Below are 72,089 nucleotides of genomic sequence, written 5' to 3'. Positions count from 1 at the left end.
TCTGATGGAGGTCTGTGACAACTTGAAAGAGCTGGGTTTCGCAAGAATGATATTGCCGGACACCGTGCTGGTTTACGAAGAGCAGGTTGTTGACCGACAAATGATCCATGTTATTTGAGAAATTTGCATGCTCCATCAGCCTACTAGGTACACTTGTCAGAGAGATTGGTCTATAATTCAACAACTCATTTCTTTGACCGTTCTTAAAAGTTGGAGTGACTTTTGCTTTTTTCCCATTGACAAACATTTCACCAGTACCTAAGGATTGTGAGAAAAGTAAACAGAAGAATGAAAGCTTCATATTTGCAGAGCTTAAGCAGTTTCGTTAAAATACTATCAGGGCCTGGAGCTGAATTTGTTTAAAGATTTTCTTTTCGTTTCTGAATACCAGTGGCACACATAGTGATCGGAGTCATTTGAGTTAGTATACCATTTTCAGGTAAAAAAAAACAGGCAAGGGAAAGGTCTCATCAGAAAGCATTTCGCTAAAAAAATTGCCAAATCGTTCACACTTGTCAACAGCATCCAGCTCGTCTCCTGAAGAATCAGTAAAGAAAAGGGGATTGGAAGTTTGCTTGGGTTGAACTGCATTCCAAAATTTTTTCGGGTTAGTTTTTATAAGGTCGCGTAGGTCTTCGTTGAAGAACTTATTTTTCTTTTGCTTTCTTTATATTTTTTACATTCATTTGGTGCATTTCGTCTGCTTTGGACATGCAACCAAAAAACGTGATATTTTAGCCTGTCGAAATTGTCTCTACTTTTTATTGAGAAATTTTTAACATGGTAGGAAAACCATAGTTTTTCAGCAGAGGACCGAATATTTACTTTTGGAATGAATTGATTGCATAACCCTTCCATCTTATCTTTAAATAATTTCCAATTTGCTTCCACTGTACTGGAGTCAAAGTCTACCTTGTATGTCCTTGAAAATTCTTCTAGGCTTTGGCACATCTCCTGTGCGTTCGCCCTACAGTGATCGTAGATACATTTAATCAGCGGACTGTGTTTTTCAATTGGAATAGATAATTAAACGTTTATAGATACATGATCACTAAGCAGTACCATAATATTAACTAAAACTATAGAATCATGTTTAGACGTAAATAAAAGATCCAAGTAAGCTGAGTTCCGGGTCGGCTGGTCAACCACTTGGGAAAGGGGGAAATGTGCTTATTACGTCGACTAAGTCGGAAATTTATTCAGAAAAGTATTATACCACGTGTCAAAGGATATAAGATTCGGAAAAACCGGTCATGCTGTCTCAAGATAGTTAAAGTCTCCTGTAATTACATAGGTATCACTGGGATAAGAATAAGCAGGGTTTTCTAAGCACTCATGATGTAAAACCGAAACATTAGACAGGTCAAAGGATTTATAACATGCAATGAGTGCACGAGAGCAGTAGGCATTTTAATCCTGACCCAAACACCTTCAAAACTTGATATTCTATCATGATTCTGAACGCGTCAACAATTTCTCACAGCAATCAACACTCCCCCTCGGCGGTGTTTTATGCTATCATTTCGGGCGATAAAATATGAATTGCTTAAGATCATTTCGGTATCTGGAATTTCTGGGGTTAGCCAGGTTTCGCTGATTACAACAATGTCTGAAGAGCATGAGTGGACAGCAGATAAAAGCTCTTTCTTTTTTGAAAAAATTCTTATTGCGTTTGCAATAAAATAATTTAAGGTAGCCACGGGTGAAGGGTGCTTTTGCGGGGAGGAAGACTTGTTTTGCTTGAGTTACAAAGGAACCTACTTTACACATCCCGCCTTCGAGTCGAAGGGGAAGAAAAAGATTCGCGCCCTGGCTGGACGTGCTCCGCATGGGCTCCGCTTTCACCTGGTTATAGCTTTGTATCATCGCAACCACACCAGTCGAATTGATACCAAAGTGTTCCTAACGTCACCAGGACCACATCGGTGCCAACATCTTCGCCCATCGATACCGGGTACGTGAATCATTACCGAATTATGACCAGCCACGCCGGCACTCCTCGCTAAGCCTAACGTCGCCTTCGCTTGGCGAGGCGGCCGCTGGCTCCACGTCAGCCCTTAGCGACAGAAGCAGCAACCACCTGCGCACGTGCGGTTCGCTCCACCCAACGCACCGACATGAGCGCCTCCCAACCAGCTGCCGACGCGGGAACTTCAAACTCTCCGCCGCCGCCTACCACCAACTCGCCGCCGCAGCAGCTCCCAACTTCTCCGACTAACACCACCATTCTAATCACGCCAAAGCGTGTCGAATACATGGTTGAAGGGACGAAATCGATCCCGACATCCTACGTGAACCTGGATGGAAGACAATTCGCTCCCGCATCGCAGTAACAACCGCTACTTCAGCCACCACCACACCCGCTGCTGAACCCACCAAGCCCCAACAAAAACGCCGACAACATCGCAAGAAACCTACCACCCCGCCAGAAGACCCGCTCCCCCCTGATGACTTCAAGGTTGTCATTCGTCCTCAGGGCGGTCTGGACCTCAGCACAACTAATGCAGCCCAGCTAGCCGACTGCATTTCCACCAAGCCAAGATAACAGACTTTGCTCAAGACCAAGTACGCATAAACACCCGTTCAAACTTCATCGTAGTAAGTACCCCCGATGAACGCAGAGCCCAACAATACATGGACCTCAATGCAATCACTTGGAACGCTACCCACTACCCCGTCCAAAGCCACATACCCGCACCCAGCACCACCACGCGAGGAGCAATATTCCAGATCCCAGCTGAAGACTCCGAACCACTAATCATGGAAAGCCTCACGCGTCATAACCCCACCATAACGGTCCTCGACGCCCGTCGCATCAAAGACACGGGCATCGTGCAAGTACTTTTTTTGGGGTCGTATGTACCCTTCTGGGTGCGGTACCGTGCGGTTATTCTTCGTTGCTACCCATACAAGAGGAAAACCGAAGCATGCATGGCCTGTTGGTCAGCTGGCCACAGGCGAGACGTCTGTCCCAAACCCTCACCGAAACCCCACTGTACAATTTGTGGTACACTGGGCCCCACACCAAATCACCCATGCCAGCCTCGCTGCATCCTCTGTGGACAAGATCACCTGACGGGTGCAGCGGGATGCCCTAAACGCTTCCAGCCTCGCCGCACCCTACCGAAAACCCTACCCAACATACCCCCCTTCACCCCTGAGACCGGACCTGACCGCAACACCACGACCTTCAACACACCCGGACTCACCTACAGCCAAGCCGCTCAGGGCCAGGTGCGCGCAGCTCTGCTCCCAAATCCCCCAATTCACCCACCCCCACCCCCGCCCTCCACATGGCAAAACGAAATGCGCCAAATGCGCCAGGAAATGCAGCAATTGCGTAGCACTATCACCCTCCTTCGCGCAGACAATGAGCGTCTACAAGCGGAAAACCGTCTCCTTAAACAGCAACTCCAAACCCCCCACAACCCTCCAGCCCCGTCACCCGATCAGCTAACCACCTCCCCCCCGAATAAGAAACGGGCACTGCCCCCCAATACTGACCCTCTCCCCACATCGTCAGGCAACGCAGACATAGCCACCCTACGCGCCGAAATAGAAACGGCTTTCGATAACCACCGCCAACACACCTCTGCCCAAATCAATGCAATCCAGGAATCGGTACATTCCCTACATCAAGAAGTCCTACAATGGATACACCTTGCCGCCCCAGCTACCACACCCCTACCTATAACCCACGAAAATGACTCGGACCTCTAACCCACAATACATCAGGCAATGGAACTGCCGCGGTTTTCGAACTAAAAGAGCCAACCTCCAAGCACACATTGCATCCATACCCAACCCCCCTATCCTCATAGCACTACAGGAAACGTACCACTCACCCAAGCTCAAAGACTATGCATCTCACTCCCCATCGGATTTCCCCCATATAGCCACCCTTGTACATCGCAATATTGCCACCCAGCACGTAACTTTCGCCTCACCGATCCCACATATACTCACCACACTCCACCTTCCCAAATCCCCTGTCACACGCCTGCATGTTCTTAATATCTATAGCCCCCCTAAATCCAAACACATATCCTTCAAATACATCTTCCAGCAGGCACTCGCTTTCACTAAACGCGACCCTCTCCTTATTGTAGGTGACTTCAACGCCCCTAACATAGAGTGGGGCTACTCTTATACCACTCGCAAAGGCCGCCTACTCTCTGAACTCACCCATTCCCTGAACCTCGCCCTTCATACCGACCCTTCCTCCCCCACACGCATTGGCAACAGTGCCCAGCGCGATACCACTCCCGACCTCACCTTTAGCACCGGACGACTCACCCTTCACACATCCACAACACCACACACACTTGGCAGCGATCACTACATCATCGGCCCGTGTCTTACCCTCAAAGGCATCTCCACAAGCCCCCCACTTCCACCACCAACACACACAGATTGGGATCTATTCCGTACCGAATGCCCACTCCCACCCACCACCACCTGTGATTCCGACCTAGAACAATGGACGACTCACCTTTTCTCAGCTAAACAGATTGCAACCAAAACTATCGACCCTCCTCCCCCAGCGGAATATGTAGATACCCACCTCCGTAACCTCTGGGAGGCCTACACCAGCCTAGAGCAGCGCTGGCGGAAACATAAACACCGACGCAACCTTCGCCTCAAACTACAAACTCTCCGCACTAAGATCGAGACGCACGCACTCACATTAGCCAGGAACAACTGGAACAATATTTGCGACGAAACGCGAGGCCAGCTCTCTACTAAGAAGGTTTGGCACATCCTCCGTGCCCTACTGGACCCGCGCACTACTAAGACGCAATCTCGCCACCAAACCACACAAATTATAGCGGAAGCTCATCTCTCACCCATCGCCCTATGCGACACCCTCCGCTCCATATACATCCCACCTCCATCATCACACCCTGTTGGTCCTCCACAATACACTGGCAACCCCAACCCAGAGCTCGACGCCCCCATCACCTTTGCAGAACTACAAGCGGCGGTGCAAGCCCTCAAACGCAAAACCACACCAGGACATGACAACATCACGAACACCCTCTTACGTCACCTCAATGAGAAGGTCCTAGAACACCTTGTACAGCTCTTCAACCAACATTGGCTTGACCACACCCTTCCCTCCACCTGAAAACACTCTGACATCACCCTTATCCCCAAACTTAGAAAAACACCCTCCATACACAACCTTCGCCCCATCTCACTCACCTCCTGTCTCGGCAAAATTCTCGAACACGTCCTGCAGAATCGCGTCAATGCGCACCTTGAATACACACAAACCTACCCACCTAATATGATCGGCTTTCGACCCAACTTATCCACGCAAGACGCCCTGATACAGTATCATCATGATTTCCCACAACACCCCCCGCAACGAGATCACACCTCTATACTCTCACTAGACCTCCAAAAAGCCTTTGACAATATCTCACACCATAGCATCCTTCAGGCAATCTCATCCCAAAACCTAGGCCTACACTTCTACCACTATATCTATAACTTTCTCGCAAAACGTACCGCTACCATCCGTTTGGGCCATGTCCAGTCTGATTCTTTCCACATGCCAGACCGCGGAACGCCACAAGGAGCGGTCCTCTCGCCCATGCTCTTTAACCTCACCCTAATCCCACTTGCCCGTACTCTCCTCACTATCCCTACATTACGCAGCACACTGTACGCAGATGACATTGCCCTTTGGGTCCACTCTGGCTCCGACCAACACATTGAAGCAACACTTCAACACGGCCTCAACCAAGTTCTACATCACATCGAACCTTTGGAGCTCCAATGCTCCCCACACAAATCCGCTCTCCTCACCTTTACGCCGCCTCGTCACAAGCCCCTCCAAAAAAAACCCATCCAACTTTTTATACACTCTGACCCAATACCACACACACAACAAGTTCGACTTTTAGGCGTCACCCTCACACACAACAGATCACCCGCACCCACCCTCCAATACGTAAAGAAATATGTTACCCAAACCTCACACCTCATTAGAAGGATCGCCACTAAGCACCACGGCATCAAGGAACAGGACCGCCTCCGACTCATCCACAGTTTTCTGCTCAACCGTATCCTATACCAGCTACCCTACCTTAACCTTACACCCACCCAACTCGACTCCCTTGATGCGCTCCTCAGGAAGACATATAGACATGCTCTCCTACTCCCCCCTCACGCCCCAACGCACCGCCTGCTCGACCTCGGCGTACACAACACAATACGCGAACACCTAGACCCCCACCACATGTCCCAACTCACCCGCCTCGCATCCTCACCCACAGGGCACTACATTCTTAACACTATAAACATACTCCCCCCCACCATCCCAATCCCCCCACTCCCCATTCCACCGCACATACATAACCGCATTCGAGTCCACCCAATCCCTCACCACATGCACCCAACTTTCCATAAAGCCCGGCGACTAGCACGAGCCAACATCCACGCCAAACTATACCCACCATCGCCATGCACACTATACACTGATGCCACACCCTACCCTCACAAACCTGCACACTGTGTAACTGTTCTCGGCCAACATCCACCACCAAACGTCACGGCGGCCACCATCCTCACTACAAACACAACCACGGCGGAGGAAGCGGCCATTGCCCTTGCGCTCGCCCAGAGCCCCACCCCCCAATTCGTCCTATCTGATTCTCAGCAGGCCATTCGCAATTTTATTCGCGGCAATATTTCCCCCATGGCCTTCCAAATTCGCACCAACAACCCTCCATCCGACACCGTGACCCTGCTGTGGACACCAGCCCACACAGGCGTAGGCGCTAATGAGATGGTGCACGATCGTGCTCGTGAACTTATCGACCAAGCCGCCGTTTCAACTGCGCCTACACGCGATGCCCCTGCAGGCAAGCCTACCTCCCTCCTGCAATACAGGGATATTACCCTACACTACCGCCTCCTCCGCCGCCAATACCCACCTCCGCAACCCCACCTCTCCCAAGAGGCAGCACACATGCTGCGCCTCTTACAAACACACACTTTCCCCCACCGAACACAACTAATACACACTCACCCACACCTCTTTACCACCCCCGCCTGTCGTGCCTGCGGGGCATTCGACACTCATTACCATTCCCTTTGCGAATGCCTCGCAGACCCATACCCCCCTCTTCCCTCCCCTCACCTCTGGGAGCAGATGTTGCGCGACCCGGAGGAGTCAGCCCAAGTCCTGACCACCTCCCGGGCCCTGGCGATCGCGGCGGCCCTCTGGGCCTCCGCCACCCCCAATATCTGATCCCGGAAGAATAATAAAGTTTCCTCCTCCTCCTCGAGTCGAAGATATACAGTGAGGTTCCAATATTCAGTTTGTTATGACCAGGGTGTAAGATAGACAGGTAGGGAAACGGCCCGTAGAAACCTACCGCAGCGCCGTGACCGGATTGTGTACTCGTCTGCTTGCGGGTACCCCCGATTTGCGACAGATGGTGCTGCGGCGAGAGGAAAAAAATCGGAATCGGATTTGCATAGAACTCTATGGGAGAGTGCGGAAAATAAAACGAGAACACGACAGTCCTCCATTGAAAATCCACGAGAAACCTTCTCCATCAGTTTAACCGGTCGCCAGCGTTCGCCCACCTGGAGTGAGAGTTTGCGGTGCTCAACATAGATGGCGCCACAGAAAAAGAGAAAACCGAGGGGGACACAATCCGGTCGCTCATTTGGCTCTCGTTTCACCACCTGTCTATCTTCCACCCTGGTCATGACGTAATTTAAACTGGCGACTGTGTTTTCGCAATCATATAGACGATGTAAGTGATGAGGGTTGATATTTATTTTACCATATATTTGACAACTATAAAGTGCTTCAATGATTACAATGAAGTGTTGCGCAGAAGTGTCACGCAAACAAATAAAAATAAACTACACATTTTACAGAAGAAAGCTGTGCGTGCTATTGTCAATGTTTCATACTATGATCATACTGAACACTTGTTCTAAATGTTTAATATAAAACCTATTTCAAATATTTACTGGTCCCCACTTCTTGTGGCGTACAAGAAGTCTACGCAGTTTAAAAATAAAGTTTTTGAGGAATTATGTAACCTAGTCCTTTTCACTTCCTCACATCAACTCCGCCCTAAAGAAAAATTGTTTCATCATCACATACATTATATTATAACCACACGCTAAGTTACCAATTAACTACTGTATTAAATGAATTATTTTAAAAGGTGTTGATATTCATGCAATGACACTGGCAGAGGTACGAGCACTATTTTAGGGTTGTTTTCTTAAGTATGGCTAAGGCATATGGATCACTACCATTCTATACCATAATAAATGTATTAATTATTTTTCTTGTTTTTGTTTGATCTATGGTCTGTACATTTAAAATAGTGCTCTTTCTCTCAATGTAGCTATTTTGTTCGTTTTTTGAAATTGCTTTGGAATCGCCTGCTGTAAAGGGGGCCAGAACCTCCGTCAAGCTGCTGCAGCAGCTTTTTGCCTTGGTCCCCCGTTTCAGTGATGAAACAAAATAAAGATTTATTATTATTATTTATTTGTAGCCTTCTTATATTCAGGGTGTTTCAGACAACGCAGGCCAACTCGCTCCTGCGAAAACTAAGCATCCCACAGAATAAAGATTGACGCCGTGTTGGTGGGTGTCTGCCCAAGAGCCTATTTAGAAGAAATAATACTGTTTGAAAAAAAATTGTTCTTGTTTTGTTTTTTAGAAAGTAACTTTTTGTTTGTTCATTTTAAGGCCTATCTCCCTGCGAGGTGACCGATGAAAAAAACAAAAAACATTCACGGGTATTCGCTGTTTTGAATGTTAAAAAATAGGTGCCACCTCATGAGTCAAGGACATTTTCTTCTCGTGAGAAAGATGTTACTGGTTTCAGGGTGCAATTTTAGGGCTCCCCTGAAGAAAACTCTGTCACAACTTAAGCAAATCAGGCAAAACACGAATGTAACTTCGCCCTGTTTCTTTAAGAAGGGGGATGTACAAAAGGTTTCAGAACATAGCTACGTTTCAACTTCCCTGTTCTTATCGATAAATTCGTTTTGTCGTTGCGATTCCCATTTCTCATAAATGTATAGCTTAAAACCACTTTGCAGAATAGACGAGCTGGCTAATCCCGTTAAAATCGTCTCCGGATGAAGAAGCAAAAAGAAATTTCGAACCACGTACATTGATCCGATGTCAGTATGCTCTGGGCGGAGTCGATTGTGCACATGCAAATTAGACGCTAATACAGAAACTAATAAAAGCGGACTTACAAAAAAAAGCAGACTTTTCGGGCGTGCAAAAGAAAAGGAGGAGAGCGTCGTAGCGCAAATAAAGATGATTTCGATCACGTTATATATGGTGCCGAAATTGCGATTGTCTTCTACGACTTCTACGATAAAGGCCGGCACCCGTTGTACGGTCCTGGAACTCCTTCCATTTTTTCAGTCCACTTTTATGTTTGAGGCGACGCTACACCGCCTCCTCTCTTCGTTCTGCTTTTATGTTGTTGTTTCTTGCTTTTATATATATATATATATATACGTTACGTTCGAAACATCCCGTACTTTGCTTTGACTTTTTTTGGTTTAGTTTTTACTTTCTTTTTCCTCGCTACCCACGCGGGTTCATCTGCTGTCTATGGCCGGACATCTGGAGGGCCGTCTGCAACTTTGCTTGAAAGGTTAAAAAGGCGCGAACATAACAGAACGATAAAAGACACAAGCACGACACAGACAGGCGCCAACTTCCAACTGATCTAATGAAACACGAGTCATCGTCAAACTGTCGATCCCAATCACCTAAACACATGCGATTGATAAACTTTCCTATCGCTCATTACACACAGCCCTCAAGAAACAAAATTTCTTTGTTTAGCAAATAAAGGGATGGCATGCTTACGCATGTGTCAGCCGCTTTGTGTATACAGAAAGCTTCGATTAATTCTCTTTCTATCTTCTCATTCCCTTCCTTAATAAACCTTGTGCGCTCTAACAAGTCTGAGTGCTCCGCAAGATGCCCACCCGAATTATTGCGTACGGCAAGCTTGTGTTCGCGCGCTTTTTTTATTAAAGCGTCGGCTGGTCTGACCGATGGAAACTTGGCCGCAACTAAAGGAAATCTCGTAAACCACCTTAGACACGCATTCGGTCGATCTTGTTTCATGTCTTTTTTTTAGCACGTTACCTTTTAATCGATATTATTCAACTGGCCCCAACCAAAGTTTTATTGCAACTTTGTTATTGTTGTTGTTTTTCCATGGCCTTCCACGATAACCTATTTCCGCCTTCGATTAAGTTTCCAATCCGAAATCTTCATATGTTATTTTTGATATTAATAAGTGTAACCTCGTAATACATTTCTTTTCATATTTGTTTTGAGTACGAGGTCAAGTCTGCTGTGGGTCATCGTTTGTTGATCATACGGCCTCCCTCGGGCATACACCAGCGCGTACTTGGAGATGGCGGGCTATGCCCTGTGCTTCCTACCACTGAAAAAAAACAAGTTTTTGCGATGTGGTAGAAAATCCTTCTTTGGCTTCCCGAAGACCAAACAAACGTGAATAATAAAGTCACTTAAAATTTAACTGGAAGAGTTATCCAAGTATGGCTTCAAAGTCGACACTAACGCCTCAATAGACGATTATGATAACTCCATGGAGATGGCGGATAACTACACGAACGACAGACCAGATGCACAACTGAACACTCAGTCCTATGTAGCCGGGTGGGCAGCTAGTCAAATCTGTCATCATGCTTGATAAGTCCAACTGCAATCAGAATCATGAAACACCTCGAAAAACATTCTGCTGAAAAACAAGAAATACTCGCATGCGAAAATGACACCACCTTACGACTTAGCTCGACACCTAGCCGGTAACGTCAGCCGTGCCTTCGACACACATTTCACTGATATATAGCACCAAACTAGAGTTTAGCTGAAGGTGTACTTGAAGCCGCTGATCGACACTCCAAACAGAGGCACGGTGTTCAAGGACTGCCTGGACACGCACGTCAACGAGTACTTGAATATACTTTTGAACTGCTTCGTCAAGCGAGCAAGCAAACAACCTGCCAGAGTCTCTGGGAATAGAAATGCGAAAGCAAAAAAGGTCACACACTGCTATAGTAGGTTACAGGTCAAGAAGGTAGCGGCAAATGCCCCTCAAAAGGAATCGCATATCCCTCCGCCATCTCCACCTCCAATAGCGTCCCATCGTTTACGTGACGTCGCGGCCAACGCGCGAGGAAGGTCTTGCCTTTCTGTACATATTTGCTTTATCTTTCGATAAAGCAAACCAGACTTAGCAATGTGGAAGCCACCAAGCGGAGATCAGAGTTTTCCCCCTCCGATGGAAACAAATACGACTTTCAGGGATTAGCTTCCCCCTCCGATGGATACAAAGGCTGCTTTCAGGGTTTCGGTTCCCCCTCCGATGAATACAAAGGTCGCTTCTTAAAAAGTGGGGGTCGAAGACAAGTTGGCATCACTCTGTAGCCAATATCCATTAAAGCGGAACAAGGGGCGTTTCCAGTGAACTCTTCTTTCTACTGCGGAGGGATTTGAAACCGGCGCATCACGCTTGTGGGAGGAGCATCTCCTACCATCTTAACTTGTAACCGACGTAGCAGATTGCAGCGTGCGACTTACAGGGCAGTATGAGCTGGACTACGTTATTCCTTTCCTCTGTTTTGATGTTAGTTCCTACCAACGCCGCCAAATCAAATAAACAAACGTGTAACGTGCAACTATAACAAAATAAAAAGTGAAGCTTTTTATAATAGTTTCGTCGTGTACACTTCCGCTTTGTTTGTTGTGGACCCAACACCGACGGCGACCACCACCGGCTCATCTTCAATGCTCCTACCAGCTTTCCGCACGATAGTCGTCGTTAAAGAAGGTCTTTGCTGGGTGATTTGTATCTTGGTGTTGTCTGCTAATTTTGTTTCATTTGCCGTTGTCCACGACTGTTCCCAATTTCTTTTGTTTTAGTGTGAGATGAATACCCCATCTTTTCTGAAAAGTTTGAAAAGTGTTTGCACACTCATTTTTCTCGTTACTTTTTGTTTTAGTTGTGGTGCTGGGGCTAGTGCGCTTGTTCTGCTGATGTTAACATGTTGTTTGCGCACGTTTTAATAATCACATTTCCAGATAAGAAATTGTGACAACTCAGTTTGTAATGGATCAACAGTAACCTCTTACGACGTAGTTCGAGTCGCTAAACGCCTTTTTTTTCCCTTCCCAGACGCGCTTCAAACGCGTGTGATCCCTTGAGGCGTTTCAGACCGCAAAATAAACTGCTCGATCTTTGTTTATGCGCGCGTTGTTATTTGATTGCTGCTGCAGTTGCGATCAGTGGATTCCCGTTTGCAAGCGAACTCACCGCAATAAAATTGTTTCAGCTGTTGGGGTAACGAAGCTGGGCTCGCAAAGCTCGAGGACGTCGCGGAGCTTATACTTTTACATTGCGTCGTCTGCTTCCGTAAGCTTCGAGTCCGCTAGAGGCGCCACTGTCGCGTTCGGCGCCGCTTCTATACACCAACTCAACTATCCTACGTCACGCCGCGGTGGTGGCGCGCCGGACGCACTTCCGGTCTGGGACGGTGGGCAGAAGTCGCCGTGCCAGACATGCATTCCTGTGTTCCTTTGGAAGAAACGAGACAAAAAACCTGCCTTCTCGTCAAAATGCTGCGATGGGGGCTTTACAAAGAGAGTCTGGGAAGGTTTGAAGATCAGTTTTCATGTGTTTTTGCACCCTCCGTTCGTCCGAGAACGTCGATAGCAGCCGTGAAAAGGGCAAACCTGACGCTGTCAAACTACGATTGCGTGTGCGGGCCACAATTTGTAGTCGCCAGATGTATTTTCTTTGTTCCAACATGACCGAGAGAAAACCCCCAAGTTGTCCGGACCACCCACGGATTCAGTGCGTCTTCAAATTCACACGGCCGCCTGATCGTTCGAACTTTCGTCTGCTCTTTTAAAGTTGTCTGTTTTTTGTCGTCTGCTCGTTCAAACAAAAGCGGCCCGTAGACCAAACTTTGACCCGGTGATTGCAATAAGAAGTAATTGCAGGCCTCAAAATACTTAAGTAGGCTCGGTGTAAGCAGTAGATACAAGATGTTGATCATTGGTACCGGTGGCCATCACCTACTTGTTACGCTTTGTCTGTTCCCGCTTCCGATTTTCAGTATCGACGTCGATCATCGCAGCTACCTTCTACACTTTTGCACCACGAGGGTCGTCGCGACCGAAAATAGCTAGAAGAGTCTCATCATGGTTTTGTACGTCCATTCTGCGGCGGTCATGCAAATACATCGCCGCACGTCAAATTATTTATGCAAAGTTTAGCAGCGTAACGAGCCTTGATGATTTCGCTCAGGCGATTAAAGTGGTAAGACATTGCGATGAGGACGTAGAATCGACAACTCCAACGCAAAAAAGAGTATGCAGACTCACACAGACGCCGACAACGTGACATTCGAATGGTTTGTTGACGCGGGACGCGGTGCGTCTTGCCCGTACTCCATTGCGCGTGCGTTCCAACTGTCGTCTGCTCTTTCAAACTTGGCTGCTTTTTGTCGTCAGTTCGTTCAAACGACAGCGGCTCGTAAACCAAACATTGACCCGGTAATTGCAATAAGAACTAAGTGCAGGCCTCAAAACACTTTTGAAGGTTGGTTGGGGTAAGTCGGCTAGGTGTAAACAGATACAAGAAGTTGTTGATCATTGTTACCAGCGGCCATCACCGACTTGTAATGCCCGATTCTACTTGAGGTTTTCAGTATCGATGTCCACCATCTCAGCTACGGTCCACGCTTTTGCAGTCCGAGCGACGTCGCGATTGAAAATAGCGAGCAGAATCTCGACGTCGGAGTCAGGCTTTAGCGCCCATTCTGCGGCGTCCACGTGAAATGAATCGCCGCAAGTCACATTATTCACGCAAAGTTTTGCCTCGATAGTTTTGCTGAAGCCGCTCAAGTAGTCAGACATTGTTAGGAGGACGTAGAATCAGCAATTCCAACGCGAAAAAGAGCACGGGGACTCCCACCGACGCCGACAACAACGCAATTCAATGGTTTGTTTATGGGCGACGGCGGGCTTCTTGCCCACCATCCACGGCGCATGCGCGGCGCCGGTGACGTCCGCTAGGGGCGCTCCGGTTTGTTTGTAAACATGAGTTGGTGTATACACGTTTGCGAGTCCGGCTTCAGGGCGCTGCCATCGAGCGCACCCCACTGAGGAAGATAGCGGCGCCCTGAGGCCGGACTTCCAAACGTGTACAAGTTTTCAGAGGATATCGTATTTGGTAATACCCCCATGATGGGGCAGCAGCGCCGCTTTATACTACTATACTACTCACATCGAAACAAATTTTGTTTTGCACATTGTATATACACCGCACGAATTAGTTCTTACAAGCTTTTGTTGTGGAAGGAAGAGTCGATGCTCTTGGAGTTTTAAACCTGTACGTCTTCGTAAGATAACAGCTCTAAAACACACTTACATGTACCTTAATTATCCACATCAAGGAGCAAGATAGTAATGCTCCGCGGGGAGCCGAATGTTTTTTTAGTGTGGTTCTGGTTCTTGAGGTCAAAACGACTACGAAGAAACAGGTGTTGTAGTGGTCGCAGATGCTCCCTTTGCCGAGCCTTGACACCTTGGTCGATCGCCTGAGCGGGCAAGAGCATGCGGGCGAGCGTAGAAAGGCGAGAATATCTCGCAATCGCCGATGCAGCGCGGAGTGTTGTTGCGACGTTGCTATCACCCTTCAGGTGATACACTGCTGACCATGCCGCTAAGGTAGGAAGTCCGGGAACGCTCTCGAATTCCGAGAGAAGCGAGCGATCGCTACACCTGCTCTAGTCCACCATGACTGAGCGGACAGCAACAGAAGAGATCGTACACACGCGCTCCGTTCAACTAAACACGAAATATATACTTAAATTGAATTAAATGCATTCTTCCAATATTGAACTTACATTACAGTCCACTAATGATATAAGTTGTAACCGGTCCCTGGACCTTTCTCGTGGCAGAACCCTTTCTTTCCAGCTGCGCTACGTTGCAGCTTGAAATCAACAACAGAAAACACAACAGGAGGAACGACTACACAAAGAGCATTGAGGCAGATACGACAACCTAATGACGTCAGTCGTCAATGCCCACATCACGAAAAAGGGACGCAAATTTTAACGTATCGTTTTCACACGCGTTACAACAATATAGCCATTCACTTTCAGCGTATTTCTCAGTTTTAGAAAATCACGGAATTTACGCACTTTCACTGTATTGCTTTTGTTAAAGGTGCGCTGCTCCATGTGCCGTTTCTAGACGTCACATCGCAGAACGCATCCACGCTCTTTTTACTGACGTCATAACCGTTTCGAAAAGATCTAGAGGTGCGTGACGTAAACAGATGTCAGCCACCCTACGTACGCACCTGCTATTCGTTTAAAGATGGCGATGAAATAAACGCGTTTCACGGTCTAGTATGTCTATATATATAACACTTACTGGATTGACGATCTGCATTCAGCAAATACTTTAAGAAGATGTTTGCAATCTTTCAGTGCGCGCTCCTCTCAGGGCTGCTTATACGCGTCACCGACTCTGGTAAGTGCGTGTCCTAGTAGTCACGACAACACCTCACCCCTTGCGTTCACTTACTAATGCAAAACGTAGTTTAACTTCCTCGAACAATTGGTCCGTTGTTGTTTCGATACCCAGCCTAGACTCACACGCCCGCCGATTGTAGGTGCCACAAATACTGAGAACATCAAAACGTATTTAATGTAAGCGCCTTGTTCGAAAACCGGGCACCTTGCCACCATGGAGTCAGTTAGAATTCACCACATTAACAGGTAGCCAAAACTGGCACCTCATGACGAAGCAAATGTCGGCAATTAATATGGCGTCTTCCCATTTTTCCCTTTGTTTCTGATGCTTCGCAACGACATCCAACTAGATTACTGTCACGCTATAGTCACGGTTGGCTTAAGAAACGCAGAGCGTGGCGAATCTGGAGCATCTCGTCATCTCTCCGCAGCCAATCAGATGTCTGCATTAGCCGATAAATACGCAGGAGAACCATTCACGAGGCGAGAAGCGTGGACATAATATGCCAAGCCCTGCGTTTCATAGGCTGTCAGTGACTTCCCATTTAGAAACATTGGGATCCGTGCATGAATAGCCATATCGAAGCGGGCCACACAAGTTTTTCGAAGGAATATTCGAAGTGACAAAAGACAATCGCGAGTTACCACAAAGGCAGAGTCATTAAAACACTCAGTAGGGAAACTCGCCCTTGAAACCGGGGCTGCTCGCGTTACCGAGTCCAAACTAAATACAATTACAGTGGCGTCCTTTAGCGGCGAGTTGCTTTATATAGCTACTGCGAGACGGCTCCACCGGCCCTTGCACGACCAGACCTGAACCGATGCCTACAGCCATGAAGTTCTCGGAGCGGCCGCTGCAGAAGAAATGGCGGTGTTAGGATCGCATTTAGTTCGGTTCTCGATTACGGACTGGAACCGCTTTTTCAGAGCAGGATTCTATGGCAGTTTCCCAACTGAGTTCTAGTACGTCGCCCAGAGGGCTCTCACCAAGAATATTCCTGTAGCATTCGAGTTGCTATTATCTTGTTTTCATGACAACCCGTCCATTTGTTTAAGTGAAATGCATGTTTCAGAAAAGAAAGAACGTACAGTTTCCTGAGCGGAGTTTTGCGATGCACTATCTTAAATACCACACATATCTGGGATCCAGCTCCGTGTAATTTTAGGAGCAAACTTTAAAAGGTTGTGCCTTGTCATTCGTAGACGAATAATAGCTCGAAACGAAGACCTGTCCATCAAGGGCTTTGCGGTGCGGCGGTCATTCTTATCTCAGTACTAAAAGTACTGGAACAAATCATACCGGATGTATTCTTAGGTGTTGCCTATTTTATGATTTGCATCACCCTTGAAAAATGTGCAAACACCTGTAGACTTATGTTTGTTGTCTCATGTAGGGACTATTTTGACTTTCGATGCATGAGAGATACAAATAGTATTAAACAGTTATTCAGCTACAAAAATCAGTAACAGATTTATAAAAAAAGAAACGGTACTTTTGAGCACTTTGTGAAAATTACACTAATTTTGATTTTAACACTTCCGAAATTAGAATGCAACGAAGATATATACTGGCAGAGCACTTAATACTAATGAAATACGCTTTTATGCCAAACACAGCTCCTTCGCCTGGCATAGTCGTCTATCCAAGGCTTCTTGAGGCAAGAGGACTCGATGCTGAAAAGATGCTGTACATTCAAGACGATATTGTTCTAAGGCTACAAAAGACTTCAATACTCTCGGAAAATATTGTGTTTAGGGAAAACGTTGACGGAACAAGAGTCGACCAAATTGTAAGTTTCCAATGCAGAGATAGAACCCCAAAAATACCAACTTTTTTTTTTTTTTTTTTTTTCCAGGGCGAATTTTGGTTTTTGTTTGGAAGTACAAATGAGAGAAACTTACTTGCTTTTTATAGTCACTCACAGATTGAGAACAAAAGAGCGTGTCTTTCCAACGCAGAGTCTCCAGCAGGAGCTCCATGCCTTCTATAAAGTGGTTAGTTGGACGAGTTGGTAATGATTGAACATGTCTGCGCTTGTCTCTTCTCTCTTCTCTGTTCCTTTCTATGTGTGCGCTATTTTAACCACGTTCTATCGTGCTTTGGCTTTATGTGCGCTAAGGGTGCACGGAGAAAGTTCGTGCTAGAGGACTTCTCACCTTGTCAGTGACTATAATTGCCGTTTTCATCTTGTCCGTGACTATAGCTGCGCTATTCTTTGCGACGCAGGAGCAGCCCGCTAAGTATCTTAAAAATGCAACTGATAACACGAGTCTTTTTTATGTTTTATCTTATAGGTATACGTATATTGCGGTCTACCAGGTGATTTCTTCGACGACACCTGAAGAATAAAATGCGTTTATATCAGTGTGTCGAACCGGAAAAAATACGGGTTCGGTTACGGTTCAGGTTCAGGTAAATTAATTTTGTTCCGGTTCAGTTCAAGTTCGATTAATTCGATCCGCGAACCGGTTCGGAAATTATAAATTACAAATTGCAACATCAAAATAAATTACAAATGAAACATCTGAAATCAGCACATACGAAACGGGATACATCGTAGTGTAAGGCTCAGGGATTTCTACCAGGAATGGTTCCTTTATCTGCACTCAAAGGTTATCTCACCGACGTTTATGCATTCGGACTTCATCTAATTGGGTCCGACGCAGTAGCTGTAAAATCCGCGACCTCCTTACAAACCCACTTACAAGTAGAACTCGCTAACTATCCCGCCACCTCGGCGTGTAAGCAATTGAAGGAACAGTGGGGAGAAAATACAGCTTTTTTTAATTGAACTAGCCTTCGGTAACTCAAATTAGACCCTTAAAGAAGTTTTCATTAAACAAGATATGGAATATGAAAAACACTTCACCGAACGCAACGCCAGAAGGACGTAATAGGATAAATGTTAAAATAGAAGAGTTCGCTGTCTCACAAATATGTTAGCTTCTAAGTGCTATACGAAACCGGATGCATTATTATCAAACTCCACAGCCTTTTCTTTTCTCATTCCGATGGAAGCAAGCTTCAAGAACTCGCGCGTTCTAGAAACGTGTTATGAAATGAGCACACAGCAGCATTTAGGATTTACGAGATTGTAAAAAAATAAAATCCCGTGACGCGATTTTTTTTTTTTTTTTTTTTGCAGAGCCTTTTAATTTTTTTTTCCGTGCAAGCCGCGACCAGCGTAATACTGGTTCCTATGTCAAGATTCATGGATGCAGCGTTTATATTCCTAAGATTGAGTGGAGAAGAAAAATATGTGAACGAGGTGTGTGTCAGTTGACGGCACTTAAAAAACAAATGGCATTGATAGCACATTCATTGTCAACAGCGCGTGGCTGAACCGTTTTGACATGAGCCGGTAACCGTTATTTTTCTTCCGGTTGAATTCCGGTTCGGGTTCATCGCGATAACAATATAACGGTTCGAGTTCGGGTTCGGTTCCGGAAAAAATACCGGTTCGGTTCCGGTTTTCGGTTGGGTTCGGTTCCGGTTCGACACCCTGGTTTATATAAACTGATACACACTGACTTTTATACAAATGAGGCCTCTAAGTAACTGCCGGTCAAGAAACAGCCGCCCGTGGATCCCCTCACTCTCTTTCTTCCCCCAATTGCGACATAGAACTGCGAATAATTTAGAAGCTGTATGTAGCAAGAGGATTCTGTTGCACATGAATTTCTTATGTATTAAAAAAATAGAAGCTGTGAAAATAGAACGTCGGCAGCCATACCGGTAGCCTTCGAACGTGTAGAGCTCGCGCGATGAGGGAACTTTTTTTCTCTCAAAACGTTCATAAATTATGTGCATCTCAATCCGCTTGCCGCAAAGTGGTGTCCAGGGCGGTATTCTTGTTGGTACAATGTAATAAGCTGAACGCACATTGTCCGTAACAAAGACAATATAATTCACATCACTCAATTTATGAGATCACCAAAACATCAAAAATGCCTTGATTAGAAAAAGGCAAACTTATAGGGTGTTTTGCTGCTATAGTAAAACATTCCAGGAGAATTACAGCAGCCCCCGGAATCACCGTCATTAGTTTTCCACCTTAGTGCGGTACTCTGGTCGTTTTTTTACCTACCCAAAAGGAATTGCGTTTCCTAACTACCCGGACGTTAGTCTTCACGGTATGCTATTTATTTTTTGTTTTTCGAAATTCAAAATAGAAAGTCAGAAAACCGTAAAAGAAGATGATGCAGAAGCCAAGATTCAAATTTCCGCGCGCTCTCCAGTGCTGTGACGTCCGAAATGGTGCAGACTTTCGGGTCGCGCAGGTAATCTTAACCAGAGTATGTCGAGCGTTTTTTGCGTGCTTCTCAATGAATCAGTTACCAAGCACTCTTTTCCCACCATCAAACGTCTTGTAATTAGTTGGGAACATGGCTTGCTGCCTACTTTGTACCATTTCTGTCGTCACAATTCAATGCTGCCAGTAAGGGCTCCCGGTTTGAGAAATACGATGAAAACTAAATTCGAAAATGCAATAATTTCGCGAAATGTTTTTCTTTTAACACAATAGTTGGGGAACTTGTACAGCCTTGTCTATCGATGTGTTGAGCCAATTTTTAGGCAAATCAGCGTCCATGAAAAAATAGCCGAAATTCCCCTTTGACTTGTTTTGGTTTTACGTTTTTTTTATAGGTTGAATTCATTTTAAAAGAGTTACACTTGAGAGTGACTAACAAGAATTACATGAATGCCAAGGCAACATAACGCATACACAAAGTATATCATGATATAGAAGATGCCCATCATACATGGTCATACAAAATTATACCTAGGAATACCTAATCGTAACGAGATAAATTTATCTAGCGGCTCAGTAGAAATCCAACCCGGAACCGTGTAATACGCTGCCCGAAACCTTTGCTGGGCGACACGAGGAGGAAGTGAAATTGAGCGCAAGCAGCTGGACAAAGTACGCTGCAAAAAGCCGAAAAACATAAAATTCTTTTTTTGTTGTTTTTTTGTTTAGAGCTTTGACTGGCAGCAACCTTTGTGCAGGGCAGTGCACCGCCAAGTGGCCTGGCGGTGTTCGCTTTCTTGAAAGGTCATGTTCTCTTGCTCTACCCTTCAGGCATCTGCCGGTTTGGCCAATGTAAACGCGCCCACACGTTGTCGGAATCTGATAAACCACCGACGTGGCGCATCCCACGTATTTGTTGAAATGCTTTCGATGGGCCATCTGCACAAAGATCACACCACGCACAAAAAACACCATTCACACTGCTGGACTTACAACTGTTTAATGTTCCTATTTTTATTTTTATCTTGTCGAGTGAAAAATAATTTCTCTTTTTATTTTTTTATCGCTTAATTCATATGTTTCTATTTTTTAAGCCGCTTTTCAATTTCTGCTTTTTTGGGGATGAGGTAGTTGCGGTTTCTTCTTTCTTCTATCCTTGCCCGGACACCCTGGCCACCCCGCAGGAACGCTTCCTTTTTCTGGCGGAGTGCAACTGAAGGAGCGCGGACACATTTTTCCCTCTTGTCCTTGATGACAAGGGACTATTGCAATTCGAGTGCGAGTGGGTTTCTATTTCTTCCCACAATGTCAACTCAACGCCTCTTGTTGCATGCGTAACTCGCTTCTCTCTAGTTATTAGTTCTTGGGCAAAGGCTTCGAAACTTGCAAGAGGTTGAGAACAGAAATGGCGCATCGATATGAGTGGCTACTTTCTTCAAATTGCTGAAGAGGCTATGGATGTCGGGATGACGGCGACACTTTTTTTTTTTTTTTAACAGGGGTAGCAGTATAAGTACTTTTTAACTTCGTTACTCGGCTGTAAGGACGTCCGAACAATCTCATGTCAGCACTTGCACTGCTTAATTCCTAAATGCGCGGGACAGTAACCTCGCGGTTATACTTCTGTCACATTCGTCTGGGGCGCGCACGGCACCGAGAAAATGCCGCCCCCAAGTAAACACCACTGCGTAGGTGCACCACATGACGCACTACCAGGCGAACGCGAAGCATCCCGCCGTGCGACGCGCTCGGTGCGGTCACTGCAAGGGCAAAACATGAACGAGTGGACGATAAAAAATATCCGCAAGAGTGGGGCGGTGGCTCGCGCCAACTAGCGAGAAATGAAAGTAACACATTTTCTTTCAAGTGGAGGGTTCAAGTATGTACATGTTATACCGAAAATTCGCCCGCCAACGTAAAAACAAAAGCACCTGGACTATAAAACAGAGCGTTTACACATATGCTATTTTATTGCCGGACTGGTGACCAGCGTTAGGTACACGTCCGATGTGAAAATCAACAGAGGCGAGGGCACGCAGGGGTTAAACGAAAAACAAGAAATTTAATTAGGCAATAAAATGCCGCGCACGGTGGGAACACGACAAAGCCATCAAAACGAAATGCTAACACGCGTTACTCCAACAACACACTCACGAACCTTCGGGCAGCGGGGCCGCAAAAAAATAAAAAAAAATTAAAAAAAAAAAACAAGACAGCACATAATTTCCGACACAACGCCAAACAACTCACCGCTCGCGACACAAACTGCAGCCGGGAAACAAGTTCGCCGGTGCAAAGAAGACGAAAATTCCGATAAAGGAAAGTCCCCACTGCGGGACCCAAACTCACCGACGTCTTGAATCAGACGAACGACGAAAGCTTCACGTGCCCGGCGTGGTGGACTGGTTGCTCGGTGGCCGACGCAACGCCAGCACCGCACACACACACTTCCCGAAAAGGGAAAAACCGTCGCCCGTCCTCACTGCTGGTATCGCAGCTAGAGCAGAGGGATTGAGGGAAAGAAGATAGCAGCGCCGACATCACGTTCTCTCGAGCTGCGGGCCGCCATGTTTTGCGAGGCGAGGAAGGAAGACCGACGACGACGAGGGGAGAGACGGAGAGAGAAGAGGTGCCGAAGGAAGCGGAGAGCGTTAACTCAAGGTCGCAGTGCGAGGACCTGCGTGGTCTCCTTCCGCGCGCCCCATGAAGTCCCTGGCGAACGTAGTGCAGCCGCACCGACACTACCAGGCGACCGTGACGCGTCCGTCGGTGCGGTGCGGTACGCCCAAGACGAATGTGGCATTTCTTTTCTTCTATATCATAGATTGTCGCCACAGGATTTCCTCCCCCCCCCCCCCCCCCCCCCCCCCCCCCAAGAATCAAACATGGTATGCTGCATTCTGAAAGAAAGGAACGTGAGTGTTCATGCAGGGGCAATAGTGTGGACACTTGGCGGGGAAGTCGGCAAGAAATCTGGCGGCTATGATTGGCCGGCGCCAAGGGCAAGGACGGCGTTGGCCAATCACGGCCATCGGATTTCTATCCTACTTCTTTGCCAAGTGTCCAGATTAGGGCCCCAGGTCGGGGTGTCGGTGGTGCGTCAGAAAGACGCCAGTTTATCGTTGAGTTGTTTCTTGGGGCTACCGCGCCGACCCAGGCAAAGTCAGAGCACCGCCTATAAAGCTGTCATCTGGAGGGTGATGTTGAGATCGTGAATTAAATATGCCACGAAACGGTGGTTGGTGGGTCGAGCAGGAACATGTGGTCATCTGGAGACGGTAGTTGAATCAGTGCTGTTCATAAAGGCGGATTTTATGCCGTTAGCCGATATATTTTCCTGGCGACCGTTGACCTCCAGCGCGAAAATCTTCGTGGTGCGTGCCAAAACCCTGTGAGGACCATCGTAAGGTGGAGAAAGACCCTTTTTTATTGCGTCTTTGAGTAGGAAAGCATGGCTGCAAGTGGAGAGGTCTTGTCTGGAGAAAACTTTAAGTTGCGCTGGTTCACGGGGTATTAGAGGCTGTAAACTAGGCATCACATTTCGTAATTCGTTGTGATTGTGATGAAAGAAGAGAATGTTGACGTTTTTTCATATGGAGAAAAAGAGTTCTCTCGGTAAATTGAAGACATGGCACCGACACGTGACAGCGCGTCCGCAGCTGTATTCTGTGGTTCTTGATGGTGACCGAGGTCGACGGTGAATTGCAAAATGTCCTCCAGACGGCGAATTTCTCGTCCAGAGTATATGCAGTGGTTATCTTTAAATGCATGTCAGTGGCTTGTGGTCGGTGAGGATATGCAGTTTTGTTTCTTTCGAAAAAGTAGGGGTAATGCCTCTGAGTTAAATATGTAGCCAGCATCCCTCGCACCGAATGTACTGGGGCGAGTTTCTGGCGGCTTTAGCTTCTGTGAAAAAAAAACCCAAACCACTATGGGATTTCAGTCGCCATCTAAATGCTGTTGCAGCACTGCGCAAACTACAGTATCCGCGATATCAGCCACGCAGCGAGTGATAAAATTTGGCACTGGGTGTGCAAGGAGTGTTGCACTTGACAGGGCTTCTTTTACTGATTCGAATGCTAAGCCAACCTGCTCGTCCCATAGAAGTGGTGATTGAAGACCTTTCGTTGTCTTTAAAAGCTCCGTTAATGGTTCAACATGGTGGTGCAGTGAGGTATGAACCTGCCGTTTAAATTCAACAGGCCTAGAAATTCCTGAAACTTTCCAAGAGAAGACGACTCACGGAATCCGCGAATGATTTCAACTTTTTCAGAAAGGGATATGATTCCTTAATTGCGGTGTGATGTGGTGGCCTAGAAACACCAGGTCGTCTACACCGTACATGGATTTGCTCGGCTTGACAACATCGCCGGCTTGTTGGACTCGGTTGAATAGTAGATGAAGGTGTTGCTCGTGTTCAACCGTGGTTGTGCTGCCTATGAGGATGTCTTCGAATTAGGCGAAGATAAAATGGAGTCTTCTGGTGACATCATCGATAAATCTTTGAAATGTCTAAGTCAAATATTTGAGGTCGAAAAGTATTCGGATAGGCTAAAAAAGGCCGGATGGGGTAATGATTGTTGTCTTAGGAATGTCTAGAAGCGCTACCAGAGTTTGGTGATAGACCTTCCACAAGTCTGCTCTGCACGCCATACGGACTGCCGGACTCACCCTCAATCCGTCAAAGTGTCGGTTCGCCTATGACGAACTGAAGTTCCTATGTCACGTGGTTAGTAACGAAGGCATTCGCCCAGACCCAGACAAGACTCGCGCCGTTGCAGCATTTCCAGCGCCAAGAGACAAGAAGGCCGTGCGAAGGTTCCTTGGGCTCTGTGCCTACTATCGGCGCTTCGTTCGAGATTTCGAGATTTCGAAAGGATTTCCGCATCGCTTACAAACCTCACGAAGGACGCCGAGAAGTTCGAATGGGCAGAAGGGCAGCAGCAGGCATTCAACGGGCTGAAGCGACAACTGCAGGCTCCTTCTGTTCTTGGACATTTCGACCAGAATGCGGAAACCGAGATTCACACGGACGTAAGTAACGGAGGACTTGGTGCTGTACTGGTTCAAGTACAAGAAGGCACCGAGCGAGTCATCGCCTACGCAAGTCGGACATTGTCCAAGGCGGAGAGAAATTACTCCACGACTGAGAAAGAGTGCCTTGCGGTCGTCTGGGCCATCACGAAGTTTCGTCCGTACTTATACGGGAGCCCGTTCCGCGTAGTCACGAGCCACCACTCGCTCTGCTGGCTTGCGAACCTCAAGGACCCGTCAGGACGCCTCGCGCGATGGAGTCTTCGACTACAAGAGTTCAACATGACCGTGGTCTACAAGTCAGGCCGCAAGCACAGCGACGCCGACTGCCTGTCCAGAGCTCCCGTCGAAACACCTTCCGGCAGCAGCGACGACGATGACGACGAGTATTTCCTGGGCGCAGTAAACACCGACGACATGGCCTGTCGTCAACGAGACGATCCTGAGGTGCGCGCACTAATAGAGCACCTGGAATTGCGCGGGAGTGCAATGCCACGTGTTTTTACACGAGCGTTACCGACCTTCGCCATTAGACAAGGTGTACTCTGCAAAGAAAACTAAATTACAGGAATAACAAAAGGTGCGTCGCTCCCAGACTTGTACCGTACGCATTACAAGTAATCAAATTACTTGTAATCGATTACTTTTGGGAGTAATTTTGTAATCAGTTGACTACTATTATTAGGCAGTAATCACAAGAGTAATCTGATTACTTTTCGAAGTAATAAAATTACTTGTAGCCATTACATTTGTCCACGGGACCCCCCCCCCCCCCCCTCCGGCACACGCTTTTTTTTTATAAATTGACAAAAATAAAATTTGCTTTTTTTTTCGATCGGAAAAAAAGAAAACTTTTTGCGGAGCTGTTGGAAACGAGGTCAATCTCTTGCTATGTACAGTTTCTGTGAAATGTCCGGGTTTTTTTTTGTTTTTTTTTGAGCTGGGACTGGGAGTGGGAAGCCCCAGGGAAGCCACAGTGCGTGACAAAGGCCATTCAGGGCGAAGTTTGAGGAAACAGAATGTAGCTTTGTGAGTCCTTCGTTCAAACTAGCCCCCACGCGCACACACACACAGAAATAAAAAAATTAAAAAATCCTGCTTAGGGTACCTATTCGCAGCCCGTAGGAGAACCAGAACCGAAGAATGCCTAAAGTGGGAGCAAAATAGAACAAAGGCAGTTGAAATATTTCCCCATTTCCCCTACGTGGTCTTTGTGACAAGCAATGTTTCGAGTTGAGAAGTGGTCGGGGCGATCTCTTCCGCCAATGGATACTACACATGATCCGTTTCAAATCCTGGAGCTGCTGCTCTTTTGTATGACATGCGACCTCATCCACATGTGAGTAATAAAATGAGCGACGCAAACTTTGAGCGAGAACTCTTGCTCAAGCGAACCCCCTTAGCCCCCCCCCCCCCCCCCCCCCCCCCCACCCCACACACACACACTGGCGAACGCCCAAATCATTAAACGTGTTCAAACAAATTCTATGCTTGTGTCCGCATTGTGAAAGTGCAACGACCACGAAGAGGGAGCCAGTTTTTCTTCTTCAATACTTGTGCAAATGTGAAATATAGGTTGGAAGCAGTTCATTGTTATGAGCGCAAAAGATGTGTCTTCACACAATAAAGTAATCGGAAAAGTAACGATTATTTATTTAGGTAATGTCCAATTACTTTTGCCGTCGAGTAATCAAGTATTCTAATCGAATACTTTTTAGCCAATAGTAATAGTAATTGTAATCGATTACTTTTTTTAAGTAACGTGTACAAGACTGGTCGCTCCCAGGAATCGAACCCTGGCTTTTCGCGTGGCAGGCAGGTAGGATAACCGTTAGGCCACGCGTGCGCTGCCTAATTGGCCAGCTGCGCGCGGCAATATGATATTACTATTGGATTCATTGGCAAAAAGTCAGGGCAATTAAAGTTGGGGTATACGGATACATCGGTGGAAGAAAAAGACTGTATAAATATATCGTTTGGGAATGATGCACACTCATCTTGACCTACTGGTTCCCCATCTGCGTTTGTAAGATTCTGGTCACCGTGGTTATAATTAGGTTTGATTAAGTTCCAAAAGTGGCGAACATTTGTAGATAAAATTGTGCGCAACGTGTTAGTAAAAAAAATTGCGTTTTACTTCTAATACTACACGTTTATATTCCTGCTCGGTGCAATGATAGGCGTTAAAATGACTATCTTGTTTTGAAAGTTCGGCTACGCGAAATAGGCGTTTCTTTTTATTGGAAAGTTGTTTAAGTCTGGTGTTGTACCAAGGGGAATTACTTTTGGTTTATAATGTGCGAAGAGGAAATTATGTGCTTATTAGATAATTAACTTTGTTTTGAAACAGACAATTTTCATCTACAGAGTGTCCAAAGAAATTTTCCACAAAGTAACTCAGAAATTCACACAATTCACTATTTATAGCCGTAAAATGAGCTTTTCCGTAATCACGAATCTGTTTAACTATTTTCGGGAAATGACTTGTGGTAATATTTAAGGTAAAATGCAGCAATAAAGGATCACTAAAAGCAGGTAGATAGGTAATAGGGGAAACAAGGCCGGTGAAGGTTAACAGTACAACATCTAACACTGAGGCGCAGGAGGGCGTAATTCTGGTGGGGCGAGACACTAGCTGAGAGAAATTGTAGTCAGAACATAATTTGAGGAATTTGTCACTGTCAGGCGAAAAAGAGCTTGCGTAAGCTGTTTCCGCCGACCACACAATATTTGGATAGTTAAAATAACCCTAAAGGATGAAGCTTGGTGTGGGAGATCGCAGAGTCACTGTACTGATTACGTCATGAAGTTTGTCCAGAAATCTATGTGTGCGTCTGCGAAAGTTGACTGTGAGCCCGAAGTGGTCGAGAAAATCAGCGCCTAAGATGGCCGGTTAGAGGTCCGCGATGAGGAGTACCCACCTGAACGTTCGCCTTAGCCCAATGTCAATTGGCAGGGAACGTTAGCCGTAGGTGGATATAAGATACGACTTTGCTGGTTGTAGCTTTCGACCTTAATGAGGGCGCCACAGTCTGATCAAAGCTTCAGCGCAGCAGGCCTATGACAAAGCGTAGCTCCTTGAGTGTTCTCGCAACGCCACAGGGCGATTCATAACGCGCCAATGGATAGCGCAGCGGGCCAGTGGCATAACGACTGTGCAAAACAATTAAACTATACCCCCTCCCCCTCGCGATTACTTCAGTTGTCACAAAAAGCTCCTCAAAATCCAAGATCACTAGGACTCCAAAACGGATTTAGACTAGTGTGGACAATGCAATTAACGCAAAGGCGCAAGCGAGCTGGACAAGAATTAAGAACATAGTCCCTGGAAAAGAGTAACAAAGGACAAACCAAAATCTTCAAGCAGAGCTAGGAGACTTGTGCGCGAATGAAAGAAATGCTCCTGGACCTGGTATCGAACCAGGGACCTCTCCATTTCCAGTGGAGCGCTCCACCAACTGAGCTAACCAGGAGTTAGACGTCGGTAGAGCGAACGGGTTTTTTCAGCTGCCACCAGTGTAACACCAACAAGGGTGAACGGCCTGCATTTTAAGGTTATGGTAATAATACAAATAATGCAAAGGGGTAAGCTATAGCTGGTCAAGAATGAAGAAAATAATCCCTGGAGAGGGGAAACACAGGACAAACACAAATCTCCAAACACAGCTAAATGACTGGTGCGCGACCGAAAAAATATACCTGGTCCTGGTAAAAAACAGTCAGTGTTTGGAGATTTGTGTTTTCCCTTTGTCCCCCTTGTTATTCTTTTCCAGGGGTTATTTTCGACACCCTTGTCAAGCTCGCTTACACCTTTGCATGAATTCTATATCATCATAAACTTAAAATGCAGGCTGTTCACTCTTGCTGGTGCTAGACTGGTGGCAGCTGATAAAACAGGTTTGCTCTACAGACGTCTGACTCATAGTTAACTCAGTTGGTAGGGCGCTCCGCTGGAAACGGAGAGGTCCCTGGTTTGATAACAGGACCACGTGGATTTCTTCTGTCACGCACTAGTCACGTAGCCGTGTTTGGAGATTTGTGTTTATCGTTTATCCCTCTTGTTCCCCTTCTCCAGGGAATATTTTCTTCATTCTCTAAACCAGTCTTAACAATTTTCATAAACTCGGAGACGCCATGAGTGTGTAATGTGTCCAACGCGTTCCAAACCAATTAACGCTCCCCTGCTGATTTTACGTTGAAGTTTTTCTGTGCTGTTTTCACCGCACTCAAGCGCAAAGTGGCCCAACTGTATGCCATGTTAACGAATAAGTTGGCTTTGCTACGACCATACGAACTGTTTAAAATGTTCATAGAGGAGACCACCTTTTTTTTAAAATAGGTGTGTGCTTTATGACAATATGTGCACTATGTTCCTTTTAATATGTTTTTTCAGATGAACGGAAAGGAGCTTGAAGCAAACATCTATCATGATAGAAATCGAATGGCGTCAGTGAACATAGAAGAAACGAACGGCGGTGTCAAAGTGGTATGTAAAACACTGTTCTTTCTCTGCACCTCCCGTTTAAAACTCACTCAGCACAGAGAGTGTGCCTTCCAGGTGACACAAAGAAGATTATACATTTAATAAGAAAATCACGTGTCCCCCGTCCCCCCCCCCCCAAACAAAAACAACATCAACAACAACAACAACAACAAATGACATTATTTTAGATGTAAGCTAATAAGAGATTAAAGACATCATATTTGGTGTAGACGGGATCAATATTCATATCTAAATGAGAAATCAGCCATCACGAAGATTATTATGAAGCCAACATATTTCGCACTTTTTTGTTGTTTGTATTTTTCTGTTGGTAAGTCGAACATAGTAATAAGAACATTTTTGTTATTCTTCTTGCTAGTGGAAAGTATGAATCAGTATTTCTTATAAATTATTTATTAAACTAAACCCTTAAATAAAGGTTACATTGTTCGTATAAAAAAGAAGGGACAGACATGTGAAGCCTGAGAGGGATCGGAAATAATTTTACTTTTAATTACGTTCAAGATAAGGCGAATAAAGAATGCTTAAAATAATAGTCAAATGTTGGCTTCGCCCGGCAAAACAGTCTATTAACATTGTAAATACAGGGTTTTGTATTAGCTTGACTAGAATCTAAGAAATACAAAAACTTCCGTGTTTTTTTTTTAGCTTAGGCGTTGATTTGATGGTCATGGGGGCTACTAGGAAAGATGTGAAATTTAATAATTAATTGACTACCTTAAATAGTTCACCAAACCTTTTTTATTTGTTTAATTTTTAAGGATAATATAATTTGACAATTGATACATTACCTCATTATAGTTTAGGCGTGTCGTAAAATTATTATTTATGAAATGAAAGACGTTTCTAAATCTCTGTAATGCGAAAATAGAGCGCAGCTCTTGAGAAGGAGAAAGGGAGCTTATGCCCCTCCTCCTCTTTCTCCTCCATCCACTCCTCTCCCCTCCTCCTCCAATTCAGTTTCCTCGCTAAACTTAGATGGGGGAAATGACGTCACATTACTTGGTGTTACGTCACAGATGAGCAAATTCAGTTCTTCCACTAGATTTAGCGGGAAAAATGACGTCACGCAACCTCAACATCAATTGAATTCCCCGCTAAATTTAGCGGGAAATCGAATTGGTGTAGAGGTGACGTGACGTCATTTTCCCACTAAATCTCGTGACGCCAATATTACCGCTAAATTTAGTGCGGTTACGCCGACGCCTACGCCGCGAAACACGGAAACGGGCGCCTAAGAGCTGCCCTTAAATTTACAGTGAGGCTACGGTGAGAGCAATATCGCCCTTGTATGCGGTTTGAAACCGAAACTCGGCCAACAAAGGCAGCAAAGCCCACTCGTGGCGTCAATGCCTCTGCTCTTGGCTTGCCTGGCACTCCTGACGTCATTCGAAGCGCAGACACGCGAGATGCGGAGCCGGCAAAGAATGAAAGAATCGAAATTACGGGCTCGTTTACCCGGCTCAAATTCGGTTTCAAGCCGTGCAGACCCGTGATATTTCTTGCCCCGCACGCCTACCACGAACCCAAACCAAAGTTTTAGTCCACGGCTAAACTAATGATGTGGAGAGTCAATTCTCCAACTACATTGTGACCCTGGAAGTCAAAAATTTAAAATATTAATTGTCACTTTTTATTTAAATCACTAAGTCTCTATTGCAAGCTTCTTTTTTTTTCAGATTCTGGTTCTTCCAAAATTCCCACCCAGTATAAATAAAACACACGCCTGTGGCATTAAACTAAATTCCCCATATTATGTCTTCGTATTTAGATATAGTATGCCCTATTCTGGCACTATTCCGGAGTAATCTATTAAATGCTATTGGAGATACAAATAAGACGTACATGGAAGGGGGTTCCGATATTGAGATACTGTACAAGCCCATCAAATGAGCATCACAACCTGAAGAAATATTACCTATCCATGTTTCCTGAAGAAGTGTTGCGAATGTGATATGGAAAAAGCTTTGCTCACTAAGAAAAACATTTCCCACAATATCGAAAAGTTATTTTTCATTTACTACGACCATTTTATAAAAGCTTGACCAAACATGTCACACATGAAACCTTTGACATGCTATGTCCAGCACGAAAATAACTTACCGCTTTATAAGTCACTATATTTCGTGTGTATCTTAGCTTTTTATACATATATTGCTACGGTGATTATGACATATATTATATTTTACAATAAACAAGAGGTTGAAAGATGGCGGTTCTGCGAGCCCCCGAATCGCAGCTTCCTCTTCTTCTTCCTCGATTAGCCGAGCTCAAACTTCCTTCTCATCATCGTATCGATATGTAGACAGAAATAATATTGCAAATACATTGAACTTTGACAACATCGGTACACACCCTGGAACATTTCTGGCTTCCCTCCAGCCAGTCATTTAATCGTATAATATGGTCCAAAAAGCCCTAGTTTTGAGTTTATTTAAAATATTCAGAAGGTGAAAGTAAGAGGTAAAAAATAAAAGCCGTTTACAACTCCGTGTAACGCCGAATTAGAGCGCAGGTCTTGGGGAGGAGGAGGGGAAGGGTACTGAGGGGAAGGTATATCCTTCCTCCCTCCTCCTCACATCCTCTTCCTGTCTGCTACTCCTCCCTCCGAGTGGCGTCGCCGTCGCCTCACGAGGGTCACGTGACCTCACGGGGGTCACGTGATGATGATGATGCGGATGCCGATGACGTCATCAGTGACATCACTGATGACGTCATCAGGGACGATGGCGATCACAATACGGATGCCAATGACGTCATCAGTGACGTCACTGCAGACGTCATCAGTGACGTCACGGGTCCCATAATGCACCGCGCGGTTACGCCCACGGCGACGGCGACGGCGACGCCGCTCAAGCCGGAAACGGGCGCCTAAGAGCTGCGGTCTAATATATTCTCTTATCAGCATATTTGATCATTAAAAATTCGAGAAGGAACTAAAGACTGCTCACGTGTAAGAATGCAAAAACATTCGTTACACGCAGCGCATTCCTACAAGTGCGCGCCACGTCTTCCTTTTTCGCACTGCACTCCGAAGGTGACATCGCGCTCCCCCACTGCGCAAGCGCGGCGCCCACCCCCCTCTCCCCTCGACTTCAGGGCTTCCGTGGCAATGCATCTGCGTTGCTTTATTTTTCTTAGTGCTTTATTCTTCTTTTTTTATGCGCTTCTTCTTTTTTTTTTTAGCGACCCCAGTGGCTTGCTGACGAACCATCTGATACGACGCGTCGCAGCCGTTGCGAGAGTTTACTCGTTGTTTCCCTCTATAGACTACAGACTTCGCTCCATGGGACAGGGTAATTTAGGTGCCGTCTTTCGCGGCTTCAAAAGCTGATAACGCCTGTTCGCTTCATAAGACCAGTTAATGCTTTCGCATTAAAAAAATATTGTTCCAGAATGTGCATAGAAAACAATTTTTCACCTCGTTGTGACTCGCGATCTGGGCTTCGTGGTCAGTCAAAGTGAGACATTTTAAGTTGCACGACCAGAATCCCGAAACTGGAAGATGAGCCTTCTTTTTGTCCAGTATATTGATCCAGCTTGCCTGCGTCCTTTCCCTGCTTTTATCTACCTACTTTCCCATCTGTATCTTGGTTCGTCGCGTCTCATAATTTGTGGCTGTTCCTATTACAATACTTGCATTGAGTTTGGTAGGCGGCAGCTTATTACGACGATCGCGCATGTCTTAACACTTTATTTATTCTACATGTTTTTGTTACAGAAAGGAATCCTAAGCGATACGCTGAGAATCGCACCCCTGGATGTTGGTGCTCGATCTGATGACAGTCCTATTCCCCACGAGATATTTCAAGTAGAACAGCGTGCTGGTATTAGAGGTAATTCCAAAGGTAATCTTTGTTTCGAAATATTTTGAATGAAGTATTAGTATATTAGTCAAAACAATCGAGGATATATATTGAAACTTAATGTTATGCCTATGTCATTACACTGCGTAAAATTCCTTTGTAAATTCTGTCAAAATAACAAATATCACCCGAAAATATTTTTATAAGAAACGGGTTCTTTCCCTGTGTTACGGAAAGTGCAAACGAATTGAGTTTTTGGGAGTGAAATTCGGTGATTCGACCCTCAATATTGCCTCGAAAATAAAAAAATAAACGATAACAGTCAACTTTCCGTTGCTACGGGGGTGGAATCCTGGCCCGGATGGTGCTCGCCCGATGACATATCAGAAGTTGATAAAATAAAAAAAATAAAAAATGTTGTTCGATCCCGCTGAACACATTAAGACGTTGTTTGGCTGCACAGTGGGAAGTGTGGCCACGTTTATTACGAAACAAAACAACATGAACTCAACAGTGAGTTAAAATCAAAAAGTTAAACACCACACTTTTGTCCCCGTCTCCCAAAATCGAATAGAAACCAATCCAATTCCAGAGAATCCTCTCAGCACTCTATTTGTAGCTTCATAGGGGCCTCTTTTCTCTTCGGGGACCCACCAATCCCTTCAAATTCCAACACTCCCACGTGGTACACTGCTACCGAATGGTCGGCGAGCTGTCAGCCTGGCGCTCCAACCGCCAAAACCAGATTTCTTTTAGAGTCATTGCCTGCATTTTTCTCGGTCTGGTTCGCGCCAACGGCTACATTATTACATCGGGCAAAAAACGACAATTAGACAGTAAGCGGAGAAACGCTCTATACACAGGCACACTCGGTTAAAAGCCACAAGCAGTTCATGGCATGGGCTCTCCCAGGGATCTGTCCGTGCAGTCTCCCGAAACCCAAGACGTTTCTTAACGACCGCGAGGGAAGCGCTTGCACCTCGCGGCCGCTATGCCCCCGCGAGTGCTCCCTCCAAAACGCCGACACATGCATAGAAACATTTAAAAAAATACCAATGCAACTATGAAAAACTTAACGTTTCTAAAAAAAAACAAAAAAAAAAACCAAAAAAACACCTTACTTATTTAACAGGATTTCTACATACTCAGCAATAGCCTTGCAGTGCATCATTGAAACTTGGCTTTCATTTTTGGTTATGCTTAGGTTATTTTCCCCGCGGAAGATTGCATGAGGATAGTTACAACTTTGTAATTTGATCTATATTAAAGAAAAACGGTACCATTCAATTAAAAAAAACTTTTTTCCCACGATTTTCTTTTTTTTTTTCTTTTTGTATTTCGCGACTAGCATTGTACTGAAATGTACGTTTTATGGTATTTCAACGTTTCTCCTTACAGTTGGTCCAGAAATAAAAAGTAGCAAAAATTTTTTTGCGGAACTGAAAATTGTGGTTGACGATGATCACCAAAGTGCCTTCAATACTCCGGAAGAATTAGTTCAATATTTTGCCCTCTGCATGAAGCTGGTAATATTGTTTTTCATTATGAAAATAACAAAAAAGCAATCAGGCGAACTGGTGAAATTTCAACATCTTGTAAACTCTCAGACCTGTCTGTGTGTGTGTTGTCCTTTTTTTTTCTGAGCTTCGTGTTTTTGAAGTTTGTTTTTCTTTATAGGTTTCCGAATGCATGGGGTTTTCTAGGTTGCTACAAGCAACGATCAAATAATTGACGAGAACGAAAACTATAAACTTTTTTATTCAATCAGTTTTGTGTATATCTTAACTTTGGTGTATTATCATAGACATATTGTTTTATGTTTTTGACCCACAAGTCCAAAAACAAGCGACACACCCTTAGAAAGAAAGGATCTAAATACTCCATAATAAACGAAAAAACGATATTGTTAATTCCCTTCGTTCCTGTAGAGGCAAAGCAACATTCGTCCCTGCAAACGGGAAAGCAAAATTCCTCCCTCCTCTGCATCTCAACATGGTGTCCTGGATCGAGTGAATTGACTCCAATGAGACTTAACAACGACCCCAAGATGGTCGGTTTTGACACGGAACGCTGCCGCGAATCACCCGGAAATAGTTTGCATAGTTCTCAGACCGGAAAATGCATCGCGTTAAAGGCGGCCCTTCAAAACCTGCTAAACAATATCGCAAAAAAAAAAGAGAAAAACAATCAGACAGCTTGAATTTATTTGATGCTTTCTAAGCGAAAGGAGCAGCAAATAAAAACATAAGACAAATTTTTACATACTGTATTTCTTGCCAAGGCCGGCTTCCTACTCAGGCAAGGAAGCTTAGAGTTTAAAACGCAGCCTCTCATTTGCGTTTTGAAAACTGTGATGATAATCCGATTCAGTGGAAGCCCGGCCACTTGTTGCACTTCATGTCTTACCTTTGGTATTCCCTGTGCCAGAATTCCTTCGTTAGCACCGCACATCGTGTAGGAGTATGAAACTATTCGCGAACAGAAGGTTGCTTTCGAAACAGCAAATTCAATGCAGCCTTCCTTGCTCATTGCACGGTTCAGTAGATATCGCGAAGCGTGAAAGGCTCCCCAGTAGATGATAGATTCAAGCCGAGTAACTGAGTAACTACAAATATCTAGGCTAGGTGGCGCTAGCTACCGCCAGGTACCGCTCAAACAATAGGTTGCAAAAAATATATATATATGTATATATAAACTTCGAATAAGTAACTACGACAGTACGCATCTTTGACTATATATATAACGGGCATGGTGGCAGGAGGCCGGAGGCGTGGGTATATAACTGGGAAGAAGAAAAACCTTGGTGAAAACAGCAACAACGGACGATTTATTCTTTGCGTAGTACGGGCTTTGTCCTGACGAAGGCCGGACTCCGGCTGAAACATCGAAGAATAAATCGTCCGTTGATGCTGTTCTCACCGAGGTTTTTTTTTTTCTTCCCAGTTTATATATATATATATATATATATATATATATATATATATTATCGTGCGCAGCTACATATTGCGCTTGAGGCAACTTCATCACAAACAGACACACGTGCACTTTGCGTACAACTACATACGATAGCATCAACGGAACCGGTCATACACAAAAAGGGCATACGCATACAGAACACATACAAACATCAATTTGATCGCGTACTACCCTCATCACTGAATCCGCACATTGTGCTTCCGCTTTAATACTCGTCGTTTTGAAGGTTCAGATCTATTCGATAATTACACAAAAATGATGTTTCTAGTATGAATATATTTGGTAGCAATGTCATTACTTAAAAGGTATTTTGAACGGCTTATGGAATTAACCTCTTAGGAGGAAGTAAACGTCCATCTATTCGCGTTTCATTTCAATTGACTTTTCTCAAGAAACGGAAAGCCCAAATTCTGTATAGACAGAATATTATTGACCTCTTTTCTAAATATTGCTTTAAAATATTTTTTGTAGGTAAACATTCGCTACGAAGACACTTCAAATCCAAGAGTTCAGTTTCTACTCACTACCGTTGAAGTAGCGGTACGTCCTCTTTGTTGTAAAATATATGTCATTTCAATATAGAAACGACTGACTAAAATTTACAGAAAATTTGTTTCCTAGGAGAGGGATTTTGCAGAGGTGTTTTTTGCCCCTGACGTGGACTGCCCAGGCCGGTCTATGAAAAGATACATGGATCCAGTCTTGATGATTAATAAAACTGCAAACGTTTATGGGAAGAGTGATGAGGATGTTACTGTTTTTGTTACATCGTAAGTAACTCCAAGTCCCTAGCACACAAAAATTTACATCTGTAGACAAATTCCTCAAATACAAACTATGTGAATTAATTACGTTTCTACCTACCGTGAAATTAGCCGGCTGTGCTAGCATTTGATACGGGCTCATAACAAAGAGTGAAGTGTCTAACTGTCGTTGTTTGTTTCCCGCAACGAAATCATGTGACTGGCGCAGAAGAGCCATTATTTAAAGGGGTCAATGTCATATTTTTTTTATTATCCGAACCCATTGAAAACGATGCCTGGACATTACCATCTTGGGAACTCAGTATTTGTGAAGTTAAAAATCAATTCTCCGAAGCCGTATTTGAAGTTCCCGCACGGTCCGCGCCAGCGCAGTGACGTCAAAGATTGAGTCGTCCTGCAACTCGAGTCTCTCACACGCCTCCGAACCATCACTACACAAAGTCTCGTGTTCGCCTGCGTCCCGCGATCGAATGCTCTTCTCCGTGCATGCCGGCTATCGCAGTGAGCAGACGACGCTTAACTTTCGAGTTTAAAGTTCTTTTAGTGCCCTTTCAACGATCTAAAACTCTTTGAAATGGTGTGAGGTCGAAGATAACCGCAGCGGACATTTGTGAGCGACTTGAGCGGCCACGCCGTACCGGTTTTGCTTGAAACGCGGCCCCGCGGAGTCGCAACAGGAACTACGGTACACTCACACCAAACCCAATTGTTTTGACCGTTTGACGTTTTATTGTTGTTGTTTTGTTATGTTTTTTCGAAGTTTGAGAGGACGTCGGGCTCCTGAAAAAGAGAACTTTGTCCGATTCCCCGACCCACCGATCATCCTCAGTGCTACATGTGCCGAGCGCCGCCAACGCCGCCATGTTTTCTGGGGAGGATAAAAAGCCAGGAGGCGACTTCACACTGGACTCCGAATTTCGGTGTTTAAAAAAAAAAAGCTATAGTATAGTGCGTTCGCAATTGATTTAAAAAACATGTTTTTCGAATGTCGTTATTAATTATTATAGAGGTATCGCTTACAAATCTTACAAATATAATAATTTTGACGCCACAAATAAAAAGAAGCAAGGCGTTAATAAGAGTAACCCTTCTCCCCCCTTCTTCCCGCCAGAGAGAGAGAGAAATAACTTTATTGAGAAGCTGGTGATCCTAGGCGTCGGCCAAGAGCCCTTGGGCTCTAGCAGCGTCTTCGGCCAGCTGGATGACCCAGTTTTGATCAGCTGGGTCGGAGCTGAGCAACACAGTCTCCCATTGCTCTGCCTGAGTGATTCTGCGACCTGGTGCCGCCGCCTGTGGACAAGCCCATAGCATATGTGCTAGGTCTGCTCTACCTTTACATCTGTGGCTTTTGTCCGAATATTGCCCTGGGTAGCAGTAGCTATACGTAACCGGGTTTGGGTACGAATTCGTTTGGAGAAGTCGCCATACTACGGATTGCCTCTTATTGAGTGATGGGTGAGCGGGGGGAAAGCGGGCCCGCCCCATTCGGTAATGATTTGTAATGTCCCTGTAGGACACGAGCCGATCCCTGCCCGACCATCGGAGCGAATGCGCAAATGTGGTGTTAGGGTCGATGTCTGCTCGGTCGGTGAAGCCTCGAGCGGCATCGTGCGCGCATTCGTTCCCGGCCAGGCCGGAGTGGGCAGGTGCCCATATCAGGTAGATCTTGCCGGTCCGCGCGTCGTTGCGGAAGCCAGATTTAAGGATTGCAGACGCCTCTGGTGAGATTCGTCCTCTCGCGTAATTTAGAATGGCAGACTTGGAGTCGCTCACTACGTATTTGATTTTCGTGGAGGCCGTCATTGCCAGGGCAATGGCCGCCTCTTCGCCCACCTCCGTTTCGCTCGTGCGAAGCGAGCCGGAAGCGATGGAATTTCCCTGTCGATTGACTACCACGAAGGCCATGGCGTCGCGACTCGCGTAATCGGCCGCGTCCACGTACACCACGTCCTCGGACTTTTCGTATTGTTTGTGAAGGGCTTTCGCCCTGGCCTGTCTTCGCCCTAGGTTGTGTACGGGGTGCATGTTTTTCGGTATAGGTGGAATGTGTATGCTCTCCCTTATTGCTGGAGGTAATGCGACTTTGGTTGGGGCAGTCCCCGGATGGGCGATGCCGAGCGAGTCGAGGATGTACCTACCAGTCGGGGTGTAGGTTAGTCGTTCCCGTTGTGCTAAGCGTTGGGCTTCGATGAGTTCGCTGAGGGTGTTGTGGAGCCCGAGTGCCTCGAATCGTTCGGTCGAGGCGGTGAGTGGGATCCCGATTGCTTGTTTGTAAGCTTGCCTAATGAGGGCGTTGATTTTGTGTTCTTCGTCTTTTTTAAGGTGTAAGAACGGAGTGACGTATGTTACCCTGCTTAGGACGAAAGCTTGGACTAATCTTACGAGATTGTGTTCCTTCATGCCGTGATGGCGGTTGGCAATGCGCGAGATGAGTCGGGTGGTTTGATGTACGCTCTTTTCGAGAGCGAGGACGGTTTCGGTGTTGTGTCCGTTTGCCTGTATGCGGAGGCCAAGAACCCGGATGCTTCTTACTATGGGGATGCGTTGTGTCCCACCCGCGAAGAGTGTGACGTTCGGAGGGGTCGGATCTGTGCGCCGCCCCTGCTGGTCGGCCGGTAGAGTAGAAGCTTCGATTTTTGCGGAGCGCAGCTGAGACCGCGAGGGCCTATGTACTGTTCGACTGCTTCGATGGCCTGTTGTAGTGTGTCCTGAATATGACCGTCACTGCCTCCGGGGACCCAGAGCGTGACGTCGTCTGCGTAAAGGGTATGCTGAAGGCCTTCAATTTGATTTAAAATTTTGGGAAGACCAATCATGGCCACGTTGAAGAGAAAAGGGGAGAGGACCGAGCCTTGCGGCGTCCCCCTGCTCCCCAGCTCCATCGCGTCGGACTGGAGTCCCCCTATTGAGAGGGTAGCTGTGCGGTCTGAGAGAAAATTGCTGATGTAGTCGTACACCCGTCTTCCAAGACCAAGTTTGCCCAGGTTCGCGAGGATAGCCGAGTGTTTGACGTTGTCAAAGGCCTTCGTGAGGTCGAGCCCCAAGATGGCTCTAGTATCCAGTGGGGAGCAGTGCGCGCCGTCTATGACGTCGTATCTGAGCCGAAGCATAACGTCTTGCGTAGAAAGTTTTGGTCGAAAGCCAATCATGGTGTGCGGAAAGAGACCGTTGTCTTCCATGTAGCTGTTGATCCTGTTGAGTATGACGTGTTCCATTAGCTTACCCACACAAGACGTGAGGGAAATGGGTCTAAGATTTTCGAGCTGGAGTTTCCTGCCTGGTTTCGGTATCATAACTACCTTTGCCGTTTTCCACTGGTCGGGTAGTTGTCCCCGTTCCCAGCAGACGTCCATGTACCGGGTGAGGGCTTCAACTGAGTCGTTGTCCAGATTTCTGAGCATTTTGTTAGTGATGCCGTCTGGGCCTGGGGCGGAGCGAGTTCGTAGGGCCAAGATGGCCCCTCGAACTTCGCTTACCGTGATGGGTCGGTCAAGTAGGTCGTTGTCCTGTCCCGTGTAGGGAGGGAGGACCTCACGCGGGGAGTCCCCGATGTATCTATCTTTAATGGTCTTGATTAGCTCTGTGTCGGAGCCATTAAATTTGTGTAAAAGTATATTTAGGTTGTGTCTTTGTGTGGTTTTGCTGTTGTCGGGGTCGATGAGACAGCGGAGAATATTCCAGGTTTTTGCGAGCCCTATTTCGTGTTCCATGCGATCGCACGTGCTGTGCCAATTTTGACACGTTAGTTGTTGTGCGTAGTCTTCGATGTCCCGATTGAGGATAGCAAGGCGCCGCCTGAGGTTGCGATTTAGCTTTTGTGTCTGAAGTCTCTCATGCAGACTGTGCTTGGCTTCCCACATGTGGAGGAGCTTTGCATCGGCCTGAGAGAGCTCTGCGTCTTCAGGGATTTCTTTAGTAGCCTGCTTGGCATCCCTGCGGAGTTGTTCCGCCCATTCCTGAATGTGAGCTATCTCCTCGATGGAGGGATTACTCGCTATGTCAGAGGAGGCACGTTCAGCGGCCCGGATTTCGCGGAAGGTGTCCCAATCAATAAGGAGGAGTCGTTTACCGGATGTGCGTCTAGCGATTCCAGTTTCGACCGCGATAGCGACGAGATAGTGGTCGCTGCCTAGGTTTTCTTGAGTGTTGAGCCAACTGGCTTCTTCGTGCGTGTTTTTCGTGAAGGTGAGGTCGGGAGTGGTGTCGCCGCTAACGCTGTTTCCAATGCGGGTGGGGTGTGTTGGGTCAGTGATCAATGTGAGGCCCTCCCTCTGCGCATCGAGCCAGAGGTTGCGCCCCTTGATCGTGTCCCGTTTATATCCCCACTCGGGGTGATGTGCATTAAAGTCTCCGACAATGACCAAGGTATTTCCCCGTGCTAGTTCAAGGGTTTTACGTAAAGGTTTGCCGAATTTGTGGGTGTTTCGGGGAGAGCTGTATACGTTTAGAATGAATGTGCTGTGCGTCCTGTGTTTCCGGTCCGGGATTAATTCAACGAGGACGTGAGCCGCGTACGGCGCGCTTACCCCGGTATCGCGACGAATGGCCGGGAGGTTGCGTCTGACGAGGGTGGCTACCGTGGGTTTTTGCTTGGAGTTTACACCAGAGGCGTCTTCTTCTAAGTCTGAGAAAGATTTGTAATTGGAGAGTTTTGCAAAGGCGCCGGTTTCTTGGAGACAAACGACGTCAGGCAGTTCGTCCGAATTCTTGGTTTTAATAAATTGTTCGAGATGAGCGCGTTTCCTTTGAAATCCTCGACAGTTCCATTGCCAGACGACGAGCGTGCTGGACTTTCGGGTTCTATTGTGTTGGGAATTAGACATTATCGTGAAGATTTTGGGGGCTTTCCGCCGCAGGTGGGCGAAAATAGGGCTTAGTTGATTTTATAGGGCCTGTTCCCCCATCCCTGCCCACCCGTAGGGTGGCGTTTTCAGAGGCTGTAACCCTAGCGTTGAGGCTGGCGATTTGTGTGCCAATACTTTCGGCGAATTGGGCCAGCATAGCTTCGAATTTCGCGCTGAGCGTTTCGTTTAAGGTCTTACTAAGGTTTTCTCCAAATTCTCGGAGCATGTCGTCATCGGCGTTTTTTTTGGAGCCCGAGAGTGCGGGCTGGCTCGGAGTACTGGGGCTTACTTCTTTGGCCCTGCGTTTAGACGGTGGAGAGTCAAGTGGTGAGTCATCCATCGCGTCGGCAGAGCCGTTTTCGGATGGGGTTTGAGGCGACTGCTTAGGTGGCATGGCTAGCTGGTTAGGTTGGCCTGATTTCTTAGCGGCCTGGCCTAGGTTGCAGGGAGAAGGGGGTGGCGTAGAATCGGCACTGGTTCCCTTTAGTTGTGCTAGTTCGGCTTTGAGTTTTTTATTTTCCGAGATGACGAGCTCTAGCATCTGCCTAATTTTGGTAATCTCAGACTGTTGATCTGGATGTTCTGAGCTAGGCCCGCCCTTCGGAGGGGCGGGCCTAGCTCAGGGCCGCCCCTCCGTGGGAGACCGTGTTTGCCCAGCTCACCTTGTTTGTTTGATTGCCTCCGGTTAGCTGCCTTCCGTTTCGAGACGGGGATCTCGACTTGCGTCTCTGGTTCTGGCGGCCTTGGATGCTGGGGCTCCGGCGCCGCGACGACGAGCGCGAGCGATGTTGACTGCTGGCGGAGCTGTCCCTGGTCCCTGGTCCGCGACTCACGTCCCGTCTGCTTTGTCGCTCATACTGCGGGAGGCGTGGGAAGGAGTCCGATCTACCGCGCTGACCGGGCGTGTCTCCGCTGGGTTCGTCTTTCTTGAGTATGGACGGCGTCGAGGCTGGGTTTCCTGAGCCTTTTTGTGGTCGTCGACGGTTGTTCTGTATCTGTTGCTTTTCCCACTTCCGCTTCTTAAGAAGGTAGGGAGTCTGGAAACGGAGTCGGCACTTTTTGTCGCCGGTCGGATGATCCCGGCCACAAAGTGCGCACTTGGGTTCACATTGATGGCTTTCGGACGGGAATTCGGTGCCGCAGATCTTGCAGATCTTTTTGTCGGGTGCTGGGCAGACGTCCGTGCGATGGCCGAGCCTGCCGCACCCGTCGCACACTTCGTGCCGCTTCTTGTGAATGAAGCAGCGGTATTCGGCGCCGCGGTAGTAAACATAGTACGGTACTTTGGTGCCTTCAAAGACGATGATTGCCGAATTTGTCCGGCCCATTCTTCGTGCTTGCAGAATCGTGCTATTCTTCTTATAGATAAGGCTTCTTGTGATATCCTCAGCACTGTCGTATTCGGGGATGTCGTGTATAATCCCCTTGACGGTGTCCTCGGGAGGCGCCGCATAAGCGGTGACGTTGTAGGATTTTTCTCCGTAGCGGAGCTCCTTGACAGCGGTGTATTTGCTCGCATGCTCCATGCTGGGGGTGCTGGCCACAATGATGTTTTTTGCGGGGTTGATTCTCAGGAGATCTTCCTCCGCTTCGTCGTAGCCGAGACCGGTAGCACGGAGCACTCCGTCGCGCAACTCGGCGTGGCTGATCTTTGTGATGTCGAGCCCCTCTCGCGGGCGCAGCACGATCTTTATGTCTTCCTTGGGCAAGGGCGGCTGACGCGGCAGGCGCGGTTTCCGAATCATTTGCTTCTCGGCACGCGGCTGCCGGTAAGTAGGCCGGGAGCCAGCGCCTTCCTGATCATGGGAGTGTCCCGGGGTTAGACCTAGCTGTGCGAGGGCTCGGGCGCCACGTCGACGATGGCTTGTTAGCCACCCGGCCTCCTCGGTGATTTCTTCAGGCGAGATGGACTCGCCGTCTACTTCGATGCTCACCATTGCGTCGCTCCGGGTCCCCCCCGCCACCAATTTTTTTTTTTTTTTTTTTTTTGCGCTGTGTGTGTTTGTGTTTTTTTGTTTTTTTTTCGTTCCTATAACAACAATTTGCATCGTATTGGACAACAACACGAAATACGACCTTCGGGGTGTAAGTGCCCCGATGCAAGTTGTAGTGATTTTGTTTTTCGCTTTTCGGATCAGTTTTTTACCTCCTTGCTTATTTTTATTTGTTAGGTCAAAATTATGAAATTGGGAAGCTTTGTAAACGGTATCTCTATATTAATTAATCACGGCATTCGTAAATCATGTTCTTCCAAACCGCTATGGAATTCTCGTCCGGTGTGTTACTCGGCTTCATACAAAACGCCTAGGCGGACTACGATGCGCGCTCGCGCCTTTACCGCTCATTGAGTCACCCTGCTCCGAAATGACACCTTAGCGGCACCGACGTCACACCTCAGCTGTCGCTTTGTTTCACCTTACGGATTCTGTAGGTTTTTGCGATTTCTTTAATACAAAAGCATGAACTGTCCCGTGGAGCGGAGCCGGCGTTGTCCGTAACCACGACAAGCGGCAGAGAAATTCCTACTGCGGAACGGCTCTTAAAATGGCTGCGACGCGGCCGGCGCGCCGGATGGTTCCAAGGAACGCCACCCCACAGAGCAGCGCTGCTCTCCAGCGCCGCCGCCGTAGCGCACGCCCGCCGCCCCCCAGAAAAGAACCCCGCCAGCCGGCGTCCGCAGAGGTTGCCCCGCTCTCCTCTGCAGAGGATAGCGGGGCGCGCAGCTTGTAGGAATACGCTACTTATATTAATGCTTTCGCATTCCTACATGTAAACAGTCTTAGGTGTCCTCCTGTAATCTTTTATTTCACCGAGCACCCCTACTGTCGGTGTTCACTCAGAAATCGTTTGCCGACCAAGTGGCCAGCACTGACAAAAGTTGAACAGCGGCTAAAATTGCGTTCATTCATAAAATAGCCTCGATGATAACTCAGCTTTCTTCTGTTATATAGAACTGGTGGTCTTCGGAGTCACGGGCTTGGCTGGGGTCTTTTTTTTTTTTTATCCCGCGTGACTGTACACAACGCTTTGTGCCCTTTGTGTATGTTAATTGTATATTTTTGCTTTCAGGGTGGATCTTGCCGACAAGTTTGATGGAACTGTTTACAATCATGTTATGGGTGAGTGTTTTTCATTTCCTGTATTCTGACGTGTCGCATTTTATTCCATGTCACAATTTTTTAGGACTCCGGGCTCACCCGCATATTTGCGTGTTATATGACCAGGTTCATACTGGTATTCAACAAAAGTTTTTATTGCATGGAGGGATGACACTGGAAATAATGTATTATTTTCATTTTGGGAAGGATTGGTGGGACGAACGAAGAAATAAGTAAACGGTACCTGAACGTTGACGAGAAGTAGCAAAGCGCGCAAGTTGTTTGATAAAAGGGACTACTAAGGAAGTCAAATAGTTGGAAATGGTGCCCAGGGCAGTAAGACCCTTTTCAAAAGACGGCGCCATTGCCTGTCCGCCATTGCTCGATCACGTACTCTGAGCATGTATTGGACACGAGGGCTGCGTCAGCGTTCGGCGAGGACTCGGATCCAATCACACACTTCCTGTCAAGGCACTGGCGACTGCCGCTGTAGTTTCTATTTTTGTGGGTCTATTGTGATGCAGTAATTCGCCAGATAATCACCCAAAAACTTACTAATTAACTTTCTATTCTATACGAGAGCCCAAGCACCTCACTTATGTATTTAAAATAGATAGCCCGTCGTCAAAATTTCTCATAATTAGGTTTCACGAACAATCATTTATGATTGGCGTAAGTCACTGTGTGATAGACCTTATCTAATATTAGCGCCCCCTGTTGGCGGCCACGCGCACTATCAAGCCTCCGCGCCATATTTGAGGCTACCCCACCCACCCTGTTCTGCCTGCATAGCGTTCTGCGCGCTAGTTCTTAGGATGTTCTTTTCTTCAGACGTGGTGGTTGCTTTAGGCGGTTCGATACCAGGACCAGGCGGATTTAGTCGGTCGCGCACCAGTCACCCAGCTGTGTTTGGAGATTTGCGTTTGTTAACCAACGTAATAAAACCGGAGACACGGAACAAGAAGGACACACAAAACACCGTCTCAGTCACAGCTTTGTTCGTTTTCCGTGTCTCTGGTTTTATTGTGCTGCTTAATATTCACCAGCTTACCTGTGGCCTAACTCTTCTTTCACTTCTGTTTGTTCTTTGTCACCCTTCTTCCCCTTCTCCAGTAAGATTCCGTTTTTTTGTTTTTTTTTTCATATATATATATATATATATATATATATATATATATATATATATATATATATATATATGTATATATATATATATATATATATGTATATATATATATATATATATATATATATATATATATATATATATATATATAATCTTGAATCTAGTATATGTTCCCTCACAAAGTGAGGGAACACATAATGCAAATGTAATGCGCAAAGAAAACGTACCGCCAGGAAACATTTGTCGGCTGTTCGCCGCATATTCACTCAATTCATGTACAGCCTAAACAATTCTATTTTTTTACAGGACAGGCGCAACTTGGAGGTCTCTGCAAGGACGGAAGGCGCGTTGCAATCGTGGAGGATGTACCGCCCACTTACTCTTTGATTCAAATTATAGCGCACGAACTTGCTCATACGTAAGTTCAAAATAACAGTTTTCCTTCATAATAAAAAAAATATTTAAGCCAGTGTGTCATTAAAAAACCTGTCAAGTCAATGCATTAAAACGGCAATTTATTGGGCGGTCGAATTAATGGTTCGTGAAAGCTATCCTGTTTGGCACATTTGGGATTTTTTACTCTTACTAGTGAAATAACAATATAACGAACATTTTGTGTACTAAATTTATATCTTTTTTAACTTACAGACTTGGAGTTTCCCATGATGGCGAAAAGCCTCTTCGGAGTATAGCTCATAAGGTAAAAAGCAGCTGCCATCGTTCGTCCGGGCACTTGATGGCACCCTCAGCACACGGAGAGAACCACGGGCACTTTTCGAATTGCTCTATTGAGCAGATTGAGGCCTTTGTTGGGTAAGAAACATCTGTGAACATAAATTTGGCATGTTCGTTAGGTGCACTGGCACCAAGACATTCACAAACACGTATATCCCCCCCCCCCCCCTCCCCTCGGTAGAAAACGGGCTGAAACACTCGGTCTAGTTTTCTGCTACCCCTGCGAGGTCCCCGCAAGCTCAATTATTTCTCAACTTGTCAAACCGATCAAGCCAAAAGCTACTCTTTGTGTTCGAGCACTCATTAGCATTTAAGCTTCTCCAAAAACGGGCCGGTACCCCAAAAAACGCGGAGGGCTGTTGTAGTTTATGACGTCCGCGATAGCACCACTGTGTGTTACAATTACCGGCACCACATTGCTTCGCGGAAAACAGTATATTGTGATCAGAACGGAAATTACCGGAATGTTTGTTCTGGCACATTAGTGTGAACCTCTATGGCATATGATAAATTCTTGCTAAGGTATTCCGCTCGTGGAGAAGAGTTATTCTAAGAAACGTGGCAAAAGGGGCAATTAAACAAATATTTCAGCCAAAGTTTATATCCAAAAACTAGGCACTTAAGAAACTCAAACAATACACTTGGGAAACTTGACCTTTTCCTCTTATGAATGACAAGGAATCACTTGCAAACGAGTGTTTTACTGGCGCTTAAACATGATTATTTTTGTATTTCTTCCTACAGTATAATATCCAGTCTAAAACTATCTTTTTTGTGTAGTTTCTGGTACGAGTCATGTGCTTTGCTGATTAAAGTGTATTACGGTACAGGCCCCGATAAAAAGAAAAATACATGGAAGAGTTTGACTTCTGAACGGGACTGTGGGTCAGTACCGCCCCGTATAAGAATTTTGATAGAATCATCAAAACGGGTAGCAAAATAGTGAGTTGCTTCGACACATGGCAACATTGGAGGTCGTTGCGAACCCAGGCACAACTACTTCTTTTTATCGGGTTTTAGCTGTTGTTCTATACACGAACGTAGTGTTTACTAAAAAGAGCCGCGGCAGTGCGCACCGAGCAGGCGTAATTCCTGATTTTGTATTAAGTTACCTCGCTTGCTTTATGTCCCCACTCAAACAGCTTAATTAAGCCATTCTGCTTGTACTGGTGGCTGTTCTGAGACATACTACAGCTGCTTGAGCTTCCTCAACGACATAGAAAAAAATTACCAAGGACATGGTGAATTAATATATTACCTCTAAAAAGGCACTCATGTTTTTTGTGTTTTTTTTTTTTTTTTGTTTTAAACACGCTTGTTTTTGATGGTATATTTTTTTTGGCTCTTAGTCAATAAGAATGACCTGCTCTACACTCTTAGAAAAAAAAAAGGTATGAATAGTCCTCCCTTAGGGGCGGTACGCCCTTGTAACCTATGTTCGTTTAGAAAGGGAGAAACTGTCGTCCCTGAAGCAGGGGAGCAACTAGTTCCTCCGTCGCCTGCATTTCATTATGGCGGCCCCGAATCGAGCAAATCGAGCCTAATAAGGGTTGGCGAGGATGCTAAATCTCTTGTACGAGACGAGAGCAGCAGCAAATAAAAGCGTAACACGAGCTTTCCGCGAACTGTGTTTATTTCTGAAGCCAGATTCCCCCCCCCCCCCCCCGCCCCCCCCACAGGTACAGAAACATGCGTTTCGAAAGCAGTTACTCAGTCTTCTCGTCGACAACACTGCGATGTTAAACGGAGACAACCGATACCCAGTTACTTCGCGCACTTTGCGTCTTACCTTTGGTGTTCCTCGAGTCACAATTCCTTCGTCAACCGCACATCACGGAGAAGGGCAAACTCTATCCGCGAAACCAAAAGCCGCTCTCGGAAGAACAAACTCGAAGCCGCTGTTTATCGCGTAGCGTGAAAGAAGGCTAAATCGCTAGCCACCAGATGGCGGGGTCAAGCAGAGTAATTGCAAGTAGCTAGGCTAGGTGGTGCTAGATACCGCCCAATTCATGTTTTTCAAAAAAATAATTTGCTTTTCTCAGGCCACTACTGCGCTTCAGAGCCGTATATGTAGAGAGTTTGGCCATTCGTTGGGAAGTATAGGAGAGAAATGAGGAGGCGCCATTGGCCGAAAGCGGGCTGGGCGTGTTCCAGGGCGTCTTCAGAAATTCGAATGTGACCAACCAGAAGCCGGAAATAATACCCTGGCGGTGGTCGCAAGAAACAAACCTGATAACTGGATTAGAGTAACTCTCGATGACTGAAAATATGGTACACGTGATGTTTCAATCACGCTCATCCAAAATGATGGTGGAAGAGTGCGACTAGCGGAACGATCGACATAACCCGTACGCCAAGCGCCGAGGGCCGGGAATCTGCCGTCCGAGCGGTCACACTGTGTTCGAACAAAACAGAGTTGAGCGGCGCATTCGTTTCTTACATCTTTCTACATGACCATGATCAAAACAACACGTGAACCCTATTTTCAACCACGAAGAGGTACTACACGTCACTCTTACGCGCTTATTAAAACCATTTACGACCTTTCATCAGAATGGTTTCTCGCTACCACCGCTAGGGGATACTTTTCGGCTGCTGGTTGGTCAAGAGAGCATGCCAAGCCCTCTTTCCGAGTCTGGTGCACGCCCTGGCTCTGCCCGCGGCTCCCATTGACCAAACTCTTTACATATATGGCTCTGCTGCGCTTGGGGATCCTCTACTATACACACATTAAGCTTATTACAAACATCAGGTGAACATACATTGAGCACATACACGGCACACACAAATATCAATACAACGGAACACCCCACTAACCCGGACACTACACCCGTGCTTTGCGTTTCCGCCTTTTATACTGGTCGTTTTGAACGTACGGAACTTTTCAGTGACTCCCTAAGCAATAAAAAATATTCCCAGCGTGTTGATTTTTTCCCAGCAATGTCATACCTCTAAGAGTATTTTGAATGGCTTATGGAATGAATCTCTTATTAAAAAGTAAACGCTCGATCATGCCGTAACTATTTGAAAGCCAATAAATCAAGCCGCTCCAATGGTGTTCAAAGCCATGAGTTTGTTTCCCCACACGGCAAGTCGTGGCCGGTATTTCTATTGGTTTTTCTATTGTTCCTGCAATTGCCGTCTTGAATCTCTGTAGAGCGGATATTCACTCGGCTGGAAGTGATGCTTCATGGGCTGAGAAATCGCTTTTCGATCAGCTTGAATGCAGTCAAAGCCGCGACTTGCGGCAGGTGTTCAGAGTACGGAGCTACGCCGTGGCGAGCCCGTAAACTTCTAGCGCTCATCCCAGCGCGCCACTTGGAGGGCAGTTTCTCCAGGAATTGTAGTATATTTAAACAGCAAAATAAAGGGTACCTCTTTTTTTCGATTTTACCTACTATTGTTTTTTAATGCCGAAATTCCATACTGTAAATGTACGTACTTTCCGTCACCATTCCGTACTGTTCAGTCCATGCCCCAGACCGCAATCACTCTCGGGGACGAGACAATTCCGACAGTCACATTGGCCACTGTACTGTTCAGACCAGCGTTCCAACATGACTATCCGCACGTTGATCGATTGCACGTAATCCCTCAAGTGGTATTAAACTTTTTAATGTAAAGTGAAATATCAACCTGCGACACCCCGCCCCCTCCGATCACGGCCCGACCAGCGGCATCAATGCCCAACAGTTTACGATCTCATCTTCTTGATACACCACTGATACGCGAACACACGGTCACATCGGCGATAATTCCAGTCTTCTGTTCACAACCCACAACACTGCCATCACGATGTTGCAGCTATGTTGCTGACACGCACAAACACCGAACCACGTTGAACGCCGGTTGCACTCGGCATCGGAAAACAGAACCGAACTCAGCACGGAAGGCACCCAGGCAGCCGGCAGCAAAACCTGCCTGTCTTGGACGCAGTTCCTGCGGTTTCTATAACGCCGAAAACGTCGACACAGTTCCGCGTGGTTTCGCTACTGTAGTGACTGTAACTGTAGTTCCGTGCCGCGCGAGTCCCGCAATCCGGAGACGGCCATCCCCCAGTTCACGTGGCGCTGCTGGCACTGCTCCGGAACTTCGCTGTTTCAAGCGGCCTCGTTTCTTCGTTTGATAAAATTAGTGATAAAAACCTGAATGCAAGCGAAATTTTCTGCAAGTTTAGACTAGAAGACGGAATTACAGGCGCACTTCGCTGCCGCTGAAGCTCAATCAACTCAACAGCTAATTATTAAACAACGTGTGCGACCTGCTCGAAAAACGAAACCGAAAGAAGATGAGTCGGGAGGGCGAAAGCTTTCTCCCGTCTGCCTGGAAAAGGAGAAAAACGTTCCGTTCCTGCCCTATTCTCGTGTCCGCTTGGGGGCGCGTCAGTAGAAGGGAGGAAGACGCGGAGAGCCGCAGCTTGGCCACCCCTCTACTAGGGCATCGCCATGCAGGTTCTCAAGGAGTTTGGGAACGGCCTTTCCCTCTAAATTAATTCCTGGCATTGTATACTAGGCGATACCTGCTGTAGTCTATGGGTTACCTTTGCAGGGAGATGGAGGCATCGATGATCACACGTACGGCAATTGCCCATGTCGCACATCATCAAGGAAGGTCTTCATGAAGCAGGCAACTTGTCCTGTCGATGGAGACCCAAACATATCCTGCATATGTGGGTAAAGTGCCTAAAATTTAATTACAACTATAACTACTTCTCTCCAAAAGCATCATGACATCAAAGCTTGCAGCTTTGATGTCGCAGCCTGGCCTTTTTCGGTCGGCCAGGGTGTCGAGAGTGTTTTGTAGTGACCCGCCACACGCCCTCAAAGTTGAACTTGTGTCTTACTCAAATTTCGGAAGAGAAGCCTACTACCAAGTATGATAGAATTGTAGCAGGGGATCATGATGTTAGCTACGTAGCCCCCACAACCCGACCTCCATTATCGCCAGCCCCTTTGCCGTCTACTTCATCGCCCATCATGACTACCCGTCATCCCTTGTGGTTGACGCTTGTTCGTAGGGAAGGACTGGCTGGCACTGCTGGGCTCTGCGCCGCTACTCATCCCAATTCCCAAATGGAGACTGCGGCTGACCGATGACATCTGTCGTCCGCTTCCTTTCTTCGGTACTTTGCTTCGGTTAAGGAACTGTTTTTTGCAGATAGTATAACGTGTTGAAATCGCTTACCTACTAATTTCAACGGCAATTCATCTTGGAAGTGCCCACGGAAAGCTGGTGTCGCGATGTGTGGTGATATCAAACGCAGAGAGTGCCTGAAGAATTTTGAGGTTGCTCAAACGATTTGTGGATATGTTTGGACGCACTTTATGACAAACAAATCGGCGGCAACCGGCTCATAGTCAGGTCTTCTAAATTGCTGATTGCGACACTTCCCTGATGACTTGCTAAGTGCTTGGATATGGTCAAAAAACTTCGAGTGAAACCTATTCCTTCAGACTACGGATACGGAAGGCTCCGCTTCTCAGGGCGCGATGACCCAGGTCCCCTCTACAGCCCATCGAGACTTTGGACGGCGCTCGAATGCGTGCTCAGAGTGCAGTCCAGTGTTACTTTAGTGCCATCGGACGGCACTCAGATACAACCTGGATTAAAACAGTTCGCTTTTATTGTTATTGCGGTCACTGTGTAGGTCACTCACTGAGGTGAAGAGGAGGTGAGATGCGGTCCAGACACCGCCGCGATCAATGACCGAAATCCAACGGTTCCGCAACTTGCTGACCCTTGTAAAACCAGGAGAACTGCCCACAAATTCACTTTACTGCGAATTGTATTATGCTGTGGGACTGAACGGTGAAATGTAATGCCTGCGGAAGAATAATCTCAACGGTCCTTGTAGTCGCGCACACTGCAAAGCCCCATCCTGGCCCCTCCGACGCGCGATGCCACATACTTTCGATTCCTAGAGCTCGCCTGTTCATCGCAGTTCGCCCAGTCTGCCGCTCACGGCAGCGCTCGCTGTATCCCTTCCGTTCTGATAAAACCCACTAGACAGAACGAGTGAACGGGTGTGGTTTCGGAAAACGTAGTGTCTAGAAAACTGTCCGACGGCACTCTTGCAGAGCGTTCAAATGCCATCCGACGGTACTCCATTCGCGCGTTCAAGTGGCGTCTGAAAGTCTCGTATAAAACGAGTTCTCAAAACGACTTTTACGAAGGGGAGTGTGGCATATTGGTAAGATGTGTCACATAAGCACGTGATCCCGGGTTCGATCCCCACTGCGGGCTTACTTTATTGCTTTTGTTTTCTCGAACATTTTATTTTGCCGACGCATTTGGCGATATGTACATCTATTTTTTTACCATTAACACAGGAAAAAAACGAATGTTGTCGCCGAAATTTCGCTGAACGAAATAGCATGGTACTTCGTTTCCGGAGGTGCATCGGGGAAAGCGGGGCTTGGTTTGGACGCCGCGAAGCGGCGTGTACGACAGGGCCAAATGGGTCAGTAGCTTTGTAATTTGCAGCCGCATACTGTCGCCGCGAAGCGGCGTGAACGCAGGCGGGGGTGTGTGTTAACGAGCTCCCCAGTGATACACGCGCCGTCCGACTCCCGGACGGCACTCGTAGGCGCGATTGGAGTGCCGTTGGGCGGCACTGTAGACACAGCCTTCGGAAAGTGCTTTGTGGCCCCTTCCCGAACTTGCGCTACCATGCTTTCGTGGATACTCACCCTTGATGAACGAACTGTGAAGTGGGACCGGTCAGTGATTCGGTATTACTTTCGCTGCAATCGGAGGCGTTGATTTGAACCGCTCGTGCCGTCGGGCGGCACTGTAGACACAGCCTTCGGAAAGTGCTTTGTGGCCCCTTCCCGAACTTGTGCTACCATGCTTTCGTGGATACTCACCCTTGATGAACGAACTGTGAAGTGGGACCGGTCACTGATTCGGTATTACTTTCGCTGCAATCGGAGGCGTTGATTTGAACCGCTCGTTCTCGAAATAGGAGCCTTGTCTTGAACAAAACCATCCAATAACACAAAGGCCGCAACCACGTCGCACACAACTTTCTACCCGCCACACATGCGTTGCGCCATCTTGGGTCCCAGTGTTGCCAGGTGAGGAAAACAAAAATCAGTGGATACTAGATAGAACTCAATCGAACTCCCTAAAATCAGTTAATTAACTTATACACTTTTTTTACTCCGAGACTAATCTTTTAGCAAATATCATAAGCTATAAAACAGCAGTTTAGATAAAACTGTATTCCCAAATTGAGCTATAATTAGTATTATTTTTATTGCGTCACTCTGCTGCAATGTCCGACAGAAATGTTTTAACGTCCAAAAGTCGGTTTGATTGTATCAACTATTCCGATGACTTGACTCAACGCTGCAATACAAAAACCCAAACTCCTCTGCGTGAAAACGGAACTACGTGGATGCGAGTTGCAAAACCTCTTCGTGGTCTGGAAACACTGTACGGGCGGCCGTCTTGAGTTTCGGTTTCTCCGCATTTCCTTCTAGGGCATGGACGCTCCGCCACTGAGTGCGATTCGGAAATTTTATTGTTTTCTGACTTCCGACCGATCACCCAACGTGGCCGAAGAGCTAGGCCGTCATGCGCTTCATCTCTGAGGACACTCTTTTTTCGATGCGAACACCGATGAAATCGTACTGTTTAGCGGTAGACTGCCTACCGTGTTACATGCGACTCAATTTTTTTTTTTTTTGTTATTGACAAAAGTGTTTTATTATTATTATATTTTTTTAGAAAGCTCTGTGTTTCAATGGAAACTGTGCCCTGGGAAATATTTTTCAGACGTTGCAAGAGCTAAATTGGTTTCAGATAGGAAAAATTGGGTTGTGTGTGTGTTTATACAGCCTAGAACTTGGTCTGCCTCACAGGGACGACGAGTCTCCCAGCTCTAGATGAGAAATTTAGCCAGTGCAGTACAATCGCTAGCCTGGGGTCTTGAACGTGCACCACGCAGTAGTGATACACGACCGCACGCCGGTACGATGCTCATCCAAAAGATAGCACTTACCTCAAGCACAGTTGACGGATGTTTCGCTATTATTGAAGATTTGTTCAACCCTGGCAGGATAACTGCATTGACTTTCTCAAGACTAAACAACTTTTTTTTCACCTCGGCTGCGAAAAAAAAAAAAAAAAAACGACGTAAAAAAATGAGTGTGAAATGAGGTTGGCACCACCCGTGTTGCTCCACTCGACGTCCGCCACGTAAGTTTTCGCCGCCGCGGCCGTCGAATTTTTAGCCACTGCGATAGCAAAATCCCTCTTCCATGAATGGTGAGCAAACAGACACGTAGTCTGTGTCTGTTATGTTTTCTATTCAAGAATATTTCAACAACAAACTTCTGTTTTGTTTTAGATGTGTTTTACAAAGCTCGTTTACCGACGCCAGACAAAGTGTATGGAAATCGCTGGAAAGCAACGAGGTTGTTTTCTGGCTTTCCAAAACATTAAAGCAAGACCTCTGTGGTGTAGAATATTTAAACTCTCGGTATTTTCCGCACACATTGAGCTACTTGCGCATCAAGAAAAACGACTCTACGACGCGCATAAAAAAAAAATTCATAGAGAGGTTCGGTACAACTTCGTGAAAAGATTCAGCCCAGTTTAACAGTTGTAAATGGCTTCACGCCGCGCGATAACGTGGACATGTTTCTTCGCGTTGTCATTGATTGTTTTCCTAAATTTTTCTCAAGATTTGTGAAACAAACTATCAATATTAAAAAAAGCTGGAAAAAACGCCCGTTCCTGCTTACAGAAAATTGAAAGAATAAAACACAAAGGACAAGCACAGGACAACCACTTTCTTTCGTGAAAGAAAGTGGTTGTCCTGTGCTTGTCCTCTGTGTTTCATTCTTTCAATTTTATGTATTCATGTTCAACCCGCTCGCCTTCACCAGTCCTGCTTACGTCGAGAAGTTTGGGTTGGGAGTCGCTATCAGGTGGATCCTTTTCGCATCCCAAAACAAGATTGAATCGATGTTCTTTTTTTTACCCTTTTTAAATGTATTTTTTCACAGATAACGCAGGGCTATCTGGCTACGCTAGCACTGAATCAACATTAGAAACAGGGACATAGGTACTTCGCATGAAGCGCAGCAACAGGAGCAACCTAAATGCGGTATACGAGACACGGCCGGACATGCCGGGGTGACTCGCGGTTCTAACATGAAAGCTACATCGGTGCTGTATGCGGGAACAAAAACATCAGCGCTTGATTAGCGCGTGTAGCCGCCGCAGTGAGGTAAAGCCCCTCATCTTGGGAAAAGTGGCGTCATTAATTGTTTTGGAAATGCTCAAGACACGTGCCGCGCGTTACTTCTGGGAAGAGCATAACGTCTGAAATATTGATCATTGCTGCGCTGTGCAGCCATGATCTTCCCAAGTACGGCACGTGCCTCGTGGATCCACGCACCTTGCGCTACTTTTGAAACGTGAAGGGGCTTTAGAGTGAGGATCGCTGAAGCGCCTCTTACGTGCTTCTCGCCGGGAATACATTCGTGTTATCTTAGTGCGGACAAAGCCCCAAGCTACGAGCGCGAGCTCCTAGTGTGACAGCGGCCCTTTAAACGAGCGCTCTAGCTGCAGGACCAACTGTAAAAATTATTGACACCAAGTATAGAATTTCGAACGGGGGCTGATGGCGCGTGCTCATTTTTGTTTTCTTGGTTTAAATATTTTTATTCATTAGCGCGCGTGGATAGACGCTGTAGTGCCGCTTTATATTGGCACGCTCACGCCCTCGCCAGACAACACGGCCGCCGCTCCGCCATCACTCCCTCTGACCAGACAAAGGAGCCCCGCAAAAGATGGGACGTTTGCAGTATTGATCTCTATGAAAATATACCTAATACTAAATTACCCAAGCATCAAGAAGAATGCAGGGATTGGTGTTCCAGGCGCCGCACGCCTATGCCTTCCCCGTGTAAAAGATTCGAAGTAAATAAGCAAAATAAAGCGTTGACGAACGCGCGTGTAAGATGCAATTTGTTTTAGACATCTGCTTTGGAAAGTTACTAATGTGAGGCCAGCACGTGCGGCGCGTGGAACACCAATTCCTGCATTCTCCTTGATGCTTGGGTAATTTGGCGATAGGTCTATTGTTGATCGCGCATACCAATACCACCTAGAAGACAAGGCCTGCGCATGACGTTTCGTTAGTAGATCCCCGACCCGCCCCAAGCGGCAAACACCCCGAAGCTTGACGAGAGTAGGGGCCGCGTCGCAGCTACGTCGCACTCACTTGCGGCCGCAGCTGTGTGCGTGACTGCTGAGCGCGAGCTGATAGCCAGCTTCCAGTGCATTTGCGACGTGCACGCGAACGCTCCCTCGGCCAGGAGCGCGAGCTAGCACGCGCTCCTGGCTTTGAGACGCGCATTTCTAGCGCGCGCGCTCGTTCTGGGGTAGAACGCTTCGAAGCAGCTTCCCGAGGTATAAACAGCGCCCTCGAAAATGGCGTCCAGTGTCAGCGTCCAGCGTCCAACGAAGGGCTTTTCAGCCCTTCGCGCAGCAGTAAGGCAATTTCACTCATGCATTTGACGCTCCACGTGAACGTCTAACTTCATCGTATGCTATTTGCAAGAGACACTCGGCGTGAGCATCTCTTTCATTATCTGTTACACAAACCACTGAAGCAGGCGATGGAGCAGACGATGTAGCAGACGATGCTGCTCATCCGGGCTAGCTAGGGGGCGCTGAGGGGATCTACTAGTGATGACGTTTAGAGGAGGAAACGCGCAGGCCTTGTGTTCTAGGTGGTATTGCGCATACCCGCTTGGTCGCTGAAGTGCTAGTGAAGTCACCGGGCGGCCATCTTGCAAATAAACAAATTGCGGTTTTGCTAGCGTTACAGAGGCAGCCGTCAGCGTGCTGGAGAAACGTTTTCTACTCGTTCGTCGTCATTCGTAAAAGAGGTTTTCCAAGACCCTGTGTAAGCGTTGAGACTTACTTTTGAGAACACGTGGAAAATTTTACGAAAGGGCAGGGCCGCACGAAAAAGCCACAATTCGTCGAGAGCAGGTTTCACCGGTCTCGCGACGTAATCAAAATTTCCTTGTCACGCCGAAGTGCTACGTCTCTGTGCCTTCGTACGCTTGGATACCGATCAAGATTCGACGTCATGCGGATGTGTTTTACTAGTACAATGTGCGTGAAGGTGTGTGTGCCTCTACAGCAGCGTTTTACTTGACTCTGCCGACTGTATTTGTAACTTGCGGCACTCGCAGTCCAGAAACGAGCTACATCCAGCATTACGTGGCGGCGGAAGAAGGGCGGAGGGGGGGGGGGAGTACGTTTTTTTTACGGGTTACAGAATACCAAGGAACATTAGCTCACCACTGATCAGTGGTCTGACCCGTGGGTCTGACTCATGATCAACAACTGCACGTGACATCAAATTTGAGCGCGGCTCGATTAATTATGATTGGTGAACGGATCCGCTTCAAAGATTTTCAATCTCGCTGTTTGTACTTTTACCTTTTGCCTGCTCAGCAGCGTTGCTCTATTAGTTCTGCTATGTCATCGATTAGAGATCAGTGCTGCAATCTTTTGCGGGGCGCCTTTGTCCGGCTAGAGGGAGCGCGAACCACCCCTCTATTAGGGTGCCTCAATGTGCGTTTGTCATAGGGCGAAGACACTCATTGTTGTATTGAAAACTGCCTGCGCATGCCGAATGACCTTAAAGGGGCGATGCAACGGTTTTTGTATTTTGCGCAAATACCGCTTAAAACGGATCCCTAACGCTAATGACCCGTGAAATACCCGTTCGTCTTTCACCACACGCAATCGAAGTCGTAGAAAAAAAAAATAAAGAAAAACGAGCACCGTTCACCCCCTCAACTCGCAACCATAACAAGCGGCCACGTGATCTGGAGCCTATTATATGCCGCCAATGTTGATCATAGCCGTGCGCTGGGGTTGGCAAGGCACAGGACACGCGCTGAGTTCCAGACATTGTTATGGTTAGGCTGTTGTCGTCATTGCAGCGATTGGACGCAGGATATTACCCAAATTCTTCTCGAGCTAATGCTTTTCGAGCTCGAGCTTCTCGAGCCCAAATCAAGTGTCCACGCAATGCTCGGGTCCAATCTATGAGCCGCATTCAAATATCGTCACTGGGCGGGACTGCCACCGCCCAGCTACGTCATCAGGTTTTGCGAAGGAGAGAATGAATGAAAACGCTCGGTTTTTTCCTCGAAATTACAGCGCTACAAAGGTGTTTTTGGTCAGTGGCGTTGCGTGCGAGTATCCTTGAGTCCCACTTGTGCCAGTGAGCTCGTGTAAAGTGAAAAACATTCCAATTGAATATCGTTGCATCGCCCCTTTAAAATTGCGCCAAAGCGCCGGGCAGGGCTAAGCGCTCGCTCCGAACGAGATCGAAGCGCGCGCATTCTGGGCATAGAAATGGCCGAGATGCCGCCACCCTAAGACAGACGTGGCGAAACTGTATGAAGGCACCCTACCCTCTATCCTGGGAAAAGTGGTGCCATTCAATGTTGTGGAAATGCTCGAGACACGTGCCACGTGTCTCGAGCACGTGCCACGTGTCTCGAGCATAGACGACATGTTCTGTGAAGAACATGTCGTCTAAAATCTAGCTCAGTGCTGCGCTGTGCCGCCATGATCTTCCCAAGGGCTGCACGTTGCACGTGCCGCGTGTATCGACGCATCTTGCGCTACTTTTTTTTAACATGAAGGGTCTTTAGTAATGATAAAAGCCCCTTCATATTTTAGAAATAGCGCTTATCGCGTCGATGCACGAGGCAAGTGCAACGTGCAGGTCTTGGGAAGATCATGGCGGCACAGCGCAGCACTGAGAGAGATTTCAGACGCCATGTTCTTCCCAGAAGGGGCGCGTGTCACGTGTCTCGAGCATTTCAACAGCAATGAATGCCACCACTTTTCCCAGGATAGAGGGACTTTAGTAATGATGGCGGAGCGGCGAAGGAACTTAAAGCGGCGCCATGTCGTCTGGCGAGGACGCGAGCGTGCCTACATAAAGCGACACAACAGCCTCTATACACGCGCGCTACTGGATAAAAATATTTCAACTAAGAAAACCAAAATGGAGCACGCGCCATCAGCCTCCGTCACCTTAGCCTGGACCATTAAAACAACCTCGTTGCTTTGCAGCGATTTCCATACACTTTGTCTGGCGTCGGTAAACGAGGTTTGTAAAACACATCTAAAACAAAACAGAAGTTTGTTGTTGAAATATTCTTGAATAGAAAACATAACAGACACAGACTACGTGTCTGTTTGCTCACCATTCATGGAGAAGGGATTTTGCTATCGCAGTGGCTAAAAATTCGACGGCCGCGGCGGCGAAAACTTACGTGGCGGACGTCGAGTGGAGCAACACGGGTGGTGCCAACCTCATTTCACACTCATTTTTTTACATCGTTTTTTTTTTTGTTTTTTTTTCGCAGCCGAGGTGAAAAAAAAGTTGTTTAGTCTTGAGAAAGTCAATGCAGTTGTCCTGCCAGGGTTGAACAAATCTTCAATAATAGCGAAACATATCCGTCAACTGTGCTTGAGGTAAGTGCTATCTTTTGGATGAGCATCGTACCGGCGTGCGGTCGTGTATCACTACTGCGTGGTGCACGTTCAAGACCCCAGGCTAGCGATTGTACTGCACTGGCTAAATTGCTCATCTACAGCTGGGAGACTCGTCGTCCCTGTGAGGCAGACCAAGTTCTAGGCTGTATAAACACACACACAACCCAATTTTTCCTATCTGAAACCAATTTAGCTCTTGCAACGTCTGAAAAATATTTCCCAGGGCACAGTTTCCATTGAAACACAGAGCTTTCTAAAAAAAAAAAAAAATAATAAAACACTTTTGTCAATAACAAAAAAAAAAAAAAAATTGAGTCGCATGTAACACGGTAGGCAGTCTACCGCTAAACAGTACGATTTCATCGGTGTTCGCATCGAAAAAAGAGTGTCCTCAGAGATGAAGCGCATGACGGCCTAGCCCAGGCAGCACACGATATTGGGCCAACATTGGAATTGATGGGACAAAGAATGGCCCAACAATGGCCCAACTGAGCCATGTGTTTACCAATATTGGAATTACCTGGGCCAATAATGGACTATCATAGCCAATGTTTTTCCAATATTGGTGATGCACTGGAATAAGCTGTCCAATATTGGACTGTGAAAGCCAATGGCTTGCCAATATTGGATAAATGCTGGCATAACCTGTCCAATATTGGACTGTCAAAGCCAATGGTTTTCCAATATTGGATATATGCTGGCATAAGTTATCCAATATTGGACTGCCAAAGCCAATGGCTTTCCAATATTGGATATATACTGGCATAACCTGTCCAATATTGGACTGTCAAAGTCAATGGTTTTCCAATATTGGATATATGCCGGCATAAGTTATCCAATATTGGACTGTCAAAGCCGATAGGTTTCCGATATTGGATATATGCTGGCATAACCTGTACAATATTGGACTGTCAGAGTCAATGGCTTTCCAATATTGGATACATGCCAGCATTAGCTGTCCAATATTGGACTGTTAGAGCCAATGGCTTTCCAATATCGGATGCATGCTGGCGTAAGCTGGTCAATATTCAACTGTCAAAGCCAACAGCTTTCCAAGATCAACTCATGCTGGCACAATCTGGTCCAATAGTGGACTGTAAAAGCCAATTTGGATTTCCAATTTTGGAAGTATGCTGACTTGTGCTGGTCATATTGCACTGCCAAGGCCAAGGGCTTTCTAATATTGAATGTATGCTGTCATATGCTGTTCAATATTGGAGTGTTAAAGCCACAATTTCCAGTATTGGAAATACAGGGATGAAACTGGGCAAAGCAGCTTTGGAGAAATTTTGGGAGCAGAAAAAAACTATTTTCATGCAGGCTAGCAGCAAAAACGAGGTTCTGGAGCAAGTTGGGACCAGCATTCGTCAGTTTTAAGAATTAAAATAGAGGCTAAATGTCACCTGGTTTTCAAAACTCAATGAAATATGGCATATAGATAACTTAATCAATGGGAACTCAACAGTGGTTTAATTAACCTTTTATTTGAAGCATTTTTCACAGACTTACATGAAAATTAGACAAATCATATAAAGCAAAACTGCACGACAGTGCGACACATGATGGAACCAACTTGCAAAGTGGTAAAAGTAAGCAAACAGATACATATATACTGCGCCTCGATCTGGCTGGCCGCGCTCGCTCTGCGGAAATGTGAGCGTGGGACTCTCGAACCCCGTTAGCTTACTGATGCTGCAAGACGCTACTTTGTTGTCGCGAATCATTTGCCCGTCGAACGGTCGCGAAGCCGTTGCGCCCGGCGTACCCTACGCAGCATATTTCAGAAACCGTTCGCGCAGCATCGCAACCTCCTTACTGCGAGCGTCGGTGATTCATCGTGTGTTGAAAGTCGGACGATGTGCTGTTCGAGGTGTCTTTTATGAGCAACTCTTTCGTAAAAAAATTTGAAGTTTAAAAACGCGAACCTAACAGTGTACAAACAGTTTTAAATTTATTGATAAAAAAGATATTTATATATTTATAGATATATTTGTGTACATCGTGCGCAAAAAATAGTCGCGCTTAGTTCTTCATTCTAAATTATAATGTAAGTTATACGACGCAAAACATACTGTCGTCACACTTGCCCCGTTTAGAACCACTTTTGGACTGGACAGTTTCTTTAGAAGTCCGAAAGCTGACCTTCAAAGAGCTGTCCTGTTAAATCGGTAATGACAGCAAGGTAGACGCTATGCGTGTTTAAGGCCAATCCTGTCTCCGGTTAGGGTCACGTGACTACTGTCTCAAAGCTGGGGATAAAGCAGAGCACGGAACCTGCCTAAAGCACAAGGTCACACATAACTTCTACTGCACTATCAACCTTGGGTAGAAGTGACAAATTCTCTCGCTCCGTTTATTGTTGAGATGCCCCTGAAGATAAGCCTTTGTAGCGCACCCCGCCCCCGTTCTGGCCTGCTTGCTTTGTACTCCTTCTCTCTTTTTTCTCTCTCTCCCTAAGCTGAAGGCGCGGTTGCTGTGCGTACTCGCCGGACTTGAATCCGCTCTCTGTGCGCGGGTAACGGCAGAAGTGTGATCATGTGGTTTGACGGATGACACATTACCCGTTGACAAACTCGGAATGCCTGCGTCGCAAGGACCGGACCTAGCTTCGCGCGTGATGCGGCCTGCGGGGTGCACGCCCGCTGTGGATTTCGCTTCTGTGGTAAATGGTATCTCGTTCGAAAAGTCCTACCCGTGTCGATTTCTTCAAAGAGGCCCAAGACATTCTTGTGAAGAGTTTAGTGTCCGGTTCTGCAAATGGCAGCTTTTGCTACATTGTGTTGAATCTTCACGGATCACTTCCTTGTAGTTTTTGTGTTTGAGTGGTTGTTCTGCAGTGCCCGTGTTGACATATAAGTCGGATTACATCTTTCAAGTCCAGTATTTTCAACGTAAGTGTGCTGCAACCTACTTGATGATCATTGTCCGTTCTTGTATGGGCAATCTTCCGGATAACCTCTAGAATTGGGCATTGCCTATCTCCTGGCAGCTGGGAGAATAATTTTCCCGCAATCTTACCGACAGTCGCCTGCCATTATCTGTCTGAAATAATGTCACAACCGCAGGTAGAATACTGACTTTTTTATTCTACCTGCGTTTCGCAAAAACACGTTTCGTTGCCACCTTTCTGGTCGACATTTACGTTTCATCGGCATTCGTTACGCGAATTGCGCGCTGTAGGGGCATTTCGACGCGCGTGTATTCCTGAGGCGCGTGCTCACAGAACCAGCCCACCCTTTCACGCCGCTTCATGCTAATCTGAAGCGGTTCATTGCAACAAAAAAAGAAGAAACGAAAACATATTTTGAGTTTTTTTATGAAACATCGCGTGTTGATGAAACGATCTGTCTATGAAATGTAGTTCGATGAACTGATTGCACCGCCAATGAGGGGCGACTAGTGGTAGAATTTTGGCGAAACAATTCTGTCAGCTGCCGGGAGACTGGACACTACCCAAGAATTACCCCGGTTGTTGCTTGCTTTGCAGTCTTTTTAATTGTATCACAGCTGAGTAGTACCTCTTCACATATTACGAATTGCTAAGATTGTGCTTGTCTACAGAATAAGCTGTGTGTAATAAACTGTTGGGAGATTTCAAAACAATCCCTTGTGTCTGTTTACCTTCCTTTTTGCAAACAACTTGGCGAAGGCACTTGCAAAGAGCTGGGCGAGTGCAACGATGGCCAAAAATCAGCATGACGGCCAACATTGGATCGGGTCGCGCTTCCAGTGTTGTCCAATATTACGCCGGTCTTCGCCAATGTTGGAGCACCTTGGCTGGAACCATGGCTGGAACCATGGTTTAGCGATGGCCCAACATTGGCACCAATGATGGGGCCGACATCGGCTGGAACGATGGCTGAACATTGGCCCAACATTGGCACCGATCACTGGGCCAACATTGGAAAGGGTAGCGCTTCCAATATTGTCCAATATTGAGGCCGGTCTTTGCCAATGTTCGGCCAATGTCGGACCGACATTGGTGTGCTGCCTGGGAGCTCTTCGGCCATGTTGGGTGGTCGGTCGGAAGTCAGAAAACAATAAAATTTCCGAATCGCACTCAGTGGCGGAGCGTCCATGCCCTAGAAGGAAATGCGGAGAAAACGAAACTCAAGACGGCCGCCCGTACAGTGTTTCCAGACTACGAAGAGGTTTTGCAACTCGCATCCACGTAGTTCCGTTTTCACGCAGAGGAGTTTGGGTTTTTGTATTGCAGCGTTGAGCCAAGTCATCGGAATAGTTGATACAATCAAACCGACTTTTGGACGTTAAAACATTTCTGTCGGACATTGCAGCAGAGTGACGCAATAAAAATAATACTAATTATAGCTCAATTTGGGAATACAGTTTTATCTAAACTGCTGTTTTATAGCTTATGATATTTGCTAAAAGATTAGTCTCGGAGTAAAAAAAGTGTATAAGTTAATTAACTGATTTTAGGGAGTTCGATTGAGTTCTATCTAGTATCCACTGATTTTTGTTTTCCTCACCTGGCAACACTGGGACCCAAGATGGCGCAACGCATGTGTGGCGGGTAGAAAGTTGTGTGCGACGTGGTTGCGGCCTTTGTGTTATTGGATGGTTTTGTTCAAGACAAGGCTCCTATTTCGAGAACGAGCGGTTCAAATCAACGCCTCCGATTGCAGCGAAAGTAATACCGAATCAGTGACCGGTCCCACTTCACAGTTCGTTCATCAAGGGTGAGTATCCACGAAAGCATGGTAGCACAAGTTCGGGAAGGGGCCACAAAGCACTTTCCGAAGGCTGTGTCTACAGTGCCGCCCGACGGCACGAGCGGTTCAAATCAACGCCTCCGATTGCAGCGAAAGTAATACCGAATCACTGACCGGTCCCACTTCACAGTTCGTTCATCAAGGGTGAGTATCCACGAAAGCATGGTAGCGCAAGTTCGGGAAGGGGCCACAAAGCACTTTCCGAAGGCTGTGTCTACAGTGCCGCCCAACGGCACTCCAATCGCGCCTACAAGTGCCGTCCGGGAGTCGGACGGCGCGTGTATCACTGGGGAGCTCGTTAACACACACCCCCGCCTGCGTTCACGCCGCTTCGCGGCGACAGTATGCGGCTGCAAATTACAAAGCTACTGACCCATTTGGCCCTGTCGTACACGCCGCTTCGCGGCGTCCAAACCAAGCCCCGCTTTCCCCGATGCACCTCCGGAAACGAAGTACCATGCTATTTCGTTCAGCGGTATTTCGGCGACAACATTCGTTTTTTTCCTGTGTTAATGGTAAAAAAATAGATGTACATATCGCCAAATGCGTCGGCAAAATAAAATGTTCGAGAAAACAAAAGCAATAAAGTAAGCCCGCAGTGGGGATCGAACCCGGGATCACGTGCTTATGTGACACATCTTACCAATATGCCACACTCCCCTTCGTAAAAGTCGTTTTGAGAACTCGTTTTATACGAGACTTTCAGACGCCACTTGAACGCGCGAATGGAGTACCGTCGGATGGCATTTGAACGCTCTGCAAGAGTGCCGTCGGACAGTTTTCTAGACACTACGTTTTCCGAAACCACACCCGTTCACTCGTTCTGTCTAGTGGGTTTTATCAGAACGGAAGGGATACAGCGAGCGCTGCCGTGAGCGGCAGACTGGGCGAACTGCGATGAACAGGCGAGCTCTAGGAATCGAAAGTATGTGGCATCGCGCGTCGGAGGGGCCAGGATGGGGCTTTGCAGTGTGCGCGACTACAAGGACCGTTGAGATTATTCTTCCGCAGGCATTACATTTCACCGTTCAGTCCCACAGCATAATACAATTCGCAGTAAAGTGAATTTGTGGGCAGTTCTCCTGGTTTTACAAGGGTCAGCAAGTTGCGGAACCGTTGGATTTCGGTCATTGATCGCGGCGGTGTCTGGACCGCATCTCACCTCCTCTTCACCTCAGTGAGTGACCTACACAGTGACCGCAATAACAATAAAAGCGAACTGTTTTAATCCAGGTTGTATCTGAGTGCCGTCCGATGGCACTAAAGTAACACTGGACTGCACTCTGAGCACGCATTCGAGCGCCGTCCAAAGTCTCGATGGGCTGTAGAGGGGACCTGGGTCATCGCGCCCTGAGAAGCGGAGCCTTCCGTATCCGTAGTCTGAAGGAATAGGTTTCACTCGAAGTTTTTTGACCATATCCAAGCACTTAGCAAGTCATCAGGGAAGTGTCGCAATCAGCAATTTAGAAGACCTGACTATGAGCCGGTTGCCGCCGATTTGTTTGTCATAAAGTGCGTCCAAACATATCCACAAATCGTTTGAGCAACCTCAAAATTCTTCAGGCACTCTCTGCGTTTGATATCACCACACATCGCGACACCAGCTTTCCGTGGGCACTTCCAAGATGAATTGCCGTTGAAATTAGTAGGTAAGCGATTTCAACACGTTATACTATCTGCAAAAAACAGTTCCTTAACCGAAGCAAAGTACCGAAGAAAGGAAGCGGACGACAGATGTCATCGGTCAGCCGCAGTCTCCATTTGGGAATTGGGATGAGTAGCGGCGCAGAGCCCAGCAGTGCCAGCCAGTCCTTCCCTACGAACAAGCGTCAACCACAAGGGATGACGGGTAGTCATGATGGGCGATGAAGTAGACGGCAAAGGGGCTGGCGATAATGGAGGTTGGGTTGCGGGGGCTACGGAGCTAACATCATGATCCGCTGCTACAATTCTATCATACTTGGTAGTAGGCTTCTCTTCCGAAATTTGAGTAAGACACAAGTTCAACTTTGAGGGCGTGTGGCGGGTCGCTACAAAACACTCTCGACACCCTGGCCGACCGAAAAAGGCCAGGCTGTGCTAGCGAGTCCATCTATGGAAAGCGGCAAGCTTTGATGTCATGATGCTTTTGGAGAGAAGTAGTTGTAGTTGTAATTAAATTAAATTTTAGGCACTTTACCCACATATGCAGGATATGTTTGGGTCTCCATCGACAGGACAAGTTGCCTGCTTCATGAAGACCTTCCTTGATGATGTGCGACATGGGCAATTGCTGTACGTGTGATCATCGATGCCTCCATCTCCCTGCAAAGGTAACCCATAGACTACAGCAGGTATCGCCTAGTATACAATGCCAGGAATTAATTTAGAGGGAAAGGCCGTTCCCAAGCTCCTTGAGAACCTGCATGGCGATGCCCTAGTAGAGGGGTGGCCAAGCTGCGGCTCTCTGCGTGTTAAAGTGCGGCTCGCCGCTCCCTCCTTTATCCCTCCTCTCTCTCCCCCCCCCCCTCTCTCCCGGAGCACTTCCCCAAAAAGAGAAATGAAACGCGTTTTAAATGTGCTACTGCTGCCTTACGCACAATTGGACTGCTTTTGACTGATATAAGGTAGACCGAAATTAGTTTGAGTTTCGTTTATTGCTCTAAACGAAAAACCTGCCGCGGCCTTGATCCAATGGGTAAATTCGGATGACACATTGTGTGCAGGTGTGTGTCGCGGGAGTGATTAAAAGCTCATGAACCCAGTTCCAAGCTTCGCAAGTCTTGCTATACTCTGTGTCATCAGAGTTTTCTCGTAGGATCAAGGTGCATTTATTTCTTTGTTGTGTCTAGTGCTTAACAGTGTCGGGCAGTCTATGTACAGCATCCTGCGAGCTTTGATTGGGCCTGCGTGGCCGTACTGCCTAGGCGCCAGGCTGTCCTTTCCAGCATGTCATGGGTGTACTTGTTTGCACTTCGCATTGAGCAACTCTGTGCTCAATGCGAACACTGTCGCATTGAGCAACAGTGTTAGTGACAGCCAGGCTAGCACTTGACGCTTTGTTCTTAAAATTGAAAGGCTGCCATCGAAACGTTCAACGCAAGACACAGGTCATCGAAACAATGTGAGCCAGCGTGCAAACAGTCGGAAAGATGGCTGCTCCGGCGTGCTGCGCACTGCAGTTTGCGACACATGTTTTGGATGTTGCATACGTCGGGTCGTTCGGGTGGCTCTGCCCAGTTCAGGCAGATACGAGGAAAACTGAAATTTTTTTACGTTTAAGCTCTTGTTGGAATACTAAGCTTTTGTAGCGTTCTCCGAAAGACGTCAAATACCTTGTGCTCAAATGCCGGAACCATGCATTGCTTTTATAGATAATTATTTTGTTCTCAAGAGTCGTTACTTGCGGCTCCTTTGGGCGAAAACTGCGCTGCGGTTCAATGAGACGAGGGTTGCTGAGAGTCGTTGTAGATTTGTTTGTAATTTCGAAGTGCTTTTTGAGCAAAGATCTAGCTTCGAACACGAACAAAGCCTTCAGTGACAAACTGGGTGAAGCTCGGGAGTGCGTTGTTTATTTGGTGAACAAACCCTTTATTCCGTAATGGGAGCAACCAAAGCTAAGAAAGTCGTGAATGAGCCGGTGCAATTTTTTTTCAATCAGCGTTTGACAATTTTAATGTATCGATGTAATCGCAACATGGCTGAAATTATGGTATCCAAACATCGTAAAATAATCACGTTCGAGCACCGCGTACAAACCACCGATTGCACCACTGGTGTGCTCCCTCGACCTTGCTGTTCACAGGAGGAGAAATGGGAGGAAAGTGTCTCGGGGCTTTTTCCTCCCATTTCTGACCATTTGAAGCATGCAATCGTAGATTTATCTCGCCTTTCTTACTATTTTCTGCCACAGCCACAGACGTGGCAAAATATGTTTGTTTGACGTAAATCTGTATGAGTGACTTTATACGTGGAACCGAAATATGCCGACGCCTTCAGGCTAAACTGTGCTTCTAATGTAGAAAGAAGTGCACAATGAGATTAGCTAGTCATGCAGTGTGCTGGTACGGAGATTGCAGCTATGGATACTGTTTCACAGGAAAATATGTTTTGTTTTGCTGCAGTTTGTGTCATCAGACATTGCAGCACATCATACCTACGACAGACGGTGGTGCCTGCCGTGTGCTGAGACCTTCCAAGGTGACCTGGGCAGCTACCGTACTTGTGAGCATGGGTGCTTCCATAACCTTGCCAAGGTAACCTCTAGACTTGGGCAAGTATCGCCTCATATGCAATGCCAAAACTTCCCTTTGCGAGGAAGGTCATAACCAAGCTGCACCAGAGCCTGCCTGGCTACCCCTAGCGTGACATATAGCAGCATCACTATAAGCGGCATTCCGTGTTTCCAGAATTAATCCTTTGTCGATCATAATCTAGAGAACCCGAGACTGATAAAAGCAGGGAAACAATGTCGGAGAAGAAAGACGGGAAAAGAATGTAATCCTTTGCGGCATTGGAGGGTGTTTTCTGGAGCTTACCTTTGTGGAAAGTTTGATGTTTCTCAGAGCTTGTTTTGATTAAATTTTCAGTTTTTCAGAATAATTTAGATATTAAATTTGCTTGCTGAGTTTCTCGATTCTCAGAAAGTCAGAAGAAACAGAAAAAATAACCAGACACAAGTGTATTAATTAATTTATAGTCTCAATGATTGCGGAAGGAGTTGCCTGTGCCTACACGAGGTTTCTTGAGCTGAATATGGCGGTGTGACTCTAGATCCTCTACAGATCGCAGTACACCCCAGTTAATACCAACTCTCCCACGACAAAACTTGCAAACCAGGGTTACTTATCCTACCTAGTTTGGCGCAGTATGGCCGTCGGAGCTCTTGCGCCATAAAACCCGTAAACAACAACAACAGGGTAACTTATCCAAGTGTCGGTACATTAAGCTATCAGTCTCCTCGATTCGGTCACTGAAAAACTTTGTTTTACCCACCTTTTTAAAGGCTCCCTGACATACTTGCTACTCACAGCCGTAGGTGCCACGGGAACGTGCCGCGCTGCATGGCTGTGGGGGTGAAGTGTGAAATCTAGAAAGTTCCGCCGCCTTCGCTCGTCCCACAAAATCTGCGGGCTAATGGCTTCCTTCATGATAGAAACTGTACCCCTCTTCACGTTACGAAGCCCAAATGGTTTGTTCGAAACGCTTGTTTGGAGCATGGCTAGCACAACCACATCAGAGAACAGAATGGAACATATTTCTTTCGTGCTGCTGAGCTATTGTTGGGGTTCCGCAGGCTTTATTTGTTGCCATCGAAATTCTTCTAATCGGTTGGAAACAAGTTCTACTGCCAAAACCCAACCCCTCCCCACCCCGACGTCACAAATACTGATGTCACATAGACAAGGGGAACACGACTACAACATAAACAGAATCACTTCTGGACACTAAGGCATACATTGCCAAGATTGCAGATGTCAAGCAGAACTAAAAACATTGCCCCGTAATAAGTAAAAATAATAACCAACTAATTAGGGAAGTTATTGAAGCTGAAAAGATTTCTAGGTTAGAAGAAAACTGTCACTAAACCTTGTCCAGATTTATTACAAAAAAATAATTGGATTATCTTGCATCCAGATAAAACCAAAAATAACAAAAAAAAATCTTATTGTTTAAAAAGACAGGCGCAGGCAGAGAAGAAATAATAGAAGTCTGAGTTGCAAGTCAGAGCTTCATGAATGTCTTTTCCTTTTGTGTGTGCTTGTGCTTGGTTGCGAATTTTTCGCGCTGTAGAGGAGTATCCATATTTTTAATACTGCCAGTAGAAACTTTCACTTTGAAAATATGATGAGGACCGAATTTAAAAATTCAATGTCGCCAAACAATTTTTTGCGAACGTAAGGTTTTGGTTACGAGGTCAGCCGAGCCTCCATATTTTTAATACTGCCAGTAGAAACTTTCACTTTGAAAATATGATGAGGACCGAATTTAAAAATTCAATGTCGCCAAACAATTTTTTGCGGACGTAAGGTTTTGGTTACGAGGTCAGTCATAGCTACTGGTGTGTTTAGCCAATTTTGAGGCAAATTTGTGACCTTGAAAAAAAATTACAGGTATACTGTTACATTCTCCTTAGTCTCCTGGAGATGTAAATCACTGGATTGAGCCCCTACCATATTGTTTTGTCTCATAACTGATGCAGGTATCTTCTTTTTTTCTTCAACTCAGTTCGACGTAGGAGCTGCCAAGGAGTCCTGTCCCTTTCACGTGAGCAGTGGCCAGCACTGGAAGAAGCAATCTTTGGTCTGCTGTAATCCATTCTTTGGGCAAGTGAATAAATTTCTTTGAAGCAGAGACCTGGTGTTTGCACAGCAGCTTCACAGAACAAACAACACAAACACAAATGTTTCTGTGCCCAAAGCCTTCGTAGCTGCTTGAACTTATTGATCTGAGCTTGCACGTTGCAATGTTAAGGCAAGATGCAGATATAGTTAACGTCCTTTTAAAAAAATTGGGGGCACCTTATGCTTGGATGCCTAGCTTGATCAACTTGGAACGTCCAGCCGAATTGAAGCAAGGATCTAGCCGAACTGAAGCATGGAGCCGAATTGAAACTTGTAGCCGAACTGAAGATTTAGCCAAACTGAAGCGTCCAGCCGAATTGAAACTTCTAGCCGAATTGAGGATGTAGCCGAACTGGAACGTCCAGCCGAATTTAAACTTCTAGCCGAATTGAGGCAATAGCCGAATTGAGGCGTCAGCCGGATTGGGACGACACCTAAAGTGCGGCTCGCCGCTCCCTCCCTTATCCCTCCTCTCTCCCCCCCCCCACCCCCCCTCTCTCCCGGAGCACTTCCCCAAAAAGAGAAATGAAACGCGTTTTAAATGTGCTACTGCTGCCTTACGCACAATTGGACTGCTTTTGACTCATATAAGATAGACCGAAATTAGTTTGAGTTTCGTTTATTGCTCTAAACAAAAAACCTGCCGCGGCCCCCCCCCCCCCCTCCTCCCTCCCTCTGCGGCTCTTTAAAAATTTTGTGATTTTGTTTGCAGCTCTGTGTTATATATCTAGGGTTGAGAGCATGCAAC

General features: G+C 46.6%; 2 protein-coding genes across 2 annotated transcripts; both read left to right on the top strand.

Annotated features, from left to right (window-relative positions):
* Window positions 1-6,397: 6,397 nt before the first annotated feature.
* On the top strand, window positions 6,398-7,129 carry LOC115312337 (the record flags this gene model as incomplete). The annotated part of the gene is made up of 1 exon (XM_040212633.1): window positions 6,398-7,129. A coding segment is annotated over exon 1 (732 nt), but the record flags the coding sequence as incomplete, so codon positions are not given.
* Window positions 7,130-15,531: 8,402 nt separating this feature from the next.
* LOC115322947 (venom metalloproteinase antarease-like TtrivMP_A) lies at window positions 15,532-46,816 on the top strand. Its single transcript, XM_040212634.1, has 10 exons — window positions 15,532-15,592; window positions 17,212-17,384; window positions 29,275-29,367; window positions 33,107-33,233; window positions 34,590-34,717; window positions 36,639-36,707; window positions 36,789-36,937; window positions 44,845-44,894; window positions 46,306-46,417; window positions 46,648-46,816. The coding sequence occupies exons 1-10, from the start codon at window positions 15,532-15,534 to the stop codon at window positions 46,814-46,816; spliced, it is 1,131 nt and encodes a 376-aa protein (XP_040068568.1).
* Window positions 46,817-72,089: the final 25,273 nt, after the last annotated feature.

Source organism: Ixodes scapularis, unplaced genomic scaffold, assembly GCF_016920785.2.
Source record: "Ixodes scapularis isolate PalLabHiFi unplaced genomic scaffold, ASM1692078v2 PGA_scaffold4__175_contigs__length_147842914, whole genome shotgun sequence".
Lineage (NCBI taxonomy): Eukaryota > Metazoa > Arthropoda > Arachnida > Ixodida > Ixodidae > Ixodes > Ixodes scapularis.
Note: the sequence above shows the minus strand (reverse complement) of the source record. Positions and strands in the feature narration are given on the sequence as shown.

Coding starts and splice junctions, on each gene's coding strand:
- LOC115322947 (XM_040212634.1), top strand. CDS start 15,532: ATGTTTGCAATCTTTCAGTGCGCGCTCCTCTCAGGGCTGCTTATACGC. Junction 29,368..33,106: donor CGAACGGCGGTGTCAAAGTG/GTATGTAAAACA, acceptor TTTTTGTTACAG/AAAGGAATCCTAAGCGATAC. Junction 36,938..44,844: donor GTTACTGTTTTTGTTACATC/GTAAGTAACTCC, acceptor TTTTGCTTTCAG/GGTGGATCTTGCCGACAAGT.